The sequence below is a fragment of the Schistocerca nitens genome, chromosome 5, assembly GCF_023898315.1.
Source record: "Schistocerca nitens isolate TAMUIC-IGC-003100 chromosome 5, iqSchNite1.1, whole genome shotgun sequence".
Classification (NCBI taxonomy): Eukaryota; Metazoa; Arthropoda; class Insecta; order Orthoptera; family Acrididae; genus Schistocerca; species Schistocerca nitens.
This window is the reverse complement of record NC_064618.1, coordinates 421,981,278-422,053,366: the sequence shown is the minus strand read 5'-3', so window position 1 is coordinate 422,053,366 and position 72,089 is coordinate 421,981,278.

The following is a 72,089-nucleotide window of genomic DNA, read 5'->3' as shown; positions in this document are numbered from 1 at the left end:
GACAACACACACATCCATGCCCGAGGCAGGATTCGAACCTGCGACCGTAGCGGTCGCGCGGTTCCAGACTGTAGCGCCAGAACCGCTCGGCCACCAGCGGCCGGCATTATGGTGTACCGTAAGCAGTTTTAACTACAAGGTGTTAAAGGAAAGTATTCCTTATTTTGAGAGATGGTAGCACGGACCGAAACAAGACGTAAGTGTCCAGTAGACAGGGGATCTTCAATGCATCCTTAAGGGCTACAAGCTTTGTTCTTTACTACTGTGAAACGTATCTCTGCTACTGCAAGCTGTTAGCTATTATGAGCGACATACAAAATGCTGTACACAAATGAGGACACAGTCGTCTGTTATTGGCCATCATAAAGCATAAAACATCTGTTGCAACTGTGTTAACATCTGGTACAGTGCGGTTACTGTAAACCGTTGTGGCTAGTGCAGCGCATACCTCCGTTCTAATCAGACCAGCTCGTGTTTTGGTAAGTTTGAGGAATGCTTTTAAATTGTAGTTTTACCGTTGCTCTTGCCACCATAATATTATTCCACACGGGAAATGGTAGGCATGAACTACTGTTATGGCAGAGCAAATGGAAGCGACCGTCGATCCCGTGTTCCGTACGATGAAAAATACCCAGAACGCAGTATGACACCCGTACAGGTAGTCTGCTTTAGGTGGAAGTATGTCGGTGATTAGCTTTGGTGACGACATTGTTGTCCGAAGTAAGGTGAGCAAGAGCTGAAGCATCTGTTGAACGGAATGGTCTAACGAGCGCACCATGCGAACTGAGAGTAAACCGAAGGAAGATGAAAACACGAGAAGTAGAAGAAATTTAACATCTAGATTGGGGTCCATGAAGTAGACGAAATGAAAGAATTTTGCAGCCTTGAAACCAAATTAGTTCATGACGAACGAAGCAAGGACATAATAAACAGATAGGGAAAGCGGACGTTCTTGGCCTATAGAAGTCTACTGCTACCAAACACAAGCCCCAATTTGAGGAAGAGATTTCTAAGAGCGTACGTTTGGAATGCAGCAATGCCAGCGAAACACGGACTGCGTGAAAATTGCAAAAGAAAGGAACTGAAGCTTCTGAGATGTGGTGCTATACAAGGATGTTGAATATTAGGTGGAGCTATTACATACGAAATGAGATTCTCCGCAGAACTGGAAAAGAGAAAATGGACAGGGTGATGTTGCTGTTATGGTCTTCATTTCGGAGACTGGTGTGATGCAGGTCTCCACGCTGCTCTATCCCGTGCAAACCCCTTCGTCAATCGAATAACTATTGCAAGCTGCATCCTTTTGAATCTGCTTACTGTATTCATCTCTTGGTCTCCCTCTACAATTTCTACCCTCCACACTTCCCTCCAGTACTAAACTGCTCCGATGTCTCATGGATGAGTCCTATCAACCCATTCCTTCTTTTAGTCAAGTTGTGCAACAAATTTCTTGTCTTTCCATTTTTATTCAGTGCCTCATCATTAGTTCATCAGAATTCTTCTGCAGCACCACGACTCCAAAGCTTCTATTCTATATTTGTCTAAACTGTTTGCCATCCATGTTTCACTTCTGTACACGGCTACACTATAGAGGAATGTCTCCAGAAAAGACTTCCCAACACGAAAATATGTATTCGATGTTAACAAATACCTCTTTTTCAGAAATTCATTTCTTGCTATTGCCAATCTACATGTTATTTCCTCTGTACGTCGACCATAATCAGTTATTTTGCTCCCCGAATAGCAAAACTCGTCTACTACTTTAAGTATTTCGTTTCCTTATGTAGCTCGCTTAGCATCATCTGATTTAATTCAACTATATTCTATTATCCTTATTTTCCGCTTGTTGATGTTCATCTTATATCCTCATTTTGAGACGCTGCCTATTCCGTTCAGTTGACCTTACAGGTCCCTTGCTGTCTGTAACAGAATTACAATGTCATCCGCAAACCTCAAAGCTTTTATTTCTTCTCCCTAAACTTTAATTCCTACACTTACTTTTTGTTTTGTCTCTTACTGCATACTCAGTATTTAGATCGAATAACATCAGGAGCAGTGTACAAACCTACCTCACTCGCTTCTCAACCACAGCTTCCTTTCCGTGCACTTCGACTCTTATAATAGTTGTCTGGCTTTTGCGCAAGTTGTAAAAAGCGTTTCGATCGCTGTATTTTACGCCTGCTATCTTAAGTATAGAGGTTATTCCAGAGAACATCGTCAAAAGCTTTTTCTAAGACTACAAATGCTATAAACGTTGTTTTACCTTTCCTTAACCTGTCTTCTAAGAGAGGTCGTAAGATCAGCCTATCGAGTTCCTAAATTTCTCCAGCATCCAAACTGATTTTCCCCGAGGTAGCTTTACTAGTGTTTCTTTCTTCTCTATAGAAGTTAGTATTTTGCAACTATGACTTACTAATCTGACAGTTCCTTAATACTCACACCTGTCAGCACCTGCTTTGTAATTGGAATTATTATATGCCTCTTGAAGTCTACGGGTATTTTGTCTGTCCTGGCCTTTTAGTGCACTTTCAAATTCTTCTCGCAATATGGTAGCTCTCACTTTCATCTACGTCCTTTCCCTTCCTATAATATCGCATTCATCTCACTTGTACAGATCCTCTGTACTCCTTCCACCTTTCAGTTTGTCATTCTTCGCTATGTGCTTGTCTTCCATCTTAGCTCTTGATATGCGTACTGCAGGTTCTCTTTCCTCGAAAGACCTCTTTAACTTTCCTTTAGGTGACATCCATCTTTACACCAGTGAAATATAGTATTCATCTTCCCACCGAAGAAATATACTTAAAAAAAGGTTTACATTTGTCTTCTAATCATTCCTGTTTAGCCATTTTCCACTTGCTGCCAGTCTCATTTTTTATACGTGTGTGTTCCCTTTTGCCTGCTGCATTTGCTCATTTTTTTTATTTTCCCGTTTCATCAGTTAATTTCAATACCCCGTGATTCTCTAAGATTTCAAGGACGCCTTTTAGTTTTCTACGTGACAGGATGGTAAGACTTAAGGGGAAGACAAATACATGGGTACAATGGAGGTAGGTTTTATTCTGAGACGAAGAGCCTGGCACAAAAGAGGAATTCCTGGTGGGCCGCATAACTACAGTGAGGAGACTAATGACCGAGGATAATCGTTAGATAGTGGTTATGATAACACTCAGATCTACACTCGTCATGGCAAGCTTTTTTTTCCTGTCGCCAGAAAATTTTTAATTGACCCTCGTTAACCCCGACACTGAGCGTGTGATCCTTCACATTATTTTCGAGCCGATATTATACTGAAGTTGGATCTGCTCTGGTTTCGTTCCGGTTATAATTATTGGTCAGAAAGAGATCTGCGTGATGTTTCACAGGCGGATACTAAAATGATAGCAATTTGATGCCTGTTAACTACGTCTCGGAGAGACACGCGGAGCGTACACGTGCCTGGGGAATTCCAGCACGTAGCGCTGACCTGTGGCAGCAGCAGGGACGGGGCGTGGCTCTTCAACTGTTCTGACTCACGTAAAGCATCGGATCGTGCGTGACGGCGACCGCCGCTGCAGCGTAAGGGAACAAGGCGTAGCCGCACCGACAATCTAGAGCTAATCACTGGACTAAGCCTCTCCACTGTCAGCCGTCTCGTCGTTTTCTTTTGAAAGCAAGTGATTTTCTTTCGTGGTTAACGACAGTGGGAGACAGAGAGCCATTGTGTGCTACAAGTAGGTTTTGGCACTTCATTTGGTTCCACAGCTGCGAGGCAGCACAATTCGCTATAAATCTCTTAGTAGTGCGATAAATTAAGGATCTGTTAGACGCCGGTCAGTTTCGCTTTAGGAAAGGTAAATGAACCAGACAGGCAGTTCTGACGTTGTGGTTGATAATGGAAGCACACTAAAGACAAATCTAGGCAATCCATAGGATTAGTTGACCAGGAAAAAGCGCTAGACAGTGTAAAATGGTGCAAGATGTTTGATATTCTGGAAAAGTGGGGGAAACCCATAGGGAAAGGGGGGTAATATACACTGAAGCGCCAAAGGATCTGGTATACGCATACAGAGATATGTTAACAGCCAGAATATGGAGCTATCGTCCCCAACGCCTACACAAGACACCAAGTGTTTGGTGCAGTTGTTAGATCGGTTACTGCTTCTACAATGGCAGGTTATCAAGATTTAAGTGAGTCTGAACGTGGCGTTACAGTCAGCGCACGGGCGATGGGACACAGCATCTCAAAAATGGTTCAAATGGCTGGGAGAACAATGGGACTTAACATCTATGGTCATTAGTCCCCTAGAACTTAGAACTACTTAAACCTAACCAACCTAAGGACATCACACAACACCCAGTCATCACGAGGCAGAGAAAATCCCTGACCCCGCCGGGAATCGAACCCGGGAACCCGGGCGTGGGAAGCAAGAACGCTACCGCACGACCACGAGCTGCGGACCAAACACAGCATCTCCGAGATAGCGATGTAGTGAGGATTTTCCCGCACGACCATTTCACGAATGTATCGTGAATATCAGGAATCCGGTAAAACATCAAACCTCCGACATCGCTGCGGAAGGAAAAAGATCCTGCAAGAACTGGACCAAAGACGAATGAAGAGAATCGTTCAAAGTGGCAGAAGTGCAACCCGTTCGCAAATTTCTGCAGATTTCTAAGCTTGATCATCAGCAAGTGTCAGCGTGAGATCAATTCAACGAAACGTCATCGATATGGGTTTTCGGAGCTGAAGGTTCAAAAAATGGTTCAAATGGCTCTGAGCACTATGGGACTTAACATCTGAGGTCATCAGTCCCCTAGAAGTTAGAACTACTTAAACCTAACTAACCTAAGGACATCACACACATCCATGCGCGAGGCAGGATTAGAACCTGCGACCGTAGCGGTCGCGCGGTTGCAGACTGAAGCGCCTAGAACCGCTCGGCAATCCCGGCCGGCGCCGAAGGTTCACTCGTGTACCCTTGACGACTGCGCGACACAAAGCATTAGGCCTCGTCTCGGCCCGTCACCACCGACGTTGGACTGATGACTGGAAACATGTTGCCTGGTCGGACGAGTCACGTTTCAAATTGTATTGAGCGGATAGAGACGTACGAGTATAATGACAACCTCCTGTACTCTTGGACCCTGCATGTCGGCAGGGGATTTTTCAGAGTGGTGGAGGCTCTGAAATGTTGTGGGGTGTGTGCATCTTGAGTGAAATGTGATCCCTGATACATCTAGATACGACTGTAGCAGGAGGCACATACGTAAGCGTACTGTCTGATAACCTGTGTCTATTCGTGTGCACTGTGCATTCCCTCGGACTTGGCCAATTCCAGCAGGACACTGCGACACCCCACATTTCAGGAATTGCTACAGTGTGGCTCCAGGAAGACTCTTCTTTAACTTCTGCTGGCCCCCAAACTCCCCAGACATGATCATTATTGATCATATCTGGGATGCCTTGCAACGTGCTGTTCAGCAGAAACCTCCACCCCCTCGTGCTCCTAAAGATTTATGGACAGCCCTGCAGGATGTATGGTGTCAGTTCCCTCCAGCACTACTTAATACATTAGACGTGTCTGTGCCACATCGTGATGCGGCATATCTGCATGCTCGCGGGGGTCTTATACGATATTGGGCAAGTGTACCAGTTTATTTGGCTCATCAGTGTATAATAAATACAAGAACCAAGAGGGAACGATAAAAGTGGGAGACCAAGAACGAAGTGCTCTGATCAAAAAGGATTTAAGACAGAGATGTAGTGTTTCATCCAGATTCCTCAATCTGTGCACCGAAGAAGCAATGACGAAAAAGAGAAAGATTAAAATGAGGGATAGAAATTCAGTTATAAGATTTGCTGATGACATTGCTATGCTCTGAGAGAGTAAGAAGAATTATAAGATGAAATGAACATTCTGGTGTGTACAGAATATGGGTTGAGAGTAAATCGAAGAAAGATGAAAGTAATGACAAGTATCAGAAATGAGAACAGCGAAAAAGTTAACATCAGAATAGCGGAACACGAAGCAGACGAAGACAAGGAATTCTCCTATCTAGACAGTAAAATAACCCGTGATAGAGGAGCAAGGAGGATTTAAAAACAGACTAGCGCTTGCACAAAGGGCATTCCTAGCCAAGCGAAGTCTACTAGTATCAAATATAGGCCTTAATTTGAGGAATAAATTTCTGAGAATGTTCGTTTCTAGCACAGCATTGTGCTGTAGTAGAACATGGACTATGGGAAAACCGGAATAAAGGATCATTGAAGTATTTAAGATGAGGTACTACAGAAGAGTATTGAAAATAGACTGATAAGGTAAGGGATGATGTCGTTCTCCGTAGAATCGGCGAGGGGAGGAATATACGGAGAATAATGACAAAAGTTAGAGACAGCATGGTGTAACACCAATTAAGATATCAGGGAATAATTTCCATTGTCTACAGGAAACTGTACATGGTAAAAACTGTAGGGGAAGACAGAGACTGGAATACAACATCAACTAGGAAGCACTTAACATGGACTGAATGATGACAGATAGCCAGTTTTCAACAAATACACTATTCCTTTGCAAACGGAAAACTCGCTGGGAACAGCGTCTTTATAGCTCTATGTTCAGATATTTGTCCGCTATAGACAAGGATTTTGTTGTACCCGGACTTAACACACAGTTTACACCTGTTTGGTAAATCCACATATGAAAATTTCCTACAAAATAGTTAATAATTCATTACAAAAACAAAGATTTCTTCCAAATTATAATAATCAGTAGTGAAATACAAGTGTTATTTGGATGTTAGATTATACTGAAGAAAAGATAGACGAAGATATAATTAACAACGATTGTTTTGTGTATAATAAGGTATTTCTTGTTTTAGTTTATTGGGCTGTAGTTTACATCATACAACCAGCTTACTACCAAGCGAGGTGGCGCAGTGGTTAGACACTGGACTCGCCTTCGGGAGGACGACGGTTCAATCCCGCGTCCGGCCATCCTGATTTAGGTTTTCCGTGATTTCCCTAAATCACTCCAGGCAAATGCCGGGATGGTTCCTCTGAAAGGGCACGGCCGTCTTCCTTCCACATACTTCCCTAATCCGATGAGACCGATGACCACGCTGTCTGGTCTCCTTCCCCAAACCAACCAACCAACCAACAACCAGCTTATTCATATACAAAACTGGTAGTACTGCATTATTACTGTAATAATATTTATTTGGTCGCGCGGGATCACACACACACACACACACACACACACACACACACGCACACACACACACACACTTTACAGACAGAATATACTCAATTATCATTAAAATATTACAGAAAACATTTATATAATCTGTTACCTATGGCATGTTTGATGTTAGATGAGGGTACCTGAGGCCATAGTGAATATGCAAATCGATTTTAAAAATCTCTTCTCCTGTGTTACTAACAAAGCTGTCATGCAGGTTCGTAACGGATGGCTCAGTTTCACAAGTTCTTCTAAAGAGACTGCAGTACATCCACGTCGTTTGGGCCACATAAACAAATACGATCTGTGTTCCCTTGTTCTCCAAAAGACCAGAAGAGATCTCTACAATGCACATGCTGTGAAAATGTTGACGGAAACATCAACGGTTAAATTTGAGTCTGGTTAGTACAGAGCTACCTAGACATTTAATATGTATTGTATTTCGTGGAATCCAACAGCCTTGACGCAGTAGTGACACCGTTTCGCATCTGATCATCCTTAAGCGCTATCGGCTTGGCTAGCACTAGGACGAATGACCGTCCAGGTCTGTCGAGTGTTGTTGACAAGTGGTGTGTACTCAGCCCTTGTGAGGTCAATTGAGGAACTACTTGATTGAGAAGTAGCGGCACCGGTCACTGAAACTGACAACGGCCTGTAGAGCGGCGTGCTGACTATATGCCCTTCCGTATCCGATTCCGGTGACGCCTGTGGGCTGAAGATCACACGGCGGCCGGTCGATACCGTTGGGCACTGAAAGCCCTTTCGGACGGTGTTTATTTTTTGTCATTTTGTGGAATATGAGTCCAATGGGTGATTTATTACCTACTTCAAGCATCTTGTTGTTTCCGCCCATTCTCACTGCGAGTCTTCGCGCACGCCACATTGTAGTATATGTTTGTAAACCGTACTTGATACTGTGGCCCAGGGAGTGTGTTTTAAAACATCAGCTTCTTTGGCTAAGCGGTCGACAGCTTCATTGCCAGCGAATTCAAGTACGGTCTCACCAGAGCAAAGTGGATGGTATAGTTAATCGTGTGACCTTATGCACCGATTTCAACACTGATAATCCTGTAGAAAATGCAGTTTTCTATCAAGTTGGTGCTAAAACTCTTAAGTAATGTTAAGCAGGTAAAAAGGCAATGAGTAGGAAATATAGAGATGCCATCATCCGTGAGCTGAAGCGTAGTGCTAGTAGTATAGCAAGAAGATCCGTGCTCCAGTTGGTGATTTAAATAGATCAGACTTCTGCAACATGGAAAGTAGCCAGTGCTTCCCATAGAGCGCGCTTTAGGCGGGGTCTCTGGTTTTGGAGCCGTCAGAGCACATTGCTTCCGCGCACTGTCTCAAAAATTGCGCCAAATTTTATTATCATAATGCAGTGACAGTTATTACGCTCACCTGTGACAATTTCAACGAGAATGAAACGCTAAAACTATTTAGCGCAGTTACTCTAATGATCCTCTTTGGAATCCCCTGAGTACGTAATTACACTTGGAAGGTAGGGCGGGGAGGGGGGGGGGGCAGGCGGAAAGAGGTCTAAGGACCCACAAGAGGTTTGAGGAGATCAAATTCAGATTATTGGTTTGATATCAATTCCTTTTCAGAAGAAATTTGGCGCAGTTATACCGCCAGCATAGATGGGCTGGGGATTCGTATGATTCAATGAAGAGTGTATTGGTAGGGGTGGTGCGCATTGCTCCCAAACCGGTTCTCAGGGCTTTATATTGGCAGTTAATGATTCTGTTAACTGGCAGCGGCAGATTCACGACAACCACTCCAGTAATGATTCGAGATACCATCGTGCGGTGAAGTGTGACTGCCGTGTCACCGTTCAAGTCCCACCAAAGCCCTACCACAGTTCTGTGTTGATAGCCACCTCCCACTGAATATGCCCTTCAGGTTAGCTTATGGTCGAGTCCCAGGTATTGGGTTACTACCATATTCTTATGCTAATACTACTGGCTAGTGCTTTTATCACACGCAGATTCACTCTGTGCCTCGGAAACGATACTGAATTTAAGATATACACCAACGAGACTGACTTAATTCCTGATGTCAGCGGAGTAACTACGGTGGATACTTGAACTAACAACTGTAAACACCAGATCTGCGTTCAACCAGTCACTTGTGAGCAGGCAGCGTTAACTAGCGGTTGTGCGACTGTAGTGTGTCAACATTGTTGTGACACAGAACACGGAGGAGCAATATCTGTAAATAATGTGTTCAAGACATACGCCAGTATGTTTTGAAGAAGAGAAAAGTGCACGGAAACTTAGTGCCGCACACTTTGACTCCAGATCAGATACAACGACGCGTGAACGCCTCGCGAGACTTGAAATATATAACGTGGAATATTCTTTTCTGAAAAAAAATCGTCGCTGATAAAGAGACTCTGTGTTATCATTACGAACATTTCTTGGTTCTGTAAGAACTAACTGGTGATACTGTTTCTTCCACACAGAAGAAATTTTGGCTAGTACAGTAGCCCTAGACACGAAGGGGAATAGTGGAAGGTGTTTTCTCATGGCCATTTACCCAGCAAGAGTAAAAGGACGGTAGTGCCAGGGGGGACGCCAATTTTATGGACTGAAAAATCTCAACATTCTTCTTAGTGATTTAACAGCTCAGAAGTGTTGGGACTCTTCCTGTCACATGAGAACGAGTAGTCTGTTAGCTTATAGTTCAGGACAAGTAGACCCTCAGATTTCACCCTTTCCTTCCGAAAGCACACACAAGAACTTAAGACAGTCAGAATGAAGGAAAAGTTTCAATGTGTAAAAAGAAATAGCGTCTTTCAAGTTCTTATTACGCCTTCAGCCTTATCATGGCCGATGTATAATATGTAGACATCACTTGCAGGAAGGCAAGGGTAATAAAATTACGAATCTCTGAAGTATCGTTAGTAAATGGATTTACCGTGGGCCAGAACAACGCTGTTCATCATAATAAGTTACTGCTAGTTGCCACATAGAAGTGACAAATTTGATGACGAATGTATGAAAGTTTTTCGCATTAAGGAACAAAAATTCCTATCTGAATTCCACATTCGGCGGCAGTTGCATTTTATTCAGCTTTATACTTGTTATCACTCATAGGCAGTTAATAAATAAACGAGCAGCGTACTAGTTACGTTAGTGTATTTTTGATGTATGAACGTGACGAAGAAAATCACGCATCTGTACCAGCGTTTTATACGGTGAAAGTTTCTTATAGTTGGTATCTGCCAAACGTATAAAACTTATTTTGGTATATAAATATGTAAATCTCAGTGCAGGGCAACGGAACTAAGTGAAAACTTAATTTTGAACGGAAGGTAGTGGGGCCCACGCCTCACGATGGAAATCCAGACCAGCCGGTACATCAAAAGCTCCGTCCGCGAGAAAGCAATCCCTTTTCAACGATATTGACATATGGCTTTTGGTCTCAAATCAGGTGGCTCAGATTAAAATAATTGCCCCTGAATAATGTTAATCTTAAATTTCCTTAAATTTACCTCTATGGACACAAATTTTTTGTTCACAGATTACCGCTTTCGGTCTATAATAACCATCTTCAGATCTGCAGCAAGAAATATGGGGAAAACGTAAATACACTCGCAGGTTATCTACAGCTTAAAAACAATGAATAGACCATAATGAAAAGTAGTACTGACATGAATATGCATTTGTGCGCTTGAAGTGTGAAGAGGCATACATATGTTTTATAAAATCAATGTCGTAATGTACTGCAGTCATAGTGGCATCGTCGAATGTTGAATGCAAACTCAACACCAGCATGAGCTCATTACAGACTTCAACGATTGTATCCCTCCCGTTATTATACGCTGTTCAATTAATTACTGAAAACTATTGTATGCCTACAGTAGTGATATCTGGTGAACTTAACAACACGAACATCTTGTGGCTACTGTACGGCAGCTTGGTTTGAACAGTAGTGCTACTGACAATATGACTTCTGCATATGCTGTTATTTACATATATTTGACGATGCTGGTGCTGAATCTGGATTTAACATTCGACGATGCCACTATGGCTGCAGTACATTACGACATTGTTTTTATAAAACACAGGTATGCCTCTACACAAAGCGCACAAATGTGTATATATATGTGTCAGTAGTACTTTTAATTATGGTCTATTTATTGTGTTTAAGCTGTAGACAATCTGCAAGTGTATTTATGTTTTTCCCATATTTTTTGCTGCAGATTTGAAGATGGTTCATTACAAACCGAAACTGGTAATCTGAGAACAAAAAGTTTGTGACCATAGACGTAAATTAAAGGAATTTATTCTATATACGGCTCACTGTTTTATTCGCGATAGTGTCGCAGCTTGTGAAAATGTTAATCTTGATCTTTAGTCTTGCAAACAATCACTGTACCAGAGCTGTTATTGTAATTACTCACCAAATGAAGATAAAAATTAACGCATCTGACTTTATCATAAAACCGCTTGAAAATTCACAAGCTAGCATTGTACTGAATTTCTACTGGTAATAAGATCGCGAATTGATATGATATTATTTTCAGAAATACACTCTGGCAGTCACTACTCCTTACAGTGGACATGAACTCTCTGACAAATATTAATTTTATTGGCCTACCTACGCGCACGGAACGCTCGTCTGCTCTACATCTTGTTGCTGTTAGGGGTAATGATGTGACTGTCAAAAATCAAATATTTTATGCCGTACATGTGATACGTAATGCAAGACGCTAGCTAACCAATTTTCATAAAAATGCTTCTCAGTACCAAAGAGGTGACAAATCAAAATGCTTGCTGTGGTAAATCAGCAATCTAGTTCATTAAATACAGTAGTATAAATAAATACAATTTTACAGTAAGATACAAAGCATTACAAAGTCATTACTATTAGCTGTACAATTTTTAAAAGAACCCTAGAATGACATGTAAGAATTCCTGCCAGTTCAAACGAAGTAAGAAAAATACACACAATTCATGCAACACGGTACAAAACTTTCCAAAGCAGTTACAATTGCTTGTTCATATGTTTAAGAAAATCCTATGGAGTTCAAAAATGGCTCTGAGCACTATGGGACTCAACTGCTGAGGTCATTAGTCCCCTAGAACTTAGAACTAATTAAACCTAACTAACCTAAGGACATCACACACATCCATGCCCGAGGCAGGATTCGAACCTGCGACCGTAGTGGTCTCGCGGTTCCAGACTGCAGCGCCAGAACCGCGCGGCCACTTCGGCCGGCCCTATGAAGTCAATTGAATATTCTTGTCACTTAAAATAAAGCAAGAAAGATACACACATTTACACCATGTTCCAGAAATGCTTAGAATTATCTGCTCAAAGTTACTGAGAGAACCTGTGAGGGCAACGTTACGCAATGGGAAGAAAAAGAATATCACAGCAAAATGTCACAAGCATCACTGTTTTGTCACACACACAGCTACACAGTAGCGCCAACATAGTAGCATGAACATATTCTTGGGGCAGACTCAGGGAGAAAGTACTTTGACTTCAGTTTCTCCAGTGATAACCCACAGACCTCAAAATAAGTATGTTATCCAGACAGACAAGTGTCTGGTCGCAATTCCTGCTGACAACCCAGAATCTGAAGAGCTACAATCAGTGCTACAGAACTACTATTATGAGCAGTGTTTCATTGGTGCGTCTTTCATAAGCTGAGACTTGGTGTGACACCCAGCTTAGCGCCACAGCAAACTGCATGAAGCCATCCAGCATAATATTTTCATTAAGCTCATTGTGTGCATGTTAACCAAAATCATCTCCTATGTGTTTCCAGAATACATGAAACCAATTTGCAAATGAATTAGAAACTAGCTACATACATTTTAGTGCCAAAATTAGTTGTCCTGTAAAACATCGTAATTTCCTGTATGTGTTCCTTATTCTAAAATCCTTGTCTGAAATACATGGATTAGGAATGGTTATATTTTGACATGGGCATCACATAAATTGCATACACATTGGCAGTAAAGTTCTGTTGCCATTTCAACCAATTGCTTAAACAAGCAAACTGTTAATCATGTCTGGTATCAAATGTCAACGTCGAATGCTGGTCTCCATTTTTAAAGTACCTCATATAAATGAAAAGACTGAGATCCAGTTTCTTAAATTGCACATATTTAGCTATCTGGCCAGAAAGGTAACTACAACATATCATGTACAATAACCTCAGGGGTAAATATGGTAATCACCAAAATAGCTAATTATTTTTTATAAATTCACAGAATAGAAAATCTTACGAGAATACACCTAATATCAGGCATGTATCAGTTAATATATTATACTATTTGAGCAAAAATCTTAGTTGTAACACTATCTTTAGCATTTGTTGAATTCACTGTTGTCATTAAAACTACAAAATAGTTGACACTCCTGGCGATAAAAGAGTAACATGTTAATTACATTCCCATTAAAAAGCTGCAATTCCCAGAAAATTCAAATATGAGGTGTCAAGCACAAAGTAGTTGTACTATCTGTTGAGTAAATTCCTCATAAAGACATACATACAGAGCACCGTTCTGAAAAAAAGTTTGTATTAAATATATTTTGGATCTTGTTTCCACTGCTGCACAGTGTGCCTGTAAAGTTAATATTAAATCACATACAACATCATTAGGATGCAAAAAGTCTTCCTTTACCCCTCATTGGCTGCCTGAGATAAAAATCCATAGATACTTCCATATACATCATCACTGCTTAAATAACATCATCTTCTACTCCTCATAGGCTTCCTTAAATACTTATTCTTAAAAACATCTGTTCACCTAGATACGTATCATAATTCAATGCATATTATTTTTCCCTCATTACTGATCAACATAAGTACCATTTACATCAATGCGTAATATCATCACACAAATACAGTTCCAGCATAAGCGCACCATTTCTTATCTTTTGGTCTCAGTATTTTTTTACACAAATGCCACACTATACCCTTTATCATTCCATACACTATGTCCAGTTTTGTGCAGCATACACATTCATTTGAAGCTGAAAGGTCGATTCTCGGTATTACAAGTAGTTACTAGCTGAGGATTGTTAGCTCACATAACTATTTTCTAGCTTCTCAAAATGGCATCAGTATAGGAGACATCTAAAATATCGTTCACAAATTACCAAAAGTTCAAAGCAATTCACCATTGTAAAGAGTCAGGAAAATAATTTGTTGCAGTGGGAGGTCAACTAGTCTCAAAAATTACTTCACTGTGCTTACACTAGGATGGAAAGAGAGAACAATACTCATTTCCTCAATATAACTGTAGAAGAAGTGGAGTGCACCATAAATTAAAAGGAGGAATAATAACACTCAGCTCGAGGAGTCATCAGTCGCCATCTGAGGCACCCATCATGGTGAGATGGATCCTCTCCCTACTTCACTCATTTTTCAACGACATGAAGTGGACTGTTGCAGGACCTCAACGGCAGGTTCAGTGACACCTTCAGCTAACATGGACTGGATCTCCAGTATACCAGCAGGTAGCATACGGTGGAAAAGAAAACTTTGTATGTTCCTTAAAGTTAAGGTATGGTACCTGGTTTGCTGACGAAGACTTCAGAATGTGACTGTAAAATATCAAATAACTCTTGTCTGTCTACTTCAGAAGCATCATCTATACTCTCTACCTTATCACATACGATATCAGAGATATCAAAGTTGAATCTCCTCAGAAGTATTCGATTTATGACCAATAGCTTCGATGGAAGATTGGGATTTTGAAGAAGATAAAAATTTCAAACAGCAGATGTATTCTTCCCCCTTGAAACCCAATCCTTGTATTGCAAACGGACTAACTTGCCATCGACTTCAGATTTCGTCTTAGGATCATTAAAGTTTAGAACAGCCTTGTATTCAGTGATGAAATCAACACCTAATATCACTTGAAAAGTAAAAAAGGGCACAATTGAGAAGTTGGCAGAGAACTGATGTCTGTTCCTTAACGTCTTCAGATTTTCCCGTAATCACACCATTAATTTTGGTTTGTTGCTATGGGAATATTGGACACACAGTTGATTCCTGACATTTACTGTAAGGTGCCTCACTGATAACCGAAATAGGGCTACCCGAGTCTAATACCGACGATAAAGAAATTTGTTCAAGATAAATTAACGTTACAGAATGGAGTAAGATGTTCTGATTGTCTACCTTCTCTTCCAACAAGGTTTCTCTAATATCATCAAACTGGACAAAATTCGTGAATGTACACTTTTCCGGCGTATACATTTGATGTAATTGTTCTTCATCAAAGGACAAAATTTATTCGTCTGTTCTCTAAATCAACGTCACAAAGTGATTTCCTAAGAAAGTGTCACCAAAATCCACTACCATATCCTTAGTCATCTTCCAGACTGTTTGTGGATGTACATCTATTTTACATTCACTATCATCATTTGACCGAGGGACGTAATTAGTTACCCAGTCAAAAACACTGATTTCTCTTAAGTTTAGTGCTTGGTTCCTAACAGTCTTTGTATTCACAAGGTTACGCTATGTTTGATCTGACATCTCTCTCATTTCGATTGTTAATGGTTTCAAGCTGTATAAAATGTATAGTAGGAGCAGGAAGACTCCCTGTGTCGACAAACGAGTCGTTTGTCATTTGTGCTATCTGATAGGTGGAAGAAAATGTTTATACCAGTATTACAGAGGTTAAATATATTAATAAAATTCGCAACTTCAATCACACTTATGGCCAAAACTTTCTGAAAATTGTCATCGCAAATAGGACAGCCACCTTCCGACATAATTTTGATAAGTTTGCACATTATACGTATAATGGTAATCGTCCTATTTTCAGAACAGCTACTCCTGATAATAAAAACTTTTCTTTTAGTTGACACATCATGTGTCTGTCAACTACAATAGCAACATTTCGAGGATCTCAACTGAAACAAAAGTCTACGATTTTCTTATTTTTGATTAGTTAATAAACATTATAAAATCGGGGAATACAAGAGTTTTATTTATGAAAGCATTGGGGGATTCCTGCAACTCGTTTGTGTACAGAATGCGCTTCAGTGACTGAGAATTACACTGAGTTACGGGAAGTCTGTTTTGTATCTAACGATCTATCCATAAACTAAATCTGGAGCCAAGAGACCACAAAGACAAACACAGACTTAGAACGCAATTTCCACTGTCTTCAAGATAATTTACGTTTCCCTTACTTATCTCAAGCGGCATACTTCAGGGTCTTTAATGGCAACGACGCTCACTTCCTTTTCTGCTGCTCTTTGTAAGCAACGTAATCCGCCGGGCATATATTATCCATTATATGCAGCAACTGAGGCAGTATAATGACAGTCTCTCTGAGAAATCTACGAGTGCTTGCATGTCAGCAGTGCCACATGTGACGATGCTCTTTGAAATTATTCATATGGTTTTGTATGAATGTGTATGAGTTTCCAATGAGTAATTACAGCATTACGTTTTCAACACAAGCTTTTTAATATAATAGAATTTATAATGAGGTTTTTAAATAAATTTGGAAATAATAATGCCTAACAATCAGTATTAATTGGCGTATTTTAGACTGTGTGACCTAACATTTAACCAAAGGACGGATGTTTAAGTTATTAACGGATAATTATGCAGGGAAACCTAACGACTTCCTTCAATAACATTTCCATGCATCGAAGCATTCACCAAGTGTTTTACCATACAGTGTGAGATAGTCCTGGTATACAGGTATCGTGCAGGGCACAATGGAAACGCTACATTATCTTCGAGTGCCATATTACATTCAATTACTTCATCGTCTTTGTCTTGCCTTGTCTCTTGGAGCTCAGCAAAGAACTTTTTTGTTCCATCTCATATATATTCACCTGGATTTTTGCATTTATTGCTATAATACTAAGGTCTTCGTACAAGATCTGATCTATTTCTTTGTTTGCTAGTTTTTCTCAGTGATTTAAAAATCAGTTTATTGATGATATTTGCAGCCATTTTCCACAGATGACAGCTTTGCTAATTATGTTTTATCATAGAAGTAATAAGAATTCCGTCTTCTGCAACACATAATTTCAGTTGCAAAAGACAAAATTTTTAATGTCTGAGCAAATTTCAGTGTTTAGCAGTTTCCTCATTACAGTACGCCCCCTGCGCCGTTCGTCGGGTCACATGACTTAACGCCTTATGACTTTTTCCTTTGAGGGTGCATCAATGACCGTGTTTGCATACCTCCCCCCCCCCCCCCCCCTCGGCCTTTGACCCTTTCCAAGGACACTGGAACAGCTCAGAAAATGTATCAATGCTGCTGTGACGAGCACTGAGAGGATGTTGTTACATAAGGTGTGGAACGAATCTGATTGACTCTTGGATGCGTGTCGGTCGGGTGACTAGACGAGCTCTTATAGAACACTAGTAGAGTGCGAAATAAAAATTAGTTCAGTTTATTGTTTTACTCACGCTCAGTCACATTTTTATATTTGATACGTCCGAAAATATAGAACTTCGAAAACGAATGAATCATTTGTAGCAGCCTCCTACAAGCTGACTCTGAACAGTCATTTGCAGACACATATATATCATTGTTATGAAATCAGTTTTATCAAGAACACTATGGTCAATTTTTGCTATTCTGTTCATTTCTTTCCACCAGCTCGTTGCTTTAAAATGCCATGAATGCAAAGAAAACTCAGGGACGTCTCTGTAAATATTGTACTACTTTAATTTAAGAACCACTGTGAAGCTATAATGCTGGTTTTATCTTAACTGATTTTCAGGCCAGTTTAAACATTCTGACATTGGTTGCTGAGGTTTCTAAGAACTAGAGGAAAACAATAAAGTGTCATATGTAAATCTAAGGTAGAACAGATTCCTCCAGCAGTATGCAACACGCAACGGTCTGGAAACCTTGTCCGCGGAGCCTGAAAGTAACCGTGATGATGTTTATTCCACGGGAATTAGCTATGAATTAAAAATAAGAAACCTTGCCTCCACATTTTCTGTGTGTCCCCGGGAAGAGAGTGAGTCGGAAATAACTGAACATTCTCTGTACAGAAGTAATTGTGGGCCAGGTTAATTTTAAGGCTATGCCTTTCAAATTGTAATTATTGGTGGTCACGAAATGGCGATAACCGTTACAGAAGGTCCTTCATTTGAAGAAGGTCTCCTGGAGAGCAGGATTACATTCCTGGGTGGTGGCTGCTGTTAGGGCCGACCAGTTAGTGGCTACCTATCAGACCTGGCAATTTATCTTGGAATTGGCCGGTAAGACAGACAAAGCTTTCAGTAGGAATGGCCATTTAGGGTCGCACACTCTTATTTTATCGACTGGGACGAGTTTTTAAATAAGACCTAACTTGGTACTCGGTTTCACTTTTGTTTGTGTCGTGGATCAGGCAACACGGAGTGCCCATATCTATCACACATGACCTCATGAGCAACCCCAGCCACCGTCGGCAAAACATGCCGAGACCCTACCACACACTGGTTTGCTGATGCGCCGTCATGCACCACTGTGGCCCTAATTGCAAGCATTTTGCTCTCTCTCGCTCGTCTCAACCTTGAAGTGTCTTCACTGATTACATTTCTGTAACTTTTATTTTAACTGATGCTTGATAACATGTACATTTGGCTCTAAACCCTAGCGAATTCTTTCCTCCAGATTTTACTCACTGATATTGGTTTTATGTTGCTTCGTCAGTCTTGAATGCATAATCTATCGCAATGAAGGAGTTGAATTCGGGCTCTTCCTATTATTACGATTGTGGTACTGCCCTTCCTATTCACATAAGTCCCTATGGTGAGGTCCAATTAATCAGTTTCTAAAGTGACAGTTTAATTCACACTTGCCAGTAGGGTCCACTCCGATGCTTCTAGGACCACATGGTATGTAATCATCTCTACTGGGTTCCATTTGTTAGCTAAAGCTCTACTCAAGCGAGGTGTCACAACGTGACACTATCATGATTCGTCGTGTTTAGGCGGTGATCACCAGGTTCAAATGGCTCTGAGCACTATGGGACTCAACTGCTGTGGTCATCAGTCCCCTAGAACTTAGAACTACTTAAACCTAACTAACCTAAGGACATCACACACATCCATGCCCGAGGCAGGATTCGAACCTGTGACCGTAGCAGTCGCACGGTTCCGGACTGTGCGCCTAGAACCGCTAGACCACCGCGGCCGGCGGTGATCACCAGGGTCAGTGGTGGCCATGGAGCACTAAAATTTGGAGCAACAGCTGGAAATTTCCGTCAGATGAAAATTAATCTTGCAACATGACTACAAACAATAGTTCAAATGGCTCTGACCACTATGGGACTTAACATGTGTGGTCATTAGTCCCCTAGAACTTAGAACTACTTAAACCTAACTAACCTAAGGACATCACACACATCCATGCCCGAGGCAGGATTCGAACCTGCGACCGTAGCGGTCGCGCGGCTCCGGACTGAGCGCCTAGAACCGCAACATGACTACAGTCAGTGGTATATGGAGATAAAAGACGGAGACTATCGCGTTTGATCGTTCGGTTGAGTTAGAAGAAAGAGCATTCATATTTCCACCTGGACACATCACAGAGAGTTCAGTGGTTGTGTCTGGAAGAGGAAGGCCTGTTTTCGTAAGTATTGGTATCCCCAGAAGTAAGTATTGTTATCTCTTTCTCCGTTCCGCTTCTTAAATGTTTAGTGCGCAGCAGGCGACGTTTTCGCGTCTTCAGGTTTCTTGTGTACTTTAGTGTGGCAGATACTGATGGACTGGTATGATTTTACTTACAAAACATTTCTGTACGCTTTTTATTTGTTTTTCATGTCGTATCATTCTGTCCTCCATGCTCCATATTTCGAGCTACTTTTTCACTGAGGGTAACTACTAAGCTCATTATTTTTTACAATCCGTATCTTATCTTTGTTTAATCTTTCTGCTCTTTCATTCATCGTTCCTTCAAGCGACGAAGTATTGCAGGATACATTCTTACAGTTAGTGTGTTCCGCAGACTTATTTCCTCATCTATTGTTCTTTGATTTTTTTATTTAATTTTTAGGATTATTCAGTGACACCATATTACAATTGATTCTTATTTCTTTTTTCCCGAATTTGATTAACAAAAGTCCACTTTTGATTTATTTACAGTTCTGAGCTCCAGTAGTAATGTTTCAGGACTTTGTTCCTTTTCCATGTCAATATGTAATTACATTAGAGACATTGTTCAAAATAGATATTTTGTTAACAAAACAAACGAATTCCAAATGTGACTCTTCAAAAAAAAGTTTCCTAAGCTTTTTCCTCTTCACCTGAAAAAGAAACTTGTACAAACGCTTATACTTCCAAATGTTGATTTGACTGACGCTATCTTGGACAGTCTTCCTCAAGAAAGCTCACGGCGCTTGGAACTTGTGATGAATGCCTGTGTTCGTTGTTCTGTGGCGTTCACATTGTACCGTCTTATGTACAGCTATGCTGGCTACGTACAGCCAAGAGCAGTGATTTCCATACACTCTGTCTCCTCCGCTCTCTTGTCAACGTACACTGAGCTTCATATCTCTCCTCGACCTTAACCTACTTGTCTGAACAAAATAACAGAAACATCGATTCCCACCAGAGCAAAATCCTTTCCATTCCACTCGCTTTCTCGGAGCTTTTTTCAGGAAGCGGCTCTGGCATGTCCTCCCTCATTGTATCCGGCCTGACGGATAATCAGTGTGTGGCCAACGTGGCGTGCGGAAGTGAGCAACGGCTGTGTGCAGCGGAGCGATTGTTTACTGCGGACTGCGGACTGTGCTGAAGCCAAGTGAACTGTAAGTAACATGTTTTCCTCTAGGAGAGCTAACTTGGTATTTTGTTTCGAGAAGAACACCGAAAAGCCTGCACCATTCGCTATTCGGAAATGGATGATTGATGGTGTAAATTACTTGATGAAGAGGTGATAGATGTTCAAATTGACAACGCTGTGAATTGTACGTATGCAGAATGTGTAAATAATGAAGTTTGTGAACGATTAGTCAGGAGCACTGATGGATGCATAAAATTTAAGCATCATGATGGGTCTGTCTTCACAGCCATAATAACTTCCGCATGTACTGTCTAGCAATCTATGAGAGTCAGTAACTAACCGCTCGAAAGGATTAGAGTAGTGTTCCGCTTATACGGGACAGTTCATGGCATCAGAGAAGAGGTGTGGTATGGAATCTTTCGGCATGGCAAATTAAGCGGCAGTCTAATAGCTCAAGTAGAATTACGTAAGTAAATACCATCTGAAGTGACGTCGCAGGGCGTACGGTGCGTACGAAACCAACCACGCACATGCTCAATATGCAATTGCACTGAACACCTGAGGGAAAATTGTGCAAGCAGACGCCCTATACAACTAACTGTTGAAAGAAGTCAACCAGGAGATTTATGCCACTAGTCGGTTCGGGCAGACTGACACGTATGTTACAGATACTACGACCGAAGAACAAGGGAGCGAAATGGTGAGCGGTGACACTGACAATAAGTGTAAGTAAATCAACCAACATGATTGCTAAGTCATATAACGCACATGTGTTGAACATCAGAATGCCTCTATGGAAGTGGAACAACATGTGGAGATGGCAGCAAGTGCCAGTGAAACGACTGCCAGAGAGCAGAGGAACGGAATAGAGAGAGGCGTAGCAGCCGATAACAGTAAAACAATTGAGGAGCGAACTATCAGAGTCACTGACGATGCACAGGATAAGGAACGTCAGAATGCGACTAAGGATGTACAAGAAAATATGGAGACGGCAGCTTGTTTAATGAAAGCATAGCGTACTTGAGACATAGTGACATTCTGAACGTACAACAAACAAATGTCACGTCGACTCTTGGACCAATGGGAGGACTATGACGGAGAAATCCGTGGGCAACGTATGCAATTACAAAACCTCTTTAACCCTGTGACACTAGTCAAAACCTCACCGGGAAGGTAGAAAACAGAAACAGTAGCTTGTTCAAAACAGAGAAGGCAAGCAGTAAAGCAGATGAAAAATGAAAATCTGTCTCGAGAATCAAGAAAACGTAAAAGAGAAAAGGAGGACGATGGAATTGTGCCGATGTCTGTGATGCATGTCAAAGAATTTCTCGAGCTGCTAAAAGGCCCAGGGGACAAACCACCGTATCCTGGGCGGTTGAACAACCGCACCCACCCGATGAAGCTTAACTTTGATGGGGCAATAGACAGTAATAGTAATCTGGCCTTGAATGACATACATGAGGTTGCATTTGCTTTGTGTTGTGCAGCGACAGCAGTGGAAAGCGAGTGGGTGAATAAATTACTGGCACACTTTTTATGTTTAATTTAACAACTTAAGTAGTGAATGTACATATGTCAAAAGTATCATGTGGCATCTGGGAAGTCCTTTTGTGACCGAATGGAAGTACAATTTGTCCTCTTGCGGCTTCTTCGTGTGTGTGTGTGTGTGTATGTGTGTGTGTGTGTGTGATCTAAGGATATCACTCTCTTTGCAGGTACTTCCAAACACTATGTGGCAGATCTTTCGTGCTCTTCTTTACACAAGTCGCATGTGGTTTTCCAGTGTCTGTGAATGGTTTACGATGTAATAGCTGTATCTGTATCCTTAAATGTAAATAAATGTTTCGAATAATTTAAAAAACTGGTCTAACGGTAAAGCACGTGCCTGGAAGGCGAGAGGTCGCGGAATCGAATTTCTGTAAGATCATGGATTCTTCAGTGTTCCTTCTAACCTAGCTTTCACCTCTCAACGAAGTGAGGAATCACCAGTGTGATATATTTTTTGGACGCGTTAAACTGCGGATCCCTTTTCCCTGGTCGGGTAAGTGGTGTAGATGTCTGAAGTGGCGTCCAATTGAAATACCTGCACCAGGCCATAGAGCTACATGATTTTGTTATTGTAATTGTTGTTATTATTGAGCTACATGATTTTGTTATTGTAATTGTTGTTATTATTGAGCTACATGATTTTATTATTATTATTATTATTACTATATCAAAGAACTGAATAACTTCTTCCCTTTCCGAAGACACACATGATCTTGTTATTGTAATTGTTGTTATTATTGAGCTCCATTGTTTTTGTTATTGTAATTGTTGTTATTATTGAGCTACATGATTTTGTTATTGTAATTGTTGTTATTATTGAGCTACATGATTTTGTTATTGTAATTGTTATTATTATTGAGCTACATGATTTTATTATATTATTATTATATCAAAGAACTTCTTCCCTTTCCGAAGACACACATGATCTTGTTATTGTAATTGTTGTTATTATTGAGCTACATGATTTTGCTATCGTAATTGTTGTTATTATTGAGCTACATGATTTTGTTATTGTAATTGTTGTTATTATTGAGCTACATGATTTTGTTATTGTAATTGTTGTTATTATTGAGCTACATGATTTTATTATTATTATTATTATTATATCAAAGAACTGAATAACTTCTTCCCTTTCCGAAGACACCTACTGGTACAACAATAACATCTATCTCTGTCCCTGTACGTACTTATCACCCTGATAAATCTATCTTTCCAGCCAGATCTTCCTCATTTCCCAATACTTTTGGCTGGTGCGGTATACCTAAATTTATGGCTCTGAGCACTATGGGACTCAACTTCTGAGGCCATTAGTCCCCTAGAACTTAGAACTAATTAAACCTAACTAACCTAAGGACATCACAAACATCCATGCCCGAGGCAGGATTCGAACCCGCGACCGTAGCGGTCTTGCGGTTCCAGACTGCAGCGCCTTTAACCGCACGGCCACTTCGGCCGGCACCTAAATTTATGTTCTTCAGAAGTCTCTATGTCAAAAAATATCATTTTTTACATCAATATATATACATTTGTGTCTGCCACTATTATTATTATTATTGTTATAATCAGCAGCAGCTGGAGCTGCAGCAGCAGCAGCAGCAGCAGTAGTAGTGATGCTAGCGGTGATTTCACTAGTTCACTGCTATTAGTTCCCAGTGTCCTGACATACATTCTGTTACTATTATTTTGTTACTGTTTGCCGTGTAAAATTATTCGTATTTCTTAGGTAACTTTGCTGTATTTTGCAGACTGATAACGAAGGTGAGACCATACGGAATAGGTTCCGACTTCTTAAGCAAGAGTGAGTGTTCGTTAGATACAAGCGTATTGTACAGTGGGGGCCATTACTGAATGGATGTAATATTATAAAACTTTAATTTTTTATATTTCAATTGATGTTCGCCAGTGCCTTCTGCCTGGCGGCTAGTATCAGCTGGTAACACACGTTGCGTTATACCGGACAGAATCCCTTCGAAACTCACGTGTTGAACCATCAGCAGCTAAACTCACGTATTGCTGACGAGGAAACGCTACCGAACCGCGGGTCTACAATTTGGCTGTCAAATTAAACAAACATATCAACAATTCAGAGGTGGACTGATAGATTTGTTACCGGGGGTTTGATCAACACGCGAGTGTTACACAGATGATGCGTGAACTCAAATGTGAATCCTTGGAGGAAATACAACATCATTTCCGCAAAACACTATTGAGAAAATTAAAAGAATCGCCATTTCAAGCTGAACGCAGAATGACTCTAATGCCACCAACGTAGATTTCGCATAAGGACCACGAAGACAAGAGAAATTATGGCTCGCATGGAGACACACAGACAGTACATTTCTCTCGATCTATTTGCGCGTGCAGCAGGAAAGCAAAAGGTTACTTGGGGTACAAGGTACCCTCCACAATGCACCATACGATGGCTTGCGGAGTTTGTACATAGATTTAATTAGTTATTTACTTATTTACAGGTCAAGTTCTGTAGAAGCAAATCCCCAAGGTCATGAAGCATGTCAGTACATGTAAATACAACGTAAAAGAGGTGACAGGTAAAAATAAAATGCTTATCAACCCAAAAAAAAGCCATGAGTTTAAGTAAACGCAATCAAAAATGCAACACAAGAATCAGCTTAATTTTTCGAGGAACTCTTCTACAGAATAGAAGGAGTGACCCATGAGGAAACTCTTCAGTTTCGATTGGAAAGCGCGATTTGTAGTACCTTATTGAAAATTGATGCAGCAGTATACTGCACACCTTTCTGCTCAAGCGTTAAAGAAGGCCAATCCAAGTTTCCGCCGACTATTAACTGAGTGAAAGCTGCTTAATCTTGGGAATAAGCTGATACTGTTAACAAGAAATGACTGCAAAGAATACCCCTATTAATTGAGAGGCCATTGTCAAAATACCTAGACTAGTGAACAGGAGTCGACAAGAGGATCGCGAATTTACATCACTTACTGCCCGAACCACCCGTTTCTGAGACAAAAATATTCTTTTAGAATTGCAAGAGCAAGCAAAGTAAGTTAATTTTCGTGTCGAACGATCACTTACTTCAGATACCATTCGAACAGCAAAAATGGCAGCATTAAGTCTTTGAAGAAGATCCTGAACGTGGGCTTTCCATGACAGTTTACTATCCATCTGAACACCTAGAAATTTGAACTGTTCAGTTTCTCTAGTCATATGCCCACTCTGTTGTTGTTGTTGTGGTCTTCAGTCCTGAGACTGGTTTGATGCAGCTCTCCATGCTACTCTATCCTGTGCAAGCTTCTTCATCTCCCAGTACCTACTGCAACATACATCCTTCTGAATCTGCTTGGTGTATTGATCTCTTGGTCTCCCTCTACGATTTTTACCCTCCACGCTGCCCTCCAATGCTAAATTTGTGATCCCTTGTTGCCTCAAAACATGTCCTACCAACCGATCCCTTCTTCTAGTCAAGTTGTGCCACGAACTTCTCCCCAGTCCTATTCAATACCTCCTCATTAGTTACGTGATCTACCCACCTTATCTTGAGCATTCTTCTGTAACACCACATTTCGAAAGCTTCTATTCTCTTCTTGTCCAAACTGGTTATCGTCCATGTTTCACTTCCATACATGGCTACACTCCATACAAATACTTTCAGAAACGACTTCCTGACACTTAAATCTATACTCGATGTTAACAAATTTCTCTTCTTCAGAAACGATTTCCTTGCCATTGCCAGTCTACATTTTATATCCTCTCTACTTCGACCATCATCAGTTATTTTACTCCCTAAATAGCAAAACTCCTTTACTACTTTAAGTGTCTCATTTCCTAATCTAATTCCCTCAGCATCACCCGATTTAATTTGACTACATTCCATTATCCTCGTTTTGCTTTTGTTGATGTTCATCTTATATCCTCTTCTCTATGAAATTAAAACGCTAGAATTTGTTGAATTGTGTGTTAGTGACTGTAAAAACTGAGTCTTACTGTGATTTAGTGTTAGTTTATTTTCTACAGGCCATGAACTTATGTCATGAAATGCACTATTTGAAATAGTGCCAATGTTGCACACATCCTCTTTTACTACGAAGTTAGTGTCATCAGCAAACAGAAATATTTTAGAATCACCTGTAATACTAGAGGGCATACCATTTATATAAATAAGAAACAGGAGTGGTCCCAGCACTGATCACTGATCCCCCTAATTAAGTGTGCCTCACTCAGACCCCACATTATAGCCATTCTCAACACTTCTTAAAGTAAGCGGTGAACCAGTTGCGAGGTAGTCCCTGTATTCCATAATGGTCCAACATCTGGAGCAATATTTTGTGATCAACACAATCAAACGCTGCAGTTAAATCAAAGAAGATGGCTAGCGTTCAAACCTTTTTGTGTAACCCGTCCTGTACCTCACGGAGGAAAGAGAATATAGCATTTTCAGTTGTTAAATGACTTCATTTGATAGCATATTATGTTATATAAAAGATCAATTATCCTTACATACACAGCATTTTAAATAACTTTTGCAAACACTAGTGGCACAGAAATATGTCTAAAATTGTCTACATTATCCATTTGTGCCTTTTTATAAAGCAGCTTTACTATAGAGCACTTTAAACGTTCAGGAAACTGACCATTCCTAAGGGAAAAACTACTGATGTGGCTAAATAGAGGGCTAACATGTGCAGCACAGTACTTTAATATTCTGGTAGGCGCTCCATCATATCCTTGAGAGTCCTTAGTCTTTAATGATTTAATTACTGACACAATCTCCCCCTTGTCTGTATCACGGAGGAGTATTTCAGACATCTCGGAGCCGCATTTGCCAAGAGAGTTATATGATTCCCTGTAGAAACTAAATTTTTATTTAATTCAGCAACAATGCTCAGAAAGTGATTGTTAAATACTCTACATATTTCTGATTTATCCGTAACAGAAATATTTTTGCTACGCACTGACTTTATATTGTCGACTTTGTTCTGCTGACCAGACACATTCTTCACAACTGACCATATCGTTTTAATTTTATGCTATGAATCAACTATTCTATTTGCGTACCACATACTCTTTGCCTTACTGATAACATTTTTAAACACCTTACAGTACTGTTTGTAATGGGCTACTGCAGCTTGATTGTGACAACTTCTCACATTTTGATATAATTCACGCTTGGTTCTACATGATATCCTTGTCGCACTAGTCAGCCGTCCGGTTGGCTTTTACTGTTAGTAACCCGTTTACAACGTTCTAATCGAAATCAACTCTCAAAGAGCATGATAAATGTGTTAAGGAAAGCATTATAATTGTAATCCATATTATTGGCACTATAAACATCGTACCACTTTTGTTCCTTGACGCGGTTTAAAAAACTCTCTATTGCAATAGGATTAACTTTCCTACATAGTTTGTAATTATATGTGACATTTGGTTTTGTACAAAATCCTTTTGGTGTTAAAATTTGTGCATCATGACTGAAAGGCCATTCACCCTTTTACTAACAAAATGCCTACCTACTAATGAAGAATGAATAAAAATATCATCTGTGGCTGTGCTACTGTTCCCCTACACCCTAGTTGGAAAAAACATAATCTGTATCAGATCATATGGATTTAGGAGATCTACCAACATCATTTTTCTTCCACAAAATTAATATTGAAGTCATCACATATAAGCAACTTCTGGATCTTCCTATAAAGTGAATCAAGAATCCTCTGTAGCTTGAGTAGAAATTCACTGAAGTCAGAGTGAGGGGACCTATAAACAATAAAAATTTAGTTTCACTAAATCCAACTGCTCCTGCACAACATTCTAATATCTGTATGGTGCAGTGCCGTGATACGTCTATGAACTCAAATGTGATATTGTTTTGTACCTACATGGCCACTCCCCTACTCCGCAAGGAACTCCTTGAAAAACAGCCAACCAGTCTGTCTCCTGGTAAAGGAAGCCTCTGAATTGTCAAATTATTTAAGAGGTGCTCTGATGTACCAATAATTCCAGTGTCAACATCTATAAGCAGTTTACTAACTTTAATACCTCTTATATTTTGATGAAATATGCTAATTCCTTCTCTACTTGAAAACATGACGATTTCCGAAGGTGATTCCTTAGTTAGAGGGACTTCTTTGAAGCAGGTGTATCAATAAGCTGACTTCAATCTAAAAAAAGGTGCAGTTCTAACGTCAACTACTGCAGGAATTTTTCCATGATGATCACACCACCACCCACTACACTATCACCTATAAGCTTTGCCGGCTTTCCCTTCCTTTACCTACTGAGGTGCAGGCCAAGCTTAGAGCAACCAGCACTACTATAGACTCAACTGGCACCACTGGAATGTGACACGGGTCCTCTGCCACCAGTGCCTTCTCCAGCCCCATCTTGACGCGCGTAACAGCCGCATTAAGATGTGGCCGATCATTACGAAGAAACAGCTGCTCAAAATGCACATTAGTGCCACCAGTTTGAGTAGCTATCTTTAGCAGGTCACCACCTACATCATATTTCCCGTCCCTATCAAGACTATTCCCTGCTCTACCACTATACCTGATCGTCCTTCGTAAAATTCCCCTATGCTGTCAGTCACCTGAGCCAACCCTGCACTAGGCTTCAAAATGCTGGTTACCTCGTACTCACTTCCCAACACTTCCTGCAACTGCTGGCCCACACCTCTACCGTACGAACTACCTAGCAACAGAACCTTCTTCTTTCTGTCAGACTTTCCAACTGACTTACTCCTCCTAACTACTGAGGACTTGCGCATGTTCCCTAAATCTACAGCTACAAGGGGCTCCTCTCCACTCAGTCTGACAGTAGGTTAAATCTATTGCATACACGAAAAGTAAAACTGTCTGAATAACTCGTCCTCCTAGCTGTCTTATTGCCACTTGCCAGTTCTCATTCCCCAACATCCTTCACGCACCTCAACCTATCTAGTTCCTCCTTTTCGTATTGTAACTGCACCAGAAGGACACAGATCTTACGCTCCTGCTCCTCTATCAACTTAATTCTGCTAGAGATTCTGCATTCCCAGGAGAGGATCTTGCTAGAATGGCCACTGGCTTCCCCACTGTATTGCCCCCAATGAAAATGCTTTGAACAAATCCCACACCGTAACCTACTACTCACAAACCTACGACAGAGCCCACATTTCTCACTGATGATAAAATTTTATAGTTATTGAAAAAAAAAAAACTAATCAGCTATGTTACGTAAGTTTAGTTACACCATAGAACTATTTAAAGAACTAAGAATAGTGGTCTCGAAATTCTCTCTTTCTACTAAGAAGGCCACTTATTTTATTAATACTACTAAACCACAACTAATTCCAATACCAACAAAACTTCACAAAATGTACTAGCTAAAACCAAAAATTCAAGCGGCCACTGGAATATTCAACGCAGTTAAAACACGGAATGAAAATTTTACAGAAATGGTTCAAATGGTTCAAATGGCTCTGAGCACTATGGGACTCAACTTCTGAGGTCATTAGTGCCCTAGAACTTATAACTAGTTAAACCTAACTAACGTAAGGACATCACACACATCCATGCCCGAGGCAGGATTCGAACCTGCGACCGTAGCGGTCTCGCGGTTTCAGACTGCAGCGCCTAGAACCGCACGGCCACTTCGGCCGACTTTACAGAAATATTTCACTACTAACAATAAGAAACATCAGATGAAAACTAAAAGCACGACATTTACTAAATGGCTTCAACGCACAGAAAACTCTAAAAAAACAGAGCGAGCAAACGTTTTAAAAATTTATTAAATCGTTATTTTGCCACAAACGGCACGATACAACGTTGAAAACTCTTAAATTTAATAACAGTATAGCCGGCCGTGGTGGCCGAGCGGTTCTAGGCGCTTCAGTCCGGAACCGCGCGACTGCTACGGTAGCAGGTTCGAATCCTGCCTCGGGCATGGATGTGTGTGATGTCCTTGGGTTAGTTAGGTTTAAGTAGTTCTAAGTTCTAGGGGACTGATGACCTCAGATGTTAAGTCCCACAGTGCTCAGAGCCATTTCAACCATTTCAACAGTATAACAGTGCACAAACAACTTCGTCAGTTCTGAGCTTTATAACCGTTACAGCTGCAACAGCACGCCGCGAAATGCAAACACACTACTGAGGCGTGAGGCTTGGATGAACGACATACGCACACTCATGAGTAACAGAACACTTGAGTCAGAAACACAACAAGAAAGACTGAGATTAATGAAAATTCACTAATAAGTTACTTTTACAGCAAATATTAACACAAATAAACTTTAAAATAAGTGACTGAACACTAAAACTTTGTAAAACGTTGACGAGCAGTTTCAACAGGAGTCCAGCACACGTGACGTTACACCAAAGAGCAGCAGATGTGAAAAGAAAATTGTGTGTTTGAAACCCTCGTCCGACACAAACGAGGTCCTGAGACCCTAATCTGGTTTCCGGTTACCTAAATATACGAGTTCACTTTGTCGGTTTCTGTATCGCGTACTGATTTTGTGCTAAGCAAATCGTTATTCTTATCTATGTTACTCCTCATCGCCTTCGTCTTTACATATCCACATGCCACATTGTATGTATAAAGTCAGTTCTTTTCGACAGTACTCGGTTCTTTTGACAGTTACCGGTTAGGATACGTTACCTGCGAACATTAATATTGCGTTTTTATTCCTCATCTGACATTTGACGACAATGCCTTCGTTGCTTCTTCGAGGTACAAGTTTATGGACAGCGGCGAATCCTGCATTACACCCTAGTTAAGATGTTGCCCTTCTTGACAATGTTCTTTTATTACTCCAGTTAGGATTTAATAGAAATTGTACATTATTCGTCTGTTAGCCCAAGTGAAAGCTGCTTATTCTTGGGAATAAGCTGATATTGTATGTATAAAGCTGACATTGTTAACAAAAATGTCTGTAAAGAATACCCATATTCATTGAGAGGCCATTGTCAAATTACCCAGACTAGTGAACAGGGGTCGACAAGAGGATCGTGAATTTACACCACTTATAGCCGGAACCGCCCGTTTCTGAGCCAAAAACATCTGTAATTGCAATCATAAAATACAATTAGCGTTCACCCATATAGCACATGAAGTATTCTTTGGCTATTTGAATTGTTTCCTGTTAATTTTGACTTGCCTATGGTGTGGAACAAGTAATGAACCTATTATTTAACGAAGTAACAGACAATTTATAGATGTAACTAGTCACTAAGGGTAATTTCTTGTAAAATGATGCTCACTGGCACTAATTTTAGATTTTATTTGATAGATGGTGATTTTTAATTACATACGCTGCTTCTCTTGTACTGATCTTAAAGCAATTAGCAGAGTTCCTTAGGTTTTAGAAACATGTTGTAATGAACTGCAGTGTTAACAATTTCGAAATAAATTTCAGCAGATCACTATGCAATGTGTGGAAATGTGACTGAGATTTGGCAGAAAGACGACAGTTGCAAGGCGTTGGCCTGACACTGATGTAAGATGCTGAACTGTAAACCTCTCGGGACTAAATTAGTCCGTAAGAGAATAAAACTTGGAAGTGGCCGCGCTTTCTTCTGGTGAAAGTGCCTCTCGCGTCGAGGCAGATGTAAATGGCAGAACAGGGCAGAGTGTGTCAGAGCGAGCACCACGGAGGAACAGAAGTTTTGTAATATTTTAGGGCCTCGGTGAGGGAGTCGTTACTTTTGATGAGACACTGGGGGAAGACATTTCACATTTCCATTTCCTTAACCGCCCTCCACATTGGTCTACTGATAAGGATATGAAGAAAAGCCGGCCTGAAACTTCTGGCTCACTGCTGGGTTCTTATATTTAGGCGTTGCGCTTGCGCACAGGCTAAATTACTCGATTCTAATCGCCAAAAACGTGAATCAGACTGAGGCCACCGTTTAACTTTTGAGTTGTAAACGTCAGTATCATAATATGTGCATCATTAAATATGCACATGTCTAACTCATTAATTTACATATGGTTTCCCTGCCCCTACCTGAATGCAATTTCCTAGTGTGGAAAACAATTCTGGGTGCTCTTAATGTGGCAGATTATCACACATTTCTTCAAGTATTTTCCTCCTGCTTTCCCGATGGCGAACTCTCATCAGACAAAGAAATTGTGCATATCCATGAATAAACACTTTAAAAGAACTGCAAAAGATGCTACAGCAAATATCTCTGTAGTATAAAAATATTTCAATTGTTTGGGTGTGACTCTCGACATATCCCTGAAATTTGCGAAATACGTAGAATTAACAGGGCAGAAGGCAAGGCCGAGAAATAACGTACTAAGGAAACTGTCAGGTGCGAAATACGGATCTAGAGCACATTTTTGTTTACTGGCATCGAATATTGTTCTAAGAAGTCATGTCAACAAAATAGATATCCGTATAAATGGCGCGATGAGAATCGTAACAGGAACTCTTAAATCGACAGCAGCATCGTGGCTATCATATTCGCCAAAATTGTCCCTCCAGATCAGCGATGACCAAAAGTATTAATACAGGGTGGTGCAAATGAAACTGGCCGTGAGAACAGAGTTCCAGGGTACAAAGAAATACAGCAAATGAAAGGAAATACAGTACTAACCCGAATACAGCAGAAGTTGAAAGTGACCACCATTCATCTCTTGGCACTTTTGGGCCTCGGGCAGCAAATTTCTGGAGGAGGATAGAAGCTGTACTGTTACAATTGTTGCCGTCTCATCCGAAATGTTCTGCTGTAGCTCCTGAAGACTATGAGGGTTGTCACGATGTACTTTAGTCTTGAGGGCTCCCCACACCGAGGAATCGCACACTGACACGTCAGGGGACCTGGATGGCCAACTAGGGCCGCGACGAGACTGACCTCTCCGAACAACTCGGCCAGGCGGTAAGGTTGTGTAAATGTGCTCCAAGGTTTGGTCGACAGCATGGACAGTTGCTCCGTCCTGTTGGAAGTAACAGCACGTCTTTTTCTCCTCCGTTAATACTGCTACAATTGGTGTTCACCCGTTGGGACCACTTTTATTTCCCCCACCCTGCACATGAGTTGATGAAACTCAAAAGATCCAGATGCTTACCATGGAGCTCCCTCGGTCTGTCAGAACTGGCCACGCCGTGACTAAGGCAACGCTACAGATGTGGAGAATTGCCGATGACGTCCAATAAGACTGCGGAACATCGGATCAAACATTGGAGCACATTTTGCACGACCACCCCAAAAAGAAAAATTCGTGTATACGTAGGAGGACTTCGTGTACGCAACATTTGCTGCAGTTAACTAGCTGGAGTTATGGATAACCAATTATTGTGGAAAATGAATACCTCAACTTCTTTTAGCTATTGCCGGGCCTCCAGCTTTCACTATTCCCTATACATACATATAGATGTCATTTTATCTCAATTTGTATCAAGTTGTAAAATATAAATCTGTAAGCCATACGCTGTATTGGAATGTAAGGCCACCTCAGTGAAACAATCTGTTAAAAAATTAAATGTAAATAAAAGTGAGAACCGAACTGTACTACAAACGAAATTAAAAAAGATTTTGTACAGGAAAGGAAGCATGGACGATCAAGATTAATCTCCCGTCTACGACGACGTCAATAAAGAGGGAAAGTAAGGCATTGTTGGGAAAAGGTAGGGAATAAAGTGGCCGTAACATTTCAAAGCAACCACGCCGACATTCACCACAAGCTATTTAACGAAATCTTGAAAAACCTAAATCTAAATTGCTGGATGGGGATGTGAACGGCCATTTTCCCCAATGCAGCTGCGCCAGTTCGTGTGACACGTCGTACATAACGTGAAAACCCGGAAAGGCAACGGATTGTAAGTGACCATAGCTTCCTAAGATGGAGACCAAAATAAAAATACAGTGGCCGGAAATAGAAAAGATCTTCAGGGAGGAAGCGGGAAAAGTATATACAAGATATTATATGAATAAGAAGGTACACAAGATATAAACAGCTACATGTTCAGTAACTTAGGAATTAAAAGACATAAAAATTTGACGAAAGGGGTATTTTCTTAAAAAAAACTAATTACACGAAAAGCATACGATGTCGCTGGTAAAAAGTGAGCATGAAGCTGCTATTAAAGAGAAAAGATACCGCATTAGTGACGTGACAGAAAGTGATGAGTTAGACGTAACTACTTCGGCATATCGTAGAGAAGATTTGAGGACCTAACTTGCTAGTACGATAAACGGATCAAGTAAAAACGAAGACAATTTGGATTAGATAAAAGACTTACGTAGTACAATGGATCAAATGCAAGGCATGGTTGAAGTTATGCAACGGTTCAGTATGTATGAATCTCCAATCTCACTGAGCATCATCTACCAAGACAACTAAGAAAATTACTTTATGTCAGTGCTATATCAGTGGCACCCCAACAACTTTTCATGTGTCAGTTGTTTTCTCTATTTCGTAAACTGCCGAAAAGCGTTCAGTAAATTCGAAAGTAAATTTTTGCCAGCCGATCTGACAAAAAATCCTCTGTTTTGGTGTAATGTGAAGTCAGTAAGCTGATCGCAATCATTTATTCATTCCTTCAGTGACCATAATAGCACCGAAACGGAAGACGAAAGAGAGAGTATCACAGTACTGGATTCAGTAATCCGATATTGTTCCAAAGCGAAACGGTTCCCCTTTTTCAGTCATCGCACGAACATCCTAATGGCAGATATTTACAAAAACGACCACGGAAATCGGCCAGTAGTGCAAAGACACCCGCGCTGTATAAGACGCCTGTCAGACTCTGCAGGGATTAAGAAAAAGAACGTGCTCTGCTTTTGGCAGTATTATATCATAGGTCATCGGACCAAAGATGCACATGACTGTAGGCTTATTTTACTGCTGTCGATCTGTTGTAGAATTATGGAACATGTTCTGTGCTCACCCATTGTGACGTTACTGGAGAACGAAAATCTCTTCCACGAAAGCCGACGCCGACGTGGATTCCTTTAACAGGGATTTTGCGAACCATATTCCTCTGTTGGTCCTTCAAATCCAGAGCTCCTTAAACAAAAGCGAACAGGTTCTTTCGTGTTCTTTGACTTCCCGAAGGTATTCAATACAGCTGCGCACCGTCATTCAGTGAACACAATACGAGCTTACCGGAGTAACCGAGCGGACTTGTGACTTAATTCAGGGCTTGATAAAAGACATAATTAAATAGGTTATTCTTAACGTGATGAAATCGACAGTGTACCGCACGGGAGTATTATAGATCTAGTACTGTTTACAACATGAATAGTGTGAAAATTTTTTAAATCGACAAATTCGGGGAGATTACACCTGATATAAAGACAAATATTTCTCTCTAATGTCTTGTTTTCCTCTGACGGTTTTTTAAACCTGTGGAAGAAATTTTCTCTGGATGAAAATTAATTAAACCAACAAACTCTGGGAGGTTACATGGGACGCTGGAATCACTTCTTCTAGTGTGTTTTCCTACGAGGCACCATTTTATGAGGACATCGGATCTTACTTAAGGCAGATAAAAAGTAATAAAAATGAATTTGAATTGTTTACTATCAAGAAACAACAACATTAGCACAATACAGTTACTTGAGTTACCATAGAGGTTCAAAAATACCTGCATTGACCTGTAAACGAAGGTTGCTCGGGCGAGATATGTTCTGTCTGACACGGTCAAAGCCTGCAGGAGTGTTCCTTGATTTTTCTTGGTGCTGCTACTGTCGGGAAATCAGGTCCTCTTATTGTTCAAAATGGTTCAAATGGCTCTGAGCACTATGGGACTCAACTGCTGTGATCATTAGTCCCCTAGAACTTAGAACTACTTAAACCTAACTAACCTAAGGACATCACACACATCCATGCCCGAGGCAGGATTCGAACCTGCGACCGTAGCAGTCGCACGGTTCCTGACTGCGCGCCTAGAACCGCGAGACCACCGCGGCCGGCCTCTTGTTGTTCAGCAGCGGTTTCTCAGACAAGGTTGCTCATCTCACCCCACACCAAAGAAGTCCAGAGTACCCCATGGTACAGGATCCCCTCTGCTACACATTTCTGGACACTGTCGATTGAAGAACAGACGCACAGGACGACTCAAATGCGCTGCCGCCTCTTCATGCTGGAATGACATATGACGCCTTGTAGCGAGTAGTACGTCATCCAGCAATTCTGTGAGTGCTCTGACGAGGCACTTGCGATAATGATTGCTATTTAATCGTCTGGGTAGCAGATATGGCCCAATTAAGTTGTCACCAAATACATCTATCCATATATTCACGTAGAACGGTACTTGATGAGTGCTAGTAACTGTGGCAGGTGGCTTAAACTCATTACATTCATGAGAATCGTGGATGCAGGATGCCCCGTCATTATTTAGTAGGCACCAACCACATCAGTGCAGTCATTCCAGGCGTATCGCTCAATTAGTAAACAATTACTGTGCTAAATCAAGACGTATAACTAAATGTAATGTGAAATAGCTACTACAGCTGAAGAGTGAAGTATACCCTCTATGGGTGCAACACAAGTCTGTGATTATGACTTAAGAGTAAATACGCCCTATACAGGATTAAGTAATGGTCACTGGAAATTATGACGATAGAGAAAAATATTTGTTTTAGTGTCCCATGCAACCTACCAAAGTTTGTCGAGTTAAATAATTATCACCCTATATAAATAGTTTGCAGTAGTACTGTGGTTCACAGCCTGGAGGTAATTACCCACAAGGGGTAAAATGTGATTTTCTGAGGTGTAAAAACAAAATAGTTCAACTGTACTTCGGTCACTAAACTCAATTATTTGTAAAAGATCGTTACTACTATCGCTTTTTCGTAAGACTCTAATAGTGATTATAAAAGTCATCAATGAGTGAATGTATTTTGCAAACACCAGCAATAATATCACACAACATCACAGAGGTTACGAAGTGTGAAATGAATGTGTGAACGTCATCTTCCTCACATAGTCCACCTACTACACACATAATTTGTTCTTTGTATCATGTGTCTATATCACAAAAAACGAGACTTACACATTTCCGATGTTTCAATATCTCTCGAAAATGTGTCGTCCGAGCTGTAAGTAGTTCCCGAAATAGACTTCATGTTGTTGTTCTTGTGGTCTTCAGTCCTGAGACTGGTTTGATGCAGCTCTCCATGCTACTCTATCCTGTGCAAGCTTCTTCATCTCCCAGTACCTACTGCAACATACATCCTTCTGAATCTGCTTAGTGTATTGATCTCTTGGTCTCCCTCTACGATTTTTACCCTCCACGCTGCTCTCCAATGCTAAATTTGTGATCCCTTGATGCCTCAAAACATGTCCTACCAACCGATCCCTTCTTCTAGTCAAGTTATGCCACAAACTTCTCTTCTCCCCAATCCTATTCAATACCTCCTCATTAGTTACGTGATCTACCCACCTTGTCTTGAGCATTCTTCTGTAACACCACATTTCGAAAGCTTCTATTCTCTTCTTGTCCAAACTGGTTATCGTCCATGTTTCACTTCCATACATGGCTACACTCCATACAAATACTTTCAGAAACGACTTCCTGACACTTAAATCTATACTCGATGTTAACAAATTTCTCCTCTTCAGAAACGATTTCCTTGCCATTGCCAGTCTACATTTTATATCCTCTCTACTTCGACCATCATCAGTTATTTTACTCCCTAAATACACTCCTGGAAATGGAAAAAAGAACACATTGACACCGGTGTGTCAGACCCACCATACTTGCTCCGGACACTGCGAGAGGGCTGTACAAGCAATGATCACACGCACGGCACAGCGGACACACCAGGAACCGCGGTGTTGGCCGTCGAATGGCGCTAGCTGCGCAGCATTTGTGCACCGCCGCCGTCAGTGTCAGCCAGTTTGCCGTGGCATACGGAGCTCCATCGCAGTCTTTAACACTGGCAGCATGCCGCGACAGCGTGGACGTGAACCGTATGTGCAGTTGACGGACTTTGAGCGAGGGCGTATAGTGGGTATGCGGGAGGCCGGGTGGACGTACCGCCGAATTGCTCAACACGTGGGGCGTGAGGTCTCCACAGTACATCGATGTTGTCGCCAGTGGTCGGCGGAAGGTGCATGTGCCCGTCGACCTGGGACCGGACCGCAGCGACGCACGGATGCACGCCAAGACCGCAGGATCCTACGCAGAGCCGTAGGGGACCGCACCGCCACTTCCCAGCAAATTAGGGACACTGTTGCTCCTGGGGTATCGGCGAGGACCATTCGCAACCGTCTCCATGAAGCTGGGCTACTGTCCTGCACACCGTTAGGCCGTCTTCCGCTCACGCCCCAACATCGTGCAGCCCGCCTCCAGTGGTGTCGCGACAGGCGTGAATGGAGGGACGAATGGAAACGTGTCGTCTTCAGCGATGAGAGTCGCTTCTGCCTTGGTGCCATTGATGGTCGTATGCGTGTTTGGCGCCGTGCAGGTGAGCGCCACAATCAGGACTGCATACGACCGAGGCACACAGGGCCAACACCCGGCATCATGGTGTGGGGAGCGATCTCCTACACTGGCCGTACACCACTGGTGATCGTCGAGGGGACACTGAATAGTGCACGGTACATCCAAACCGTCATCGAACCCATCGTTCTACCATTCCTAGACCGGCAAGGGAACTTGCTGTTCCAACAGGACAATGCACGTCCGCATGTATCCCGTGCCACCCAACGTGCTCTAGAAAGTGTAAGTCAACTACCCTGGCCAGCAAGATCTCCGGATCTGTCCCCCATTGAGCATGTTTGGGACTGGATGAAGCGTCGTCTCACGCGGTCTGCACGTCCAGCACGAACACTGGTCCAACTGAGGCGCCAGGTGGAAATGGCATGGCAAGCCGTTCCACAGGACTACATCCAGCATCTCTACGATCGTCTCAATGGGAGAATAGCAGCCTGCATTACTGCGAAAGGTGGATATACACTGTACTAGTGCCGACATTGTGCATGCTCTGTTGCCTGTGTCTATGTGCCTGTGGTTCTGTCAGTGTGATCATGTGATGTATCTGACCCCAGGAATGTGTCAATAAAGTTTCCCCTTCCTGGGACAATGATTTCACGGTGTTCTTATTTCAATTTCCAGGAGTGTAGCAAAACTCCTTTACTACTTTAAGTGTCTCATTTCCTAATCTAATCCCCTCAGCATCACCCGATTTAATTTGACTACATTCCATTATCCTCGTTTTGCTTTTGTTGATGTTCATGTTATATCCTCTTTTCAAGACACTGTCCATTCCGTTCAACTGCTCTTCCAAGTCCTTTGCTGTCTCTGACAGAATTACAATGTCATCGGCGAACCTCAAATATTTTACTTCTTCTCCATGAATTTTAATACCTACTCCGAATTTTTCTTTTGTTTCCTTTACTGCTTGCTCAATATACAGATTGAATAACATCGGGGAGAGGCTACAACCCTGTCTCACTCCTTTCCCAACCACTGCTTCCCTTTCATGCCCCTCGACTCTTATAACTGCCATCTGGTTTCTGTACAAATTGTAAATAGCCTTTCGCTCCCTGTATTTTACCCCTGCTACCTTCAGAATTTGAAAGAGAGTTTTCCAGTTAACGTTGTCAAAAGCTTTCTCTAAGTCTACAACTAGAAACGTAGGTTTGCCTTTTCTTAATCTTTCTTAATCTTTCTTAATATTTCTTCTAAGACTTCATATTTCTTCATTATTTTTCTCCCAGGAGTAAGCGAACTAATTGGCAGCACAACACAACAGGAGCCATGTAACGGCTACTTCACTGCTGTAGGGTCTACACGATATTATTTGTATTGTTATTATTATCGTGAGATCGAATCTAGCTCTTCTGTTCGTGTTTCTTACAAATAGATTTGCTTTTGAAAGAATCGGTCCGCCCTGAGCAAAACACATCTCTATCTTTTCTTCTATTTCCCAGAAATGTTTCGCTAAAGTTTTAGCATAAACAGTGGGCTTTTATTTTCTTTCTGTTAACCAGGGAAAAATGCTATTTACTGCTTGAACAAATATAAATTTTAATTTTTTAGGTAGTTAAACAGCTCTTCGCATTTGTAAATACTGTCTTAAAAACTGGATGTGTAAAAGCGGTAAAGTGCATTTCTGCTGTTTAATGGAAAGAAAATAAAAAGCCCATTGGTGTTGCTGAAACTTCAACCAAACATGTCTGAGCAATAGAAGAAAAGATAAAATGTGTTTTGCTCAAGGTGGACCCCCCCCCAAGATAAAATCTGTTATTACTATTATTATTGTTATTATTATTAGTTGCAGTGGTAGAACACAAAGCGTCGGCTACCTGGAGTCTTTCAGTTTCTGCCAGTTCGGAAGTATGGAGTCCAGCAGTCAATTAGTTACAAACAACAGGCCTAAGTATAGTGAAACATTTTAATTTGGTGGGCGGCGGTGAGGCAAAAGTCTTAGGGAGAGGATCTGTACTGGAATAGCATATTTTGTTACAAGCGTCTACCCTAATGCGGATAATTAGCTTTGTTGTCTGAAGACGAATTGTTGGTACTACTCTCCACACACTGAAAACTCTTCATTATTGTACAGCATAAGATTGCGAGACATAAAGAGTGTCAGTTATCTCATTGGCTCATTGGCTCATTACCTCGTGATTTCATTGGCTCGTTGGTTCATTGGCTAATAAAGCGCCTACAAAAATTTTAAAACTGAAAGTGTCCGAAGAATATTCTTTTCCTTTCTAAAGTGTATTTAATGGCTAAAGTTGTTGATGGTGAGGGGAAGAGGGGCAGAGCGTAAACAGATATAATATAAAATAAAAACCGATATAATACAAATCGGACAGACGGTCCCATCGTGTTCGATAACGTTGTTGGTGAGCAAGCAGTGGAGACAGTTAAAAACGTAAAACAGAGAACAGTAAGCGTTCGAAGCTACCTAAAGTGGAATTATAATGTAAAACAAATTTTAGGAAAATCAAATATCAGGCTGGGATTCGTTAGAAGAATAAGTGACACTGAAGCACTTGTTTGACTAATTCTTCATTACTGTGTGCCTTGAAGCCTTACCAATAAGAACAACAGAAGAGTTAGCGAAGATCCAATGAAGAACGGGACGTTTCGTGAAGGTATCGCTTAGCAAGCACGGAAGTTTTACGGACTGACATATCGTTAATAGATGTGAAAAAGAATGCAATCTCGTAAGAGCTATGACTGAAGTACGGTGGGGCTGTGATCGGTGGACGGCGATGACTTTGTACAGGTACCTAAAAAGGACACACTTGTATTATGGACACTTGTGCTAAGGATCAGCGTCAGAGAGCACGCTCCAAAGGCTCGGCACTAAAACTAAACTAAAAACGTAACTCAACTCGAACAGGCCACGAAGGCCCAAACTAAGCACTAAAAGTCCGCCCCTCGTGGTCTCGCGATAGCGTTCTTGCTTCCTGAGCACGGGGTCCCGGGTTCGATTCCCGGCGGGGTCAGGGATTTTTCCTGCCTCGAGATGACTGGGTGTTGTTGTGTCGTCTTCATCATCATCATTCATCCCCATTACGGTCGGAGGAAGGCAACGGCAAACCACCTCCATTAGGACCTTGCCTAGTAAGGCGGTGCGGGTCTCCCGCATCGTTCCCCTACGCTCTGTAAAGAAGCATGGGACTTCATTTCCATTTCATAGTAAATGTGGCGTTTATGTCAACCCCAACCAAGGTTTATTAGTTGAAGTCAGTGAGCCATCACTAAGCCTGCGAAGAATATTCCCGTGCAAGAAATTCCTCCTGACGCACTATTTCGACGAACATGGAGCCCTCGACGAAAACAATACCGGCTGTGTGTGTGTGTGGAAGGAACTGAATAAAGAAAGTGACTTCCACCCGACGCAGCCATTAAGGCACAAAGTGTGGAAAAGTCCTCTTATACCGCACTACAACAGACGATAGGGAACGTCAAATCATCAAATTGACGGCAGGACCAGTTAAACGTTTCAAAATAAGAACCCCGATTACGCATTGGCAGTGGTATTCCTATCTAGACGATGTGTGTGTGGTGTGTACATATGGGTTCAAGTCTAGTGACGGCCCTAATGGCTGCTCATAAGCTAAAGACAAGGCCTCTTCAAGCTGGATCCAGACACAACTATTATGACTGGTGAGAGGATCGCCATTTTGGGAACTCTGATCCCCTCACAGACAACCAAACCACTGCAGACACCATAGTCATAATATATGAGGATGGTATCTGTTCTTTCGGACATCTTCATATAGTTAAGGCTAACCGGCCATTGACCGTCCGCTGAGCGGATACACACGCATTGCTCGAACTCTTACGGGAATCGGTCACATTGTCTGCCGCGAGTAATGAGTGTAATGGGCAGGGGCACTACGAATATAGTGTGTAGACATTAAGTTCGGAATGCGGGTCTCACGGGGAGCGTGCAAGGGATAAATCCTGCAGTCGCACTATCCTCTGTGCCCTTTGCGGCTCAGATGGATAGAGTGTCTGCCATGTAAGGAGGATATCCCGGGTTCGAGTCCCGGTCGGGGCACACATTTTCTACTGTCCCCGTTGATGTATATCAACGCCTGTCAGTAGCTTAGGGTCTTGGTTTGATCATAATTTCATAGTCATAATAATCTTACAGTATGTCAGCACTACATTTGATCAGAAATCATGATAATAGTTGTACTACCCCACAGTTGCAGCAATTACAGACGTTGTGTTTCGGGTGAAGACGAACTATAGCAGCATCATGATGATATGAGCGAAAGACGAGCCTGGGATACCTGGAAATAAATAACCGGATGTTCTATGAAGTAAACATCTCCACCTGGAGCTATTAATATGACGAACTCCCTGTCACAGACATGGCACCCATACTCAGAATGTCATCCAGTTCGCAAGAGGAATAGTCGACAACATCTAAAATCGAAGTTAGTCGCTATGCGCTAATTCAACCCACGATTCCAAGAGTACCATGACATAATAAGACAGAATCATCGACAGTTACAGCACGACTTGGATCTAATCACTGAAAATGAAACAAACACCTCTATCGGCTCAACCTAAATGCCACAGTTCCTGGGAACACGGATCACATGAATGTACTTGAAAGTAAGGTTGGCTGTGTGGGTCATCTGTTCCCAAGCAGCCTCCAAATCTTGTTAGCATCCAACAATATAGGAACGTATAAAATACTGTACAAGTTTGTCAACAATGACAACACCCAGAAACAGCTACCTGCGCTGTTGGTCTAACGCTCTTGGTAATTAGTACTCAGGAAAGACCAAATTATTTATGTCACAAAGTGCAGCTCAGGAGGATGTGGAACGTTCGGTCTGTAAACCTATGGTACTATGTACCACATACACGTATGTGTCTGAATACCAATGTGCTAGACCTAAGGCTATAATATCCAAATCTTGTTCTTCCACAATGTTCTCATGTTCTGCCTGGATGGTACTTCTACACCTGGTCCGATACTCAAATTCTGTATCCTCCTCCGTAGAAAAAAATCTTTCACGATATCTAAAAGAACATTGTATTTCTACCTTAGATACATAGTCATTAATATGAGTAAAACTAGGAATATCCGAAATGATTACCAACGGCGATTTAGCAATTCTTATTCTATTACCAGTAACATTCTTATTGCATATTACCTCTGTTGTCCTGTGTTCACATTTTTGTCCTGTTTACTCGCTTTATTGTACTGTTTATGTGAAAATTCATTGTATGTCGGAATCTGTCCTTTGCCAAGCCTGTGTACCTTGGTACCAAGGTTACAAATTGAACTAACGTATATTCTGAACTGTGAAAAACAATCTGCGATATAATATTTCCAGTGTAACTACGTATGTTGTATTGGATTTTGATACTGGTGGCGTTTGTTTATTACTTTGTAGTGTTAAAATAGTTAATGGCGATGTCTAACTGTCGTTGTAAGTTTTTAGGAGACGTTTGTTTCATTTGGTCCTAAAACACACGTGTCACTATTCTGTACTAGGTATGTGGACCTGTTGTTCGCACAAACTTTGTTAATGTGTCCACTAATGGCAGTGTTTCCTGCTAAAGTGATTGTGTTCTGTTCGTCGCATTTTACTTAAATAGTGTAATTTTCTGTGTTACTGCCGTTTACGTACGAGCAACAAGTTAACAAGCGCGTTAACAAGTGTAGTTTCAGCCCAGGCGACGATTGGTTGTTGGCTCAGTTGAGATTTGTGTCTTGTCCACACCATTCTGTCCTTCAGTGTGACGTGTTCTTTCGTCGCTGGTACTGATGGCCGTAATTAAGGCGCTCGTGTAGTGGTTTGTTGAGGCTCGGATCCAGCTGACCTGGTGAGTAATTTAGTTCCTCGAATACCGTTATTTTCAGGATTTAATATCCTGTTTTAAGGTCAGCTAATATTATTTCAGCAGTAGGCGTTGAACCACATCAGTTGTGATATTTGATTACCCCTCTGAAGTAATTGGCGTTAAGCCTTTATAGCTAAAGCTCCCGCGAGGAACGGTGGTTATTACAAAATGTTGACAGATTGCTTTAATGTTTGCACTGTATTTGACATTTGGTGTTGTCTGTCTCACAGATAGTGTTGGCTGTTAAAGGTTTCTTGTTCCATCGTATTGACGCGCGGGCGGTTATATATTATTTTCCATGGGTGACATAAGAACAAGGAGAGAAGACTTGTTCTCTTTTATGATGCCACAACTGATAACCTGTTAATGTATAATTGGAGATCATTTTAACTAAAGGTGCTGTGTTTCTTTAAACCAGGGGTGACGTACGTCACGTCTCGTATTATATCTTTTAATTCTGTTTATATAGATTTCCACTTTCTTAAAAATCGCATGCTTCTTGCTTAGACACTTTGTCTCTCTTGGTTCTGTTTAAGCGATTCCTCTTTCTTAAGAGCGCCGTATCTCAGGTGTGGATGTTCAGTATCTTTGATTCAGTTTATGTTAAATCTTGTCTTTCTGCAAGGTGACGTACATCGCGGTTTGATACATTATACTTTTATGGGGTTAAAATAAACGGACATTTTGTTTAAGGACTCTGATGCTGTTACATTAAACGTCCATTTTGTTTAAGGGAATATTTTTGTATAGCAATCTTTGATAGATTTAGGCTAGTGGTATGTGCTAGTGTGACTCATGTTTTGGTTAAAGAGAACGTTTAATTGCGTCATAAAAAATGTTTACACCAAAGAGAAAAATTTGCAAAAGAAAAAATTTCAACAATTTTTCGAAATTATTTAAATAAACATGTTGTTATGTTGCTAATTTTTTATTGTACCAGCACCTTACAACTCCCCTCATCCACTGTCTCGCCACTGACGAATCTCAAATGAGAGGAAGGAGCCAGAGAAGGCATAAGGAAAACTGGGATTCTGAAATGTTAGAGTTCGGGACTAGGGTTAAATGGAATAATCTACCGAAGGTAGAGCCTCACAAAGGGCTATGCTACCAATTATGATGAACTTTATGATGACGATGTACGTCTGTGGAATGACCACAAAAAAAGAGAAATTAGAGTCCATACAGACGTTTATCGACAGTAGTCACTCACATGCACCATTAATCATGGGGATGACAGTGGTACCAGTGGTACCAACCATCAGACACCGTAACGTGACCTGCGGATTATACGTATACACAGCACAGTCTGATAAGAAAGTGGAGCACCCAGAAGAAGAGGAAAGGAAATGAAACTTCACAGGTTGCGAGGCTAGATGATGCTATTTCAGTGATTACAATATCAATTTACAGAGAACTTGGCAGTGTGAGCCCCCTGGGACGTGGTTGATATCTAAGCTGTTCGCAGACAAATTCTATCAGGGAAAACTCTGAGGATGTTGCTGGCCATCGGAGTGTCTCAACAGCAGGCTGATAGTTCATGGAGACATGTGCCAAGTGCGGACGATCAGTGTCCTGTTGAGAAACACCTCAATGATACCGTCGTGTGAGAAGTAACACATGGGGACAGAGCATGTCCAAGACGTACCTTTGTGCCGTCTTAGTTCCCTCATTCACGAACAGCCGTGCCCGAAGGTCACATCCCGTGGCACCACACATTACGGCATTATAGCGCCACAGTAACTGTTGTCCCCGTCCAAAGCACTCGATGAGTGGGACCTCTCTCTTAAGGCCGCCGCCATACAAATCGACGATGGTCATCCAGGGTAGCGCAGAAACGGATTCATTGCTGAATACCACGTGACACCATTCATCGACAGTCTATGCTTCCCAGTCACGGTATCACTCCGAACGCAGTCGTTTGTGTTGTGTTACTGACTGTGTACAAATGGGGGGTAGCTCCCTAGTCCGACTGATGATAGTTTTCGACCAACAGTGTGGAATGACACCGAATGTTAAAGGGACTCAATTGATTGATCACAAAAGACATGCGCACAAGTGAAGGGGCTACGACCTTCTTGGTGCATAGTATGGCGAACCTTCTAAGTGGTGGTCAGAAGCAGTTGACTGGAATACAGAAGACGAGTATGCTTGCATCACGTTCCCATACAGTCCAGAACCGGCCCCGTGTCACACTTTGCCAAATGGTGACCCACTGTGAGGCCCCTTTCAAAGCCTGGCATGAGCTGATAAAGCTGTCTCACACGATTGTGCCGCATACACGTGTCCTTCACAATGATCAAATGACTTCCAATGCTGTTCTCCCCCATTACATACCGTACCAGGCCTGCTAACAACATCAACCACAAAAACGACCAATGGATTCTGGTGACGGTCACGCCTCTCACAGAAGATTGCAGCTCTGATCATTCAATACCCACCGATGGTATGCACGTGTACGAAATTACGTTGACATCTGGATGTTTCACCTTCCTTGTTGTGAGGAGTGTTGATGGAACTCGTATGTTGCAACAACTAGACCATCACGTAGCATACACATCTCTCGGCACGAATGAAGGCGCCCCTCATTGTAGGACGGTTCTATGCAGCTGTCGGCAGCATGTGTTATTTTCGCGCAGCCGCTGGCTGCATTACAGTGCGTTCTACAGAACAGCGTGCGGCGTCAACGGCGGGACCGCCGTACGCGAGCCACTGCGTTAATTACGGGGGCTGCCATTAAAATGGACCGCCTTTTTGCACCTCCTCTGAATGCCTGCGAAAGCCTTAATGGACTGAGCAACGAAGATCCGTTCAGTGACACATTGTGCACCGCATAATGGCGAAAGTTCTTATAATGCTCCCAGGCCATTCGTACTTCGCTGCAGGCTCACGCTGCGTAGCAGCTACCTCGGCAAAAAATGTTGGGTGTCGTAACACGAGCAAAAAATGTACTTTTCTGTCTCTATATGTAAGAACCAGGCTTCTGGATTTCATAACGAAAAAAATGGGAACGCTAGCACTGTTATAGTCGCTCTCCGGTGTAGCACGTGTAAAGTGAAGCAGTGAAAGAGAATAAATGAAATAAAGAACGATCGTGGTAATTTCAAATGTAGCATATCTCTAACTGGTCAACGTCTTCACATTCTAGGACTTTTGGTAAACTGTTCTGCTGAAAACAAAGCAAATCAAAAGGATGATAAATCCTTGCAATTATTTCTCCATTGTTAATCGGTGTTTGAATCGTTAAAACTTGCCTCTCAGCTGCATAATCCAGCTTGGATGCACATGGAAGCATCACCAAGGGCTGCTCTAGCCTGGTCGTCTTTTGTTAAGGAATTTCTACATTAGTCTCCCGACTATTCTCTGTGCATCAATACTGTGTACTGGCTTTCTGATTAGATTTTAATATCTTTATACATCACCAGATGGCAGGCGGTTTTGTTTTCTTTCTAGCCCTATTGCAATTCCATGCAGTGCAGTACTCTAGGACCAATTTCTTCCTTGCTTTACCTCCTTAAATAATTTTTATTGGTAAATCATAAAACTGTTTTACTTCTCCCAATGACATTTTCGCTGATTATATGTTTAGCAAGTGGCCACCCTCCTATCTATTATTCTTCAGTAGCCCTAACTTTGTTCTGTGATTCCTTTCAGTATATATTGGAAGGCTTCCGTATTTTTGGCCGTAGTACAAGTTAAAAAACTGATACTCTTCGTGACTGGAATCTGTCATTCTCAATCTTTCACTTGTGTTAATTCCAGTTGGTTTCAGTAGAAATTGTACATTACGCAGTTGCAATTCACAGGCGTAAAGTGGTCGGTCACTCGAGGAGCAATTGAAAATTACTGCATTACATCGAATTAAAATAAATGGCAATATTTAAAACTATAGAAAAGTGTTTAGTAGTGATCTAAGTCTGTAGAAGTAGGATAATTAATTCTAGTTTTTTAAATATCATTATAAATCATATTTCGCCACGCTCTTTTTGATACGCATTGTAAATGCTCTACAGTATTTCGTGTGTTGGAATTCCTGAAATGTTTACATTAAACTGCTTTTACTGTAAGAAATATTGACCGACACATGCCTACGGATAAGCGTGAGTTGTAATTTGTGTAGTACATTCAGAAAAACAACTATGAGAATATCATATACTAACCGAAGTAACCAACATTCTACACCACGCACATATTTCGATGAGTCCGAAGCTACACAATTGACTGTTGCTGACGTGTTGGAACTTAGATGATCCATATGCTATCATCTCATCGACGGTGGTCATAAACAGCCTGTAAAGCTTGTAAGGGTGTTTGAGGGTAGACTGTACTGAGAAATAACTGTTAAGAAAAAAATCAATATCTCGTACCGTTTCCGAGTTAATAAGCACTGAAGTTAGTTAATCAGGCCGTTGCACGCAAAGCCAAGTGCCCCTCCCCCAGATGCAATTAGGGTCAGTTGTTGTCACCGCGTGGATGATAGCGCGCGAGTCTGCTCAGCCTTCGGCTCGGGTTCGATGCTTACTACCGTTCCATGTCTAGGTTTTGTATCGATGTCTTGCTCAGTTTTAGGAAACCAAACGAAGGGCACGTTTGGTGACACCGTCTCTTTCGACCGCTTGAATTCACGTGCGCAACGGCCAAATAGCCTGACTTCAATGCTAATTAACTAGGAAACGACGCAACCAATCGAATTTTTTTCTTAACAAACATTTCTCTGCACATCGTATCCTGCAACGCTCTTATAAGCTTATCAGATTGTTTCTGATCGCGCTGCATAGAGTGAGTCATGTGTCTTAAATAAAGGGAAAAAATGTGTATCAAGCAAATGTTGCTTAGCTAACAGGGGAACATTAACCACCACGAATACCTTTCTTGTAACTTTCTTCGTTACGAAGGCATGAACTTTTGTACGTCTTTTTTAAACAGTACACTGTATTTTTAATTTGGAAATTGTAAATCCATATCCACTCTTCAAGACATGTTAAAAAACCGTACCGCAGCGTACGATTCAATTAAATATGTCTTTGTTGTAAAAAAGTAACACGTAACCAACTTTTACTCTCTTGTAGTAGCACCTACTACAGGTGTGGAGAGTAACGTAAGTAATCTTCTTACTGAGCAGACGATAAACAAATTGAAACTAGAGGAAAATGAACGCAAGGGCTTTTGCCAACCGTCTTCAGCTTAAAGTTTGAGTACAGTAGACATTAACGACGAGAAGGCAGAAATGTTAATCATCTATGGGGAATGTTTCCTTATTCAAAAAAAGGCTCTAAGCACTATGGGACTTAACAGCTGAGGTCATCAGTCCCCTAGAACTTAGAACTACTTAAATCTAACTAACCTAAGAACATCACACACATCCATACCCGAGGCAGGATTCGAACCTGCGACCGTAGTGTTCGCGCGGTTCCAGACTGAAGCGCCTAGAACCGCTCGGCCACTCCGGCCGGCTGTTTCCTTATTAACAATTCAGGTAGGGCCTACATGTGGCACAGAACTGTGTTACTCTTAAGCGCTAAGTTGATTAAAAACTCTATCGCCATTACTTTGTTCATACTGTGGTTCAAAGCAGACGTAATGCTGTTTGGCCAGAGGAACTCCACAAAGAACCTTACAAGAACCCACCCATCCAACGGCTCTTGTTTCGTCTTGCAGAGACGTTTCCAAAAACGAGAAACTACAACGCTAGACAATGAAATCGTCGCAGAACCCGCACAGACATGGCTGCCGCTCTTACTGTGTCTCGCTTCTGTTGAACCCTCACGCGAGCACAGTTGAGATCGAGCATGAAATCAGCAATTGCAAATCAGTGTACGCCGCATTGCAGCACGTCAGTAGTTCCATCTTTCTCACGTACACTTACACTAGGAACGGCATGAAAATTGTTTCCAGTATCGCGTACAGTTCTATTTGTGGGAATAGCAGCAAACTCTCTCCAACCAGAACTTCTCCTTAGGTGTTCATTGTGCCGGTGAATGTTCCTTCTCAGACAAAGGGAAGGAAAAATACGAAAAATACGCATTACTAGTCCAGCTAAAACCCACGGCGTCTCAGACGGAGGGAAAATCAGCGGCAATGGAGAGTTAATGCCAAGCGTTGTATGCTCGGTACTACAATCATTGACCCTCAGTTCGACAATGGTAACCTATTTCAGGATGAAGTGTCGCTCAGAACCAGAGAGCTAACACGATGTACAGCTTACAGTACATTCCGTGCACGTTGCGTTCTGAACAGAAGGTATCCCGCCAGGTGTACTGACCGTAGAGGAACTCAGGGCTGTCCTGTTCGGTTTCCTGACTTTACTCCCTTTTTTTCTTAGAGGGTGCATGAAAGACTAGAGGAGACTCAAGGCAGGTTCGTAGGATTCATCGACCTGGAAAAAGAGTTCGGCAGTGTCAAATGGTGCCAGATGTTCGAAATTCTGAGGAATGTAGGGGAAGCCATAGAGAGAGACGGGTAATATACAACGTGCAAAAGAGCCAAGAGGGAATAATAAGAGTAGAAGACCAAGAACAAAGTGCTCGGATTAAAAAAGGATGTAACACAGAGGTGCAGTCTTTTGCCCACATGTTCAGTCTGTACACCGCAGAAGCAATGATAGAGATAAATCAAACGTTCAAGACTGGACTTTAAATTCTAGGTGAAAGGATATCAATGATAAGATTCACTGATGACATTGCTCTACTCAGTGAAAGTTGCAAGAATGCACTGGAATTGAGGTACGTTTTTAAGACGACAGGCAAGTCCAAGTCGCCTTCCAAAATCTGCCACTTGACTACCTGTCCCATGCGTCTGGTAAATTGTTTTTGCCCATTAATGGTGTTTGTTGTTGATATCCTGTATCAGAGGTTATCACAGTCACGAGGATCTAAAATGAACCTGACTGCTGAAATAGTATTAATGAAATTGTGGCCAGGCTATTACTTCTATCATTTGTTGATTAATATATCAACATGGGATTGATCTTTTATAAAAGTTACGGCACAAGTATATTGATTAAAATTGGACAAAATACATGTTAAGCGTGCTGACAAAAGTAAAACATGATCTGATGGCAGCACAAATATGCAACGAACAGTTAACAGCCCGCTGTGATGGATGGTTGGCGTAGACTGATGTTTGACTGACTGAGCCGTTTATCCTGGCTCAAAATTTGGATAACGCAATCTGAAATTATCTAACACTGAACAGACCTTCGCGGATTTATTCTATACAAATGTTATACTACGTTAGTCCAGCTGAGAACAAAAGGCGAGATTGTGGCCTTGTTTGACCTAATATGCTGGAACGCCATTACAGAGCCCCTTTTCTCGATCTGCGGCACTGCCTCAGGTGTCGGTCATGATTCAAGCGCCTGCAGAGCAGTGATGTGCGGCGCCTGTAACTCCCTATAGTGGGCACGAAACATGCAATGTCGCTGGTAGCGATCTGTTAGACAGATAGCAATGACTCTGTAACGGAGCCCTGACATGTTGGCAGAATCCAGCATGTGACACTCCCGTTAGCCGGACATACAGTGGACCAATTTGACTTACATATAAGGCAGTGCACACAAAGAGATTGTGGTGTCACCGCCAGACACCACACTTGCTAGGTGGTAGCCTTTAAATCGGCCGCGGTCCGCTAGTATACGTCGGACCCGCGTGTCGCCACTGTCAGTGATCGCAGACCGAGCGCCGCCACACGGCAGGTCTAGATCACGCTCTTATTTGCCGAGACGATAGTTAGCATAGCCTTCAGCTACGTCATTTACTACGACCTAGCAAGGCGCCGTATTCAATAGATATTTATTATTGTGAAGCATGTATCGTCAAGAGCGATGTTCCACAATTATGGATTAAAGTTAAGTATTACATCATCTACGTACTTTATTTGCAATTCTCAAGACATTGTCCTGTTCCAGACCTCACGCCAGTCTGCGTGTAATTAAACGCGTGCATTTCGGCCTCCTCTAGCAACACAGTGTTGGCTCTTCTGCCAACATTTCATATGGCGACGAAGATTTAACGGTCGTATTGCTCTAATTTACATGTGTCATGGCTTCGCCACAATCTCCAGATGTACTGTCCAAATTTTATCGCTTGCAGAATCAGCAGACGCAGGCCTTATTGGATGCCCTTGGACAGCTCGTCCAGGGTCAACGTCCTATGCAAACAGATGCAGCAACCGACGCTCCACCGCTACCGCAGCCACAACACGCAGTTGCACCACCATTTCGTCCTTTTGATGCGGCACTGGAAAGCTGGACGGAGTGGTCCCGCCAATTTGGATTCCATCTCGCCGCCTACAGAATTCAAGGTAACGAGCGGCAGCCTTTGTTATTGTCCTGTGTAGGCGTCCAGACGTACCGTGTGATAGTGAAATTATTTCCCCGACGCGACGTAGCAACTCTGTCCTACGAAGAAATTTTGTCTGCATTAGATGCCTATTTCAAAGAATCAGTCAATGTAGTTGCAAAAAGTTATGCCTTCTTTCGTACAAAACGTACGGCCCGTCAAACTAATCGGGAGTGGGTTGCAACTTTGCAAGGCCTTACTAGGGATTGTGCTTTTGAATGTGAATGTGGACTCCCTTATTCAGATACTATGATGCATGATGCAATTGCACAGAACGTTTCTGATGTTCGTATATGGGAACAGATTTTGAAACTAGTCAATCCCTCCCTTCAACAAGTGATAGACATATTGGATCGGCAGGACACACTTGACTTTGCTCAGGAATCATTTGCAACTTCGCAGCCGTGTGTCACGTTAACCGGCCCGCCGGGCGAGCTGCCCGGAACAGTAAACAGCCCTCGCGCTCGTTCGCGCAGCTGCCGCCAAGCTCTCCACTACGTTTGCCGCGCAAGCACGCACATGCAGTGCTAAAATCATGTCCGCGGTGTGCTACTAGGCATTCGCGTGAGAATTGCCCGTCACGCCAAGCTATTTGCTTTTTCTGTAACAAAAAAGGACATGTTCAAAGTGTTTGCCAGAAAAAGCTTAGATCGGACGCTACCAACCATTCCAGGCCCTTTGCTTCGCGCCGGAATCGAACCACGAATACTCGGGCTCGTGAGCCTTCGCCCATGGACATTCATGTCGTTCATTCCACTCCGCCCAGTGCCACTCTCTCTAACAGTGACTGTGTTCGTCCCACAAATAGTGTGCGTCGACGTCGACGGAAATCCCGTCAAGTCGCAAGTGCTTCTGTACCATTGTCAGTTCACGTTGCACGAGACAGTCGCTCTTGTCGTCAGCAGGACAATAAACTTTTTGTAGATTTGGACATTCATGGCAAGGTCATACCATTCCTGCTCGATACCGGAGCTGCAGTTTCATTGATCAATAAAGACACGTACAAACAACTGGGCACACCTCCGTTGCGTGCTGCAAATGTTAAGTTAAATACACTCCTGGAAACTGAAATAAGAACACCGTGAATTCATTGTAACAGGAAGGGGAAACTTTATTGACACATTCCTGGGGTCAGATACATCACATGATCACACTGACAGAACCACAGGCACATAGACACAGGCAACAGAGCATGCACAATGTCGGCACTAGTACAGTGTATATCCACCTTTCGCAGCAATGCAGGCTGCTATTCTCCCATGGAGACGATCGTAGAGATGCTGGATGTAGTCCTGTGGAACGGCTTGCCATGCCATTTCCACCTGGCGCCTCAGTTGGACCAGCGTTCGTGCTGGACGTGCAGACCGCGTGAGACGACGCTTCATCCAGTCCCAAACATGCTCAATGGGGGACAGATCCGGAGATCTTGCTGGCCAGGGTAGTTGACTTACACCTTCTAGAGCACGTTGGGTGGCACGAGATACATGTGGACGTGCATTGTCCTGTTGGAACAGCAAGTTCCCTTGCCGGTCTAGGAATGGTAGAACGATGGGTTCGATGACGGTTTGGATGTACCGTGCACTATTCAGTGTCCCCTCGACGATCACCAGTGGTGTACGGCCAGTGTAGGAGATCGCTCCCCACACCATGATGCCGGGTGTTGGCCCTGTGTGCCTCGGTCGTATGCAGTCCTGATTGTGGCGCTCACCTGCACGGCGCCAAACACGCATACGACCATCATTGGCACCAAGGCAGAAGCGACTCTCATCGCTGAAGAATACACGTCTCCATTCGTCCCTCCATTCACGCCTGTCGCGACACTACTGGAGGCGGGCTGCACGATGTTGGGGCGTGAGCGGAAGACGGCCTAACGGTGTGCAGGACCGTAGCCCAGCTTCATGGAGACGGTTGCGAATGGTCCTCGCCGATACCCCAGGAGCAACAGTGTCCCTAATTTGCTGGGAAGTGGCGGTGCGGTCCCCTACGGCACTGCGTAGGATCCTAAGGTTTTGGCGTGCATCCGTGCGTCGCTGCGGTCCGGTCCCAGGTCGACGGGCACGTGCACCTTCCGCCGACCACTGGCGACAACATCGATGTACTGTGGAGACCTCACGCCCCACGTGTTGAGCAATTCGGCGGTACGTCCACCCGACCTCCCGCATGCCCACTATACGCCCTCGCTCAAAGTCCGTCAACTGCACATACGGTTCACGTCCACGCTGTCGCGGCATGCTACCAGTGTTAAGGACTGCGATGGAGCTCCGTATGCCACGGCAAACTGGCTGACACTGACGGCGGCGGTGCACAAATGCTGCGCAGCTAGCGCCATTCGACGGCCAACACCGCGGTTCCTGGTGTGTCCGCTGTGCCGTGCGTGTGATCATTGCTTGTACAGCCCTCTCGCAGTGTCCGGAGCAAGTATGTTGGGTCTGACACACCGGTGTCAATGTGTTCTTTTCTCCATTTCCAGGAGTGTAGTTATTCCGGTCAGAATATCCCTGTGTTAGGACAGTGCAGCCTTCTTGCAACATACAAGGGACAAACGAAACTTGTGTCATTTTACGTACTTCGTTCTTCTTCTGCTGTGAACTTGTTTGGTTTGGATTTATTTCAGTTGTTTAACTTGTCTATAGTAAATCAGGTCCTATCAGTGAACCAGACTGTGCCTTCCGCCAGTGTTTCTCGTCTATGTGAAGAATTTGCAGACATATTTGCACCGGGCTTTGGTTGCGCTAAAAACTATAAAGCACATTTGGAACTGAAAGTAAACGCGCAACCAAAATTTTTCAGAGAGCGCACTGTTCCCCACACATTGCGTGATGAGGTCGCAAGAACATTACACGAATTGGAATCACAAGGTGTAATTGAACGTGTGCAGGCTTCTCTCTGGGCATCACCCTTAGTACTTTTGCCAAAACCTTCCTGAAAATTGAGACTTTGTGTGGACTTCAAGGCACCGGTGAATCCACAACTAGTGATTGCAACTTTTCCTTTACCCCGGCGGAAGATCTTTTTGACATACTGTGCCCGGGTCAATATTTTTCGAAGTTGGACCTCGGAGATGCGTACTTGCAAATACCAGTGGACGACGATTCCCAGCGCGTCTTGGTGGTTAACAAGCATCTTGGTTTGTATCGATTCAAAAGACTACCATTCGGGTGTGCATCCGCCCCTGCATTGTTTCAGCAGTATCTGCAAACTGTTTGTGCGTCGGTCCCTACTGCAGCAAACTATCTGGACGATATTGTGATCTCCGGAAAGAGAGAAGAAGAACATTTAGCCAATCTCAGAACATTATTTCAGGTCTTGCGACAAAATGGTCTTCGCTTACGGAAGGACAAATGTGTGTTTTTTGCTCGTGCCTTACCCTATCTGGGACGTGTAATCAATGCCCACGGCGTACATCCCAGTCCAGAACACCTCCGTGCCATACAAGAATTGCCTTCGCCACAAAATGTGTAACAGCTACAGAGTGTGCTGGGAAAAATGAATTACTATAAGAAATATGTGCGCAACGCCTCTTCCATTTCAGCTCCACTACACCGCTTACGCCGTAAAGGTGTTCCGTTCGTCTGGACGACGGAATGCGAACGCGCCTTTCGCCAGTTGAAATCGGCGTTGCTTTCAAATACTTTACGCCATTCGATCCCCTGAAACCCCTTTTGTTGATGGTAGATGCATCGGATTTCGGGATCGGTGCTGTGCTTGCGCACAAAGATGGATCGCATGATCGCCCTATTGCCTTTGCGTCCAAATTGCTCTCGTCTGCACAAAGAAATTATTCTCAGATCGAGAAAGAGGCATTGGCTCTCGTGTTTGGTGTTACTAAGTTTCATGATTTCTTGTATGGTCGTCACTTTACCATCATCACAGACCACAAACCTCTGACATCGCTTTTTCATCCGAACAAGCCTGTACCTCCACGTACAGCGCAGAAATTCATTCGCTGGTCTATTTTCCTCTCGCAGTACCGCTACGATATCTTGTATCGGTCCACTGCTAAGCACGGAAACGCCGATGCGTTGTCCCGTTTGCCTGTTGCTGAGGATAGAGCATTCGATTCCTCCAAACTTGCTTGCATGTTCATTGATTCGGAAACCGATGATGTGGTCGAATCGTTTCCGATTGATTTTCGTCGTGTAGCTACAGCCACAGCTGCTGACCCTGTCCTTGCTACCGTTTTGCGTTTTGTTGCTACGCAATGGCCCTTGTCAAAGTCACGGATCGAGGATCCGTTGGTTCGCCGATTTTTTGCTCACAAGGAGAGACTTTTTGTTCGACGTGGTGTTTTGCTGTTGCGTTCTGATAATGATCAGTCCAGGGTCGTGGTTCCACGTTCGTTACAGTCCTCTGTCTTACGGCTTCTCCACCAAGGACATTGGGGTATAGTGCGATCGAAACAACTTGCTCGTCAGCACTGTACTTGGTTCGGAATCGATGCTGCGATTACGAATATGTGCTCTTCTTGCATGGCGTGTGCCGAACAACGATCCGCACCACCGCGGAAATTCTTTGCATGGCCAAACGCCACTTCCCCTTGGCAACGCTTGCACATCGATTTTGCTGGTCCATTCTGGAATGCTCGATGGTTGGTTGTGGTCGATTCCTTCAGTAATTTCCTTTTGTTGTACGAATGTCTTCCACGACGTCGTCTGCCACCATCCAAGCGTTATCCGCTATCTTTTGCATTGAAGGTCTTCCGCAGACTATTGTTTCCGACAATGGCCCACAATTCATGTCCGCAGAATTTCAGTCATTCTGCAAGGCCAATGGTATTCAGCATCTGACATCCGCGCCGTTTTCGCCTCACTCAAACGGTGCCGCTGAACGATTCGTCCGGACTTTCAAGACACAGATGTTGAAGTTGAAGGAGTATTATTCTCAGGAGGACGCGTTATTGCTCTTCTTGTCTTCGTATCGCTCTCAGCCCCAAGATGGTCGCTCGCCAGCTGAGTTGCTCCACGGTCGTCCTCATCGAACCTTGATGTCTTTGCTACATCCGCCGCATCAGGTTCCTGTGCAGCGGCAGCCACCTGCTTTTGCTCCAGGCGACGTTGTATACCATCGCAACTATCGAGGTTCACGGCGTTGGCTCGCAGGGCGCATTCTTCGCTGCCTCGGCCGCACTATGTATCTGGTTTTGGAGGCCTCTGGTGAGGTGCGTCGGCATCTCAATCAGCTGCGCCTCTGTCGTCGCACGGGTTCTGCCGCTCCCCGTCTGCTTTCAGCGACGGTGGCGTCCGGTCAGCGCCCTGGGGACCCATCTACTGGCTCGCCTCATCCCCAGGTGTTACCTACGCTGCCTTCCATTTTGCCCCATGGCGACGCGCCGCCGCCGACGCTGGTCCTCCCGCCGGCGCTGCCCGCAGTGGACGCTTCGCTGCAGCCGCCGGGCGCCTCCCTGGGTCACGCGCCGCCGATCGCTTCCCGTGACCAGCTGTCCTCCGACGTGGAACTCTTGCCCGCTCCGGACCAGATGTCGTCTTCGCCCGTCGGGTACCCCGACGCGATGGAGGTCGACCCTTCGGCCCCTTCTGTATCTCTAAGGGCGCATATACCGCATGTTGGCGTGCACCCTGGACTAGGTTTTCAGGCGTTTCCTAGCTCCCCTCGGACCGAATGGCCGGGTGCGGGTGGCACAGCCTCGCCTGTTGTTAGGCTCCCCACCTCGTCGCATACGTCAACATGGGGTCCTCCCCACGGCGGGCGGAAGCCTTATAACACAACCGTATGCCGAATTGCGGGGGAGGAATGTGGTGTCACCGCCAGACACCACACTTGCTAGGTGGTAGCCTTTAAATCGGCCGCGGTCCGCTAGTATACGTCGGACCCGCGTGTCGCCACTGTCAGTGATCGCAGACCGAGCGCCGCCACACGGCAGGTCTAGAGAGACTTACTAGCACTCGCCCCAGTTGTACAGCCGACGTTCATAGCAAGGGTTCACTGACAAATCACGCTCTTATTTGCCGAGACGATAGTTAGCATAGCCTTCAGCTACGTCATTTGGTACGACCTAGCAAGGCGCCGTATTCAATAGATATTTATTATTGTGAAGCATGTATCATCAAGAGCGATGTTCTACAATTATGGATTAAAGTTAAGTATTACATCATCTACGTACTTTATTTGCAATTCTCAAGACATTGTCCTGTTCCAGACCTCACGCCAGTCTGCGTGTAATTAAACGCGTGCATTTCGGCCTCCTCTAGCAACACGGTGTTGGCTCTTCTGCCAACACTTCAGAGATCATACGTCAAAGCTGCAGACCTGACACGAATAACATTCCCCTTGATACAGCGAGTTGTTCGAGATGGCTGCGGTCTGATCTGTTGGTACAGCTGAGCCCTCACCATAGGCTCTCCAAACAAACCAGTGCTAGGGCGGAGTCACGCTCAAGACGAGTATCCGAAGTGCACACCAATCACAACAAAAGAACAGTTTCCTCTCCTGACTGAAGTCTGAACCTACTCCAGACAGCCATCTGAATTGAAAGACCAAGTATCACCTCTTCTCACTTTCCATCAAACCTCAGTAAACTCCAAAAACACTCCTGCAACCGCCCCGCTATTCACAAGACTCCACGAGCTACATGCCTGCCCTCTAACTCATCTGCTCTACTCATCATCTAGACCTAATCAAAGTTAACAGTTTTCTTCTCTTTTCAGGATAAGCGGCCAATCCCTTACTCAAAAATTCCCGCCAAAAGGGAGGTGTCAGTGTGCTCCCGACGTGTTGTTTTTTTCTTCCACGGTCACTTTAGACATCATGTTCTTTTGAGTTTCTGTAAAGCTGTAAAGTATACAAGACACTTATCACGGAGATGATTATACGAACAACTTGAAAATAATCGCATTGCTCACAAGGGGCCCTGGCTAAAGCAAGAAAAGTTATTTCGTGTCCCAACATAGGTCGTTTCAGAGACGTCATAAACGCTGCGTTTCTTCTGAAATTGTTTCAAAGGCCTGACACTTCACAGAAAACTCTGCAGGCCAAGGAATGGCACCACCTGATGGCTCCCTCAATAGCGTCCTGCCCCCTGTGAATATGGAAACTCGCCAGTTTTTTATAGCCACTACCTCTGTTCACAAAGGCAGTTTACGAGAATGTGATAATCAATTGGCTGGGAGACCTAGATTTGCTCGTGGACCCAACCTCTGCCGTGGCGAGAGGCGCCTAGCAGGTAGTTCTAGGTAGGTCGTTTTTTCGCCCTGTCTACCAAATGCATATTCTGCACACGGTGGGAGAACTTCTTGGGCCTAGAATTCTGTCCCTAGTAAGTGCTTTGGAGATATTACTTTCCCTAATAGCGGCAAGTGACTTTCAAGTCCCAAATCTCCGCCACAAGATTAAATTTTATATGCTTAATTTTCTGCTTATTCTCAACTTCAGAAATATGCTATTCGAAGGAGAGCCACCATAAAGACCTAGTATGCTTTAAAAATGTACACGCTTCCATCAGTGCCTCCTCATGCTGATAATTCCCCATTCTCTCACAAACACGATGTCCTGGATGATGGGTGATAAATCAATACTAAATTGTAAATTGAATGTGTGAAATGGTGAGAGAGTGACTCGTCCTCTCTCAAAGTGAAGAAGAATTACAAGATTTGATGAACAGAATGATCAGTGTAATGAGTATGGAATATGGGTTGAGAGTAAATCGAAGAATGTCGAATGTAATGAGGAGTGACAGAAATGACAATAGCACGAAAGTTAACATCAGCACTGGTGGTCATTAGATAGGCGAATTTAAGGAATTCTGTTACCTAGGCACCAAAATAATCCACGATGGATGGAGCAAGGAGGACATCAAAAGCAGACTAGCACTGGCAGAAAGGCCATTCCTGGCAGGGAAAAGTCTGCTAATATCAAACATAGGCCTTAATTTCAAGAAGAAATTTTTGAGAACACACATTTGGAGCCTAGTATTGTATGTCAATGGAACATGGACTGTGGAAAAAAAGAGGAGCATTTGAGACGGGGTGCTGCAGACTAATGTTGAAAATCAGTTGGACTGATAAGGTAAGGAATGAGGGAATTCTGAGCAGAATCGGAAAGGAAAGGAATGTATGGAAAACACTGACAAGAAGAAGGGACAGAATGACACGTTGCGTCCCGCAATATCCCATCAACTTCAGAGAACATGCGGAACATACATTGTTTGCTTGTAATTCACTTCAGCAGTCAAAATTCGAAGCAGTGGTGATTTCTTCATTCAACACGTAGACCACTGTATCACGGCCCCTGGTCTTTTGACCACTTTTGAATATTAACCCCCTTGTGTACCCACAGTGTGTTACAGTACTGTATTGAAGATTCCCTTTTCTGTTCCTTAATATGTTGACTGTTGTGTTTACGTGGACATGTGATGTTCCTAAACTGGACTTGAAGGGAGGAAGTGCATTACCGAATAAAAAATGTAGGGGAAATTTGAAAACGGTACTTGTTGTTCATATTTTCGTAATTAAAAAAGAGGTAAGAAAAGTCAAACTCTCTGATAGCGAGCAACATTTTATTTATATATTTTTTATTTTGCTTCCGAAGTAGAGGTCATTTGAGGTGGTCAAGACGAATGAGACTTTTATATTTGTTGAATGGCAAGGAAAGATTACAGAGAGTACATTGTCCATCGAGAGTAAACCAAAGAAAGATGAAAATAATGACGAGTAACAGAAATGTAATTGGAATAAGCTTAAGTTAAAACTGAGGTCCACAAAGTCGAAGTGAAGGAATGCTAATGGCGTTGAAGCAAAATATATTTTTTGCGTCCGAAACAACAACTACAGACGAAGAAGACTAGCATAAACAAAGAGATTATTCCTTGCTAAAAGACAGCTACTGGTGTCGAATATAGGCTTTAATTTGAGGAAGAAACGTCTGAGAATCTATATTAAGTACCGAGATTATGAGGAAGAGAATGATGGCCTTTCGGAAAACCGAATTCGAAGTGAACTGAAATGTTTGTGACAGGATGATAGAACATTTTTTACGACATCGGAACTGCAGGGAAAGGCAGGGACTGTAATGTACACAACATACAATCGTGAATGCTGCTCGTAGGTGTTACTCCGAAATGAAGAAGCTAGCATTGGAGAGAAAGATATGGTGGGCTGCAACAAACGAGTCAGAAAACATTATTCTGGGACAAAAACGGTATATCTTCGTAACACAGAAGCGTATTAAAACATTACAAGTGTTGGACAAAAACAAGGAAACACCGTGAGAATTTAATGCTTGAACATAAATGTAAATTGTGGCCAATGCCTGCAGGTTGCACTGTTGTTTTGGACCACAAACGGCACCTGTGCAATGTCCTCAATGCGTTGTGTACTTGTAGTCAGAGCGATAGTCTGTGTACTTGACAGTGCATTACGTAGGAGCTGAGGGATTCGAACGTGAGCAAATTGTTGGTGCTCGTATATTGATTGCTTCCATAACTAACATAGCTAAAGTATTTGGTGTTTCGAGAGGCACCGCATCGAAGATTTATCCCTCATTGAGGGAAAGCGGAAACACATCATCCGTTAAGTCGCGATGTGGACGAAACTGTGTGCTGAGTGGTCGTGTCACACAGTCATTGAGGAGGACTGTAAAGAAAAATAAGGACGAGCTGGAATTCCAAAATACTCATTTGTGACACAAGAGCCCATAGCAGGAAAACTTGGTGCCGAAGTCACAAGACGTGGACTATGGAACAATGTCATTTAGCCGGATGAGTTATTGTTTCATTGTTTCCAAATTCTCACAGGATCAAAGTTCCAAGAGTGAAACATGGGGGGGGAGTTCGTCCACAATTTGCGCAGCCGTATCTTGGTATTCCATGGTTACTCTGCATTTTGGCTGCTCAGGTCCATCCCATGGTACACTGTTTCTTTCCCAATGGTGATGCTGTGGTCCAAGACGACAGAGCCCGTGTTAAGGCACATCGCATAATCCAGGACTGGCTTTGTGAACACGAGGCTGAATTGTTGCACCTCCCGTGGATACTAAACTCACAATATTATTAAGCCTTTGTGGTCTTCTTTATAGAGAACACTGCGTGATCGTTATCCACCTCTGTCATTGTTACCTCGACTTGCTATAATTTTCCAGGAAGAGTAGTATAAGATTGCCTTGATAACCATTCTGAGGCGATTGGGAACTGTATTAAATGCCAGCTGTCCCATATTTTGTCCACTACTGTTTATCCGGTGTGTTAATTCTACAACGTCTTGAAAAAACATCTGAAAAATCTTGCTAGTTTGTGACGTGTTTTACAGTACATATACAGAGATAGACAAAATAATGTGAACAGTGGTAGTAGTGGGATGGTTGTGTTTGACGGTCAACAACGCTGGTAAGGCACGTGTCGCGCTGGACTGTGCGTGTTCATTAAGGATTAGGCATCAGTGCAGATTGTTTACGGGTAGTGCACTCTTCGTATTTGCATTTAGAGGCCGAGGTCGAGGTGCAATGAAAGACGTAGCAGAGTTCCAAAGAGGGTAGATTGCGGGGGCCCGATTAGCTGGAACACCTATAACCAAGACGGCCAACTTATTGACTGTTTGAAGAGCAACTGTTTTAACTGTCATGACAGCCTACACGAAACATGGATAGAAATCGTCGTGTGAACGTAATAGTGGGCGCAAATCAAAAATAAGTGGCAGAGATAGTCGTGCGCCATCACAAACTGTGTCAAGAAAATACAAAACTGAGGCGGCTAAAGTGACTACAGAGCTCAACAGCCTATCTTAGAGACCACCGTATCTATCGACACTGTCCGCCGAGAACACCATAAAGCGAATATTCATGGACGAGCTGCTATACCGAAACCGTTAGTGACGACAATTAACGCAAAGGAGAGTAAACCTTGGTGGCAGGAGCATAAATCCTGGACGGAAAAACGTCATATGGTCCGACGAGTCAACATTTTCGTTATTTCCAACATCGGGCCGGGTTTACATCTGGAGAATTCCAAAAGAAGCCTACAATCCCGATTGCTTGATTCCAAGGCCTAGGCATGGAGGTGGAAGTGTGATGGAGCCGGCAGCCATATCATGGTATTCTGCTGGCCCCATCATTACTCTGAATGGCCGTGTTACAGCCAACGATTATGTGAACATTTTTGATGATCAGGTGCACCCCATGATTCAATTGTTTCCCTACAATGACGCCGTATTTCAGGACGATAATGCTCCCTTTCACACAGCCAGCACACTACAATCGTGGTATGAGGAGCATGCAGCGTTTTCCCTGGCCAGCACAGTACCCGGACTTGGAACATTATCGGAACCTTGTAGACGGTATTGGAGCGCAGACATCAGAGCAGATTTCCGCCTCCCTCGTCACTATAGGAGTCCGAAGAGGTTCTAATCGAAGAGTGGCATAACATTCCACTGGAGACTATACAATCATTATATGCCAGTATTCCAAGAAGAATGGCAGCTGTCGTTACTGGCAAATGGGGGTCTAACCCCTTATTAATAAACCATTCCCAAGTCAGTACAGATGTTCACATTATTTCGCTTGTCTCATTTATTTAGCAACGTCCTTTCCTGTATTTTTCTTTTGTCAAAAATATTTACAGATTTTAATTGTAACCAGCTACATAACGGCTGCAAAGCCATAGCGTTGGTTCAGAAAGTAGTCGATTCATGGAGCCAAACTGCCAGAGAATGTTAAATGTGTGTGGGTAATGAGGTGGAGTTTAAGAGTTAATTACCTTTCCGTCTCCATTGAAAGATATCATAACAATAATTTTTATGTTCAAAAATTATGTTATAATTAGTAATAGAACTGTAATACTACCACGAAGTTAAGTAATTTCGTAGCATTGTGTAATGCTCATTCTTGTGTTCCTTCTCCGCCTGTGTCTGACTTTGAAAGTCTCTTCTGAAGTGCGGGACCGTCACCGGCTGAAACTGCTAGAGGCGCCCTGTCGTTGACCCAGTAACTCAGTGTTTGCGCTCCACTTTGTCTGTGAGACGGCCACCAGCTGCCCCGTTGTCGGCTCAGCAGCGGGCGCCTGCTACGTCTGCAGAACTATGGGATCGATGCGACTGCTGCTCGCGCTGACAGCGGCATTGTTTGGAGTGAAGTACCTCAAACACAACGCGAAGCCGACCCCGTGAAGCACAGGTGTAAGGCGGTTTAGTTCTCCCTCGAGTTTCCTTCATTAACTGCTACCATGAAAACGTATTTGAGCACTCGGGGCTACGTAATGGTAAAGCATAGACAGACCCAAATTGAGATATGTATGTTTTTTGTATGTCCTAGAGGATGGCGAGCCACTGGCCGAGTATTATTTGAAGAAATAAAAAGACATGGCAGACACACTCCAATGTTAAGTAATGGCGCGTCATTCGTTTACTACGGTATGCTAAACCGCAGCCAAGATGGAAACTAGCAGAGGAAACAGCGCGATTTGTGCGGATGAATGATGTGGAAGCCGATTGTTTTGCGAGTGAATCCTCGTGTGATGACTGTGTCGTAGATGTGTTTCGTCAGATAAATCAAACTGATATCTCATCATCATCAGAGGTGAGCATCACCAAAATGTAATTGTCGGGCATGCCATATTGTGGCATGTGACAATATGGTTTATCATGACAGTACAGTATACTTTTAATACTAATATCTAATCGAACTTTAAACTGTGGATAGTTTCTAAGGAAATGTATTTGGAGCCCGCTGACTGTAAACTACTGTCAGACTTGTGGTGGGCTTCCCTACATGCCTGCTATAAGGGTTATTATTAGCTTTCCATAATGTTGCTGTTAAATTGCTGTATTGTTCAAGGTGTTAATGTGTCTCCCCTTTACACACCCATTAAATTACAGTCTAGTTCGGAGTAGGTTCGTAGGTGCAATATACTAGTAATTTTTGCATTTTCTTGTTTTTCCCCAAGCAGGCAGACTTAACACCTATTGTGAGGTGGTCATCTCTTCTCATACGGATGGAGGACATCGATGGCGTCAGTGGACACCAAAGTCCAGTAAAAGGACTAAATTTAAACGTCTGCGTAATCTGATATGTGCTAAAAACAGCTACAAACTAGAAGGAAAGAATATTCGAGAAATTATAGCATTTTACCTAAATAATAGGTATTATTAATATATATATATATATATATATATATATATATATATATATATATATATATATATATATAAGAGAGACAGCACGGAATAATAATACATTAACATTATTATTGATGATACGATTTGGCAAGAGTACACGAATAATACAAACAAAGGGATTTATCTGCTAGAGAAATAGAACGACCATTTGCCTGCATTCGGAAATGCCTGACGAAGATAGAAGAAGCAGCTTCCACTGTTGTCTGTGATTTATGGGACTTGAAGTACTTAAATGCACGAAACAACTACTTCTTTTCGTGCACCTCAGCCGAACGTCCAAAACTGTCTTACCCGAAAAATGGGCAGACGAGCACTCTTCGAGAGAGAATAGTCTGCTAAGGCGCAAAATGATGTCATTTAAGTCTGTAAGAAGGCCTTTTGCTGGGGTAGCTCATCACTTAGAAAGTAAGTATTGATTGCACAAAAGCGACCACTAAGAATAGTATGTGGCGTTCAACCACGGACGTCATATACGGAGTTAGGCATTTTAACAGCACCGGTAACAATACATATTTTCGCTAATGCAATTCTTCGTAAATAATCCATCACAGTTTGAGAAGAACAGTGATATCAATACTTACGACACGAGAGGGAATAATGACCTTTTTACCCACTCATAAAGCTGTCGGTAGCTCAGAGAGGACTTCAGTATGCAGAAATAAAATTTTTTTATAATTTGTCCAATAACATAAAATGTCAGAGAGGTAGCGAAGCAGTCTTTAATTCCAACTTAAAATCGTTTATCTTGGACCACTCCTTCTACTCTATTGATGAATGTCAACTTAAAAACTGGTAAGCAGTAAAAAAAAATATAGTTTGTTCATTAATGTTAACATTGATCACGTAAACTGTAAACTGACATGTTGCACATCACATCGATAAAAGAATCCTTCAAATGATCTATGAAACGTGTAAATAACTAACTTCCTCTTCATTTATGGGCTACAAAAATCAAAAGGAAAAATGGAGAACATAGAGAAACTCGGTAGTGATAAAGGGTTTGTAAAGCCAGACCAAATGGGGCACTTTAATAATCATCGGATCTACGCACTTGAAATGTTTGAAAGTATTCGCTAGCATATACAAAGCATATCCGCTTAACCAAAGTCGCTGCTGCTGCTGCTGCTGCTGCTGCTACACAAGAATCCCAGGTAGCTTTCTTTGACTGCGAGATGACTATTACTCCTTCATATCGGGATTTAATAATGATCCGTGATTCATTCTCACCACATTTCAGTTTGGAGACTTTTGTTACGCAATAAACTGCAGAAACCTGGTCGAGCACCTACTATAATCCATTAAAAATGTCAGTGTACGAACAATTCTCTAGGACATAAATAAATTAATTTTGGATACAGTACAACATGTACAACACAGTATTGTAAAAAGATTTTTTTTCTTATGACAGAACTCATTGTGATTAAAAGGATTTCATTCAACCGCGGATACCTTCACACCTATGTTAGCCACGAAGAAATACGAAAATGATGGATCCTGACAGTGTCTTGCTGCATTCTACGTACGGCAGATACTTCAGCTCATGTAACTATACTCTGGTTAATAAATGTATTTCGTTCCGCTGTGGTCGAGCGATTCTAGGTGCTTTGGTCCGGGGTCGAGCGGCTGCTACGATCGCAGTTTCGAATCCTGCCTTGGGCATGGATGTGTGTGATGTCCTTAGGTTACTTCGGTTTAAGTAGTTCTAAGTCTAGGGGACTGATGACCTCAAATGTTAAGTCCCATAGTGCTTAGAGCAATTTGAATCATTTGAATAAACGTATTCTGTAACACATATATATGCTTCTGTAGTACGGTTCTTGATCTAGAAATGTTTTTCTCCCTGTGGTCGCGGAAGAAGTATCTATGGCCCTAGTACATTCACCCCAGCAAAGGAAAATAAATATACCAAGTTAAAGAAAATATTCTGTGGTCTCATGTATCACCAGGACAGTTGGTGAGTAAGTGTTCAGCTACATACACCCTCAGTTCCCCATGAATAATAGTGGAGCATATATGGTCACTTGCAAGGGGTGTGGGTGTACAAATACGCGAACAAATATCTTCACACTACTCCTTCATGATATATGCTACAAGCTGCTGAAAACGATTGCTCATTTTCACAGTATTGGTCAAAAACAAATTATTAATACAATATTTCGACCACATAGAAACAATGAAATCTGGATAGATAGTCCGAAGGTTTGAAAAATTAGAGATTAAAAAGCATAAGACGAATTACCTGGAAGTGTAGCTGAATACCCATATGGCTTACGTTTTTCATTACTTCTCCACAATGTCAGAACTGTTAGAAGAAAAAAATGAGGTTAATCTCGTAACTTCCCTTGATTCCCACCGACGCAGAATGTGTTGTTCGGTTACGCATTTTCATAAGACTTCTTTTCAAATACTGCGAAAACTAGTGTATAAAAATTTGATTCTTTGTTGTGTAATGAATAGTGCTCTACTGCTATTACAGTCCACGAATAAACTCTGTAGGCTACATAATTAGAAGATAGTCCAGATGCCACTTCTGCAGAGGCTACCGTAAAGCCTTTACAGCCGTTTTCTCGTAGACCTCAACTAGCAACAGATAAAATACTGAAACCAAATATTGTTATTGGTTTCTTTCTTTGCTCCTATGTAACATTGTTCCCATGTGAAACTGTGGACTCTCTTTATTGAGACTGCAAGTGCTTTTTTTATTTTCCTGTTTTTGGGATCATCAGCCTTCTGACTGATTTTATGCTGGCGACCACGTCTTCCACTTCTGCGCCAACCTCCTCATCAGCGTCCTCAATTATTTGTTGAATGTATTCCCACCTCTCTCTTTCTCTACAGCGTAAGTACTGTGGATATTCATACTTGATATCTTAACACACGTCTTATTACCCTGTTCCTTCTTATTGTCAGTGTGCTCCATATGAAACTGTGTCCGCCACTTATGCTGAAATCCTCGCCATTTCTCATGTCCACCTAGTTTTCAACATCCTTCTACAGTACCACCTCCGCAGCGATTCTTAAAATGTTACTTGACACCACAAACGGTCGTCAAGCCACAGTCACTAAAACAATAAAATTTTTAAAACGTTACATTATTAGTATCGACGCACTGAATCGTCATTTTCAAATGTAATCGAAAACTTGGAAATTGTATTAATAATTGCAGCCACACTTCCTACCGATGTTACGAAAAATACACTAAAACCACTGAAGAAACGGGTCACAACACGTCATGACAAGTTTTGGCTGATCAGTCATTTCATACCTTATTGCAGTGTTGATGAAAACTGCATGGTGATGAAAGATATAATATACTCTTGTATCGCTGCAGGACGTAATGCAAGAGTATATAATATCTTTCATCCCCATGCAGGACGTAATGCAATAGTATATAATATCTCATCCCCATGCATGACATAATGCACGAGTATATAATATCTTTTATCTCGATGCAGTTTTCATCTACACTGCACTACGATGTGAAATGACTGATCAACCAAATGTCGTCATGACGTCTTGTGACACGTTTCTTCTGCCTTTGCTTCGGTTTACTAGTTTTAATGTATTTTTCGTAGTATGTGAAAGAAGTGAAAGATGTCCAACAGGCTGTGATTCACCTCCATACAACGCTGGGCTCGAAAGGATTGTTGTCCGTAGTTTCTTCCTCAGACTGAGGGCCACTATTTTCTTAAGCAATGCCCTCTTAGTTGATCCGCCAGTCATGCGGTATTTTCCTTCAAAGAGACCAGTATTTCTTCACCTTTTGCAGTCCACAATTTTGATGAGTATATCACTTGTCACATTTCTGTTACCCTTTCGTTTCTCGTAGGTTTATCCTTAATTCATATTCATTACTCAAGACACTGATGATTCCATTCAACAGGATCTGTAATTCTTCTCCAATGTCAAATTGGAAATTTGTGCTAAGTACCTATGGGGCCAAACTGCTGAGGTCATCGGTCTCTAGGCTTACAAGCTACTTAATCTAACTTTAACTTATGCTAAGGACAACACACATACATGCTCGAGGGAGGACTCGGACGGGGGAAGCCGCGCGAACCGTGGCAAGGCGCCTGAGACAGAGCGGCTACCAAACGTCACTGAGGAGAATATTGTGGTCAGAGAATCTTATAACTGATACACTTTCAAGCTGGATTTGAGTCGTACACTTGAACGTTTAATTTCTACCAGTTCTTCTTTGATATACATATTAAATAGCATTGCCTGAAGACTGCATCGCTGTCTTACAGCCTTTTTCATCGGAACATTTCGTCTTGGTCTTGTAATCTTCCCCTTTGGATTTTTGTACATATGAGCATTACGCTTGTTTTCCTACAGCTTACGTCTATTTTTCTGAGAATTTACACTATTTTACATTGTCTGACACGTTAACTATACCCACAAAAAGTTATAAAAATATGATTTTTCTAAAATCTAGCCTCGATTATGAAGCACAAACTGCCTTTCGCTTGCCATTACCTATATAGCCTGCATGTTGCTCATTGGCTTACGAATACACTTGACGACAGAAGTGTGGAAGGGGGTGAAATGGTATTTACCAACAAACTGAATCGTCACATAAACATTTTTTATTCACGTTGAAGGATGCTGGGAGGCTGTCGGCAGGAATGAAAATCTTGCTCACCGATTCGACAGCGATACTCTTGCCTGTAGGAACATGTGGAAGCTGTTGATCCCTCGAGGCAGCGTTACCTTCTCGGTCGCCGGATCTCTGGGCAGCTCTGTATCTGTCGACTATGCTGCGGAAGACTTCAAGCATAGGGATCTAGTTCTGGTCTATTTTTGCCTTATTTCGCTTTTCCTCTTGGGCTTTTGCTCTGGCGGCGAATCGATTCTCGTTGGTTCCATAGCTGGAGGCCGAGTGTGTGACGCACTCGCTGTTGAGAGTATTCGAGAAGTGCTGGGCAGAGCGCGACAAGAGATTACTCTCTCGATTTTTATGAACTGATACATCGAGAAACAACTGCCATTGCGACGGCATTATCACTGTCTCACGTTGAAACATCACCAACTTGACCTCATATTTTGAGGAGAAAATACGCACTTGCCAGGAATCAGCACCAGCAACTGATCCAACTCGAAAATTTGTGTCATAATCTTGGAAGTACGCAGTTGCGAGCGTCTCACAGTACAGCTTTCAAACTTTTGCTCATATCTAGAGCTGCGCTTAGTAGTAGGGAGATAGGGTTTGTAGCAGAGTTTTGATATCAAATTAATATACAAATTAATTAAACTGATCAATTAATCACCCCCGACCCCACCCTCCACCCCCGACCACGACCACCCCTGCCCAAAGATGACATCACCTCCCACACCACCCCCGTCCCCCAACCTACTTTATTGGCTGGAATTTCGAATTTTCGTGGGAATTTCGAATTTTGGTGGAAATTTCTTTGTCTCAGGACTGCACTGACATCCCCTCCCCCACCCCCACCTTGGAACTGACGGGAAATGTAAATTGTCAGTACCTTTTCTGGGACTCGAACCCTGCTCCTCCTGGGGAAAAAGCCCAAGTGTACCACCCTAAAAACAATTAAACCACCAGAGACACTTGGAACTGATGGGAAATTAAACATGTCTGTGCTCTTTCTGGGACTCGAACCCTGGTTCTACCGAATGGAAAGCACGAGTGCTCAATATATTTCACCCAGTGGAATATGATGAGCGAATCATATGCCAGGAATACTTCTCGCATAAACCTTATGCTTTAACGACATTTAACAAGAACGATGAAATTAGCATTGTTATCCAGCATCAAGACGCTTTAACTTTTCCATGCAAGAGTTTCATATACACTCCTGGAAATTGAAATAAGAACACCGTGAATTCATTGTCCCAGGAAGGGGAAACTTTATTGACACATTCCTGGGGTCAGATACATCACATGATC